This window comes from Urocampus carinirostris, chromosome 15 (genome assembly GCF_059441175.1).
Source record: "Urocampus carinirostris isolate Australia breed hairy pipefish chromosome 15, RoL_Ucar_1.0, whole genome shotgun sequence".
Taxonomy (NCBI): Eukaryota; Metazoa; Chordata; class Actinopteri; order Syngnathiformes; family Syngnathidae; genus Urocampus; species Urocampus carinirostris.
Genome location: NC_142363.1, coordinates 5,941,169 through 6,002,116, shown reverse-complemented (window position 1 = coordinate 6,002,116; position 60,948 = coordinate 5,941,169). Strand labels below are relative to the sequence as shown.

The 60,948-nt window shown below is 40.3% G+C and overlaps 1 protein-coding gene and 1 pseudogene across 3 annotated transcripts; one reads left to right on the top strand and one right to left on the bottom strand.

Moving 5' to 3' along the window:
• Nucleotides 1–231: 231 nt before the first annotated feature.
• Nucleotides 232–38,157, bottom strand: nrde2 (NRDE-2, necessary for RNA interference, domain containing). 3 transcript variants are annotated; one of them, XM_088353940.1, is made up of 20 exons: nt 37,834–37,876; nt 32,064–32,210; nt 30,825–30,930; nt 30,394–30,567; nt 30,153–30,296; nt 29,811–30,067; nt 28,176–28,408; nt 25,333–25,557; nt 19,466–19,655; nt 19,263–19,396; nt 15,366–15,486; nt 15,082–15,254; nt 13,650–13,821; nt 11,615–11,835; nt 10,161–10,641; nt 7,187–7,551; nt 5,500–5,639; nt 4,000–4,141; nt 1,819–1,890; nt 232–474 (listed from the first exon to the last, which is right to left on the bottom strand). In XM_088353940.1, the coding sequence occupies exons 2-20, from the start codon at nt 32,188–32,190 to the stop codon at nt 349–351; spliced, it is 3,603 nt and encodes a 1,200-aa protein (XP_088210066.1). In that variant the 5' UTR covers nt 32,191–32,210; nt 37,834–37,876; the 3' UTR covers nt 232–348. The 3 variants fall into 3 exon arrangements, with proteins under 3 accessions (XP_088210066.1, XP_088210068.1, XP_088210067.1); XM_088353942.1 differs by lacking the exons at nt 32,064–32,210; nt 37,834–37,876 and adding an exon at nt 38,121–38,157; XM_088353941.1 differs by lacking the exon at nt 32,064–32,210 and having other exon boundaries at nt 37,834–37,925.
• Nucleotides 38,158–41,209: 3,052 nt separating this feature from the next.
• Nucleotides 41,210–41,349, top strand: LOC148351402 (U2 spliceosomal RNA; annotated as a pseudogene).
• The last annotated feature ends 19,599 nt before the right edge of the window (nt 41,350–60,948 follow it).

Below are 60,948 nucleotides of genomic sequence, written 5' to 3'. Positions count from 1 at the left end.
TCTTGAAAACAAAAAACAATAGGTCCATCAAAATGCACAGTAATAAACAAAACAACACAACGATTCCTGGTGTATGATACCATAATGTCTTAAAATCGCGTTAGAGGCCACAGAAAACCGTCTAGCAAAACAAATCCGGCCTGCCGGCCTTGACTTTGACACAGGTGCCATAGGCACACAATACAAATTCATTCAAAATAATTAAGTCCAGTGAATGAAATAAGGCAATGATGTTTTTGCCTCTTTTATTAAAACCACATTTTTCTATTTTTATTTTACACCTCTTAAGTCCAAGATAAGAGAAACGTTCTTGTCCATCGTGGAAAATCATTACGTCTCCTGACAGTTTCAGTCTTCCAGCAGTATATCAAGTTCTTCTAATGGCAATCGGACTCGCAACTCTTTCTCTGTCATCAGATCAACGAACTCTTGCAGATGATCTGGAAATAGCTGCACTGCATCCATGTACAATCCCTGGAACACAAATTTGACAATATTTTAATCGTATAATAACTAACGTATTTATTCATGTAAAACGTGCACTCTTGTATAAGTTGAACCCATATTTTTTTATGAAAACAATCTGTATAAGAGTTTAATATGCTTCTTTTAGCTCAAATTAAGCATTGGAGGTCACAAACGTGTTGGAAGTTTGGATAGTACTTTACCATATTATAAAAATGATTGATCAGTCGTAAATATGGCTGACCATATTTTCATAACATTGGATTCAATGGGGTTAGGCTGAACTCTTTCCCATCACGCTCCATTACGACGTTGTACGGCGTGGCCCCATGAGTAAAAATAGTATGATAATGAGATAAAATCTAAAAACTTATCCTATTTTATCTATAACCCTAGTGGTCAATGTCAGTGTTTCTCAACTGGTGGGCAAAATAGTGCCAAGAAGATGAAAAAAACGGAGGGTCAATACACCCAACAGAAGAGGAAGATAATGGCCTGCTCAATCTCTTCTTCCTACTCAGTCAATCAGCGCTGTCTCGATAGTGTTTGAGAGGGACCACATCTCATTGTCTTTTGGTTTTGGTGGTTTTATTTCATGTTTCTTCCCATATTAATGGATCCCGAAAAAGTTAGTGATAAGGGGAAGGAAAAGTTGAAAACAAAGATTGAGCCGCAGAAGGAAATCCTTGCGAAATACAAAAATGGTGTAAAAGTGTCTTCTATTGAAGCGCTGTTTGTAAATGGTTAAAAACATGTTATATTTTTATCTTTTACCAGTATATAAATCTTTGTTCTCTATATAATTAAATATTTATCGATGTTTATACGATTGATTAATATTTTGGTAGCAAATTACCATTAGTATGTGGCTATTTTAAAGAAGTTTTAGAGGGTCGCTTGAAGTTGTTTTGCTGGTCTTTTTTAAAAAAAAAAAAAGATGAATATACGATACTATCTCTGCTTTAAACTACACAATAATTTTATTCAATACATTTGAAAGGTAGATTTTTTTTTCTTTTTTGGGGTTTTGGGTTGTCATTTGGATGGAATGGTGTGTCCTGAAGTCGATCAGTAGAGTGCCGCTGGTATAGTGGCTAAAATTCGGTGCTTACACTGCCGCAATCAGGGGTCGAATCCCGTTGCATCCAAATTGTAAAAAAAAAAGTGGTCAACAGTATATTTAATCATTGCTCAAACATGGTAATGTAATACCTTGAGACATAATATTTAACGTGCACCCAAGGTATGAGTTATTTTTGGGGTTCAAAAAAATGTTCATAATACATGAATTAATACAATATCCTGATTGTACATATTAAGAAGACAGATTCTGCTGTTGAGAAGCCAACCTACCTTCACCCAGGGAATGTTCTGTAAAGCTCTGTAGAAGAGACCCTTGGCTTTATCCATCTTACCCTCGGACATCTATGAATACACACATGATATATAATATCCACTTTTTCAGTTTTACAAGTTATGCTAATTTACATCATAGTTTCTGAAAGAGTGTCTTATCTGTTTTGGAAAAAATTATCAATGTCAATCTACACATTACTTTCCTCCTTATGTACTTACTATAAGGCAAGTATAACAGTTATTTTCCGGCAAAAGTCAAACATTTGTAAGACAATAAAAAAAAAAAAATACATTAACTAAAGCAAAATTATTATTTAACTGATACCACTTACTGAGCTGTTGTTGTGAGAAATATTGAATTCTATTTGAGACACTTTAGTGACAACAATTTAAATGTTAACAGGTTAAATGTTGCAGAGTAAAGTTATTATTTGACCACTAAGGGTCGCTGTATAGGGTAGAGAAATTGAAAACGAGTGCTATAAAGGAAGAATACAAACTACAGAGACTCAAAGTGACCAAACCGCACAAAATATTGATATTGCCGATTCAGAATGAGAGCTTAGATCTGATCGATACTATTGTCTTGGGATCTATACTCTCTACACATTTTAACTATTTCAGACGTACTGTACATCATAACTTTCAACTTTGAACAAATTGTGTAATGGAAGGTATTTTTGTTACATTGCTGCTTTTTTGGTTTGACTCTCTTGACTTTTTTTCAGAAACGGTTGTTTAGTAAGTAGTATTTTAATTTTTATAGTGTTAAAGTTTTTTTTACATAGTACTATCAACACTTTCTAGCTTCATTTTCAAAATATTGTGCAATGCAAGGTATTATAGTTGTCATGTTGACATTGTTATATTTGTATTTTAGTTACATTGTTGCTCTTTTTGGTTTGAGTCTCTTGACTCTTGTTCTGAAGCAGTTTTTAAGTAGAAGCATTTGTTTTATAATGTAAACGTTTGCATTATCTTTCTTAAAAATTCTCTTTTTTTCCTCCCGTCATGATTCATAAAAGCCGGGGCTGTGAAAAGGGCAGAAAAATGGTGCGGTTTGATCACTTTGAGTCTCCAAAGTTTGTATAGTCTTTATTTTCTGTAGCACTACTTAATATAGCAAACTGTAGTGTTGTCTGATTGGGGCCAACCTCGACCCACTGAGCACCGTAAATTCCGGACTATAAGCCGCTACTTTCCCCCCAAATTGTTTAAGGGTTATTGTTCTATCTTCGTTATTCATTATCCATTATCCATTATCGGTCAGTTCATAATACGCTACAAAGCCTAGGAGCCGGGACACTTACTCTCAGCCAAAAGGCCAAGCTAAGGTCCTAGCCCTAAAGCCTTGCTGCGATCATTGCGAATGCACCGTTACCGGAGTTTGCTGTAATCCTAACGAATACGGCATTTCCTTAACAGACCAATTTAAAGGTATGCGAGCGTGTTGTTAGTAGCGTGAGGCGACCTCCCAAAGGCACGGTTTAGGATGAAAGTTATATTATTATTATTAAAGCTTTGAAAACTCTCTCGATGTACCGTCTTTCTTTGTAAATATGTGTAATATGTATTTGCAACTGTATATTTTTGTAATGTATTTATTTGAGAAACTTATTCTGCACGAGCAAATTAAAAAAGAGGGGTGGAGCAAACACGGGCTGATGGAAAGTGGGGACCGGTAAAGGTGAGTTTTTGTGGACACCGCGGACAATAATGGATATATATTTTTCCCACCCTTACCTTTGGAAATATACACTTTTTTTCCTTGGATTACTATCAATGGGCACCCAGAATCTGCAGGTCTGCAACAAATTTTAAGTATATCATTTTACGTTCATTTTGGCGGCTGTGATTTTTGGACTGTGTACTTCAATGAAGGACATTTAATTTCAATCGCGGGACTTGAAGTTTGGCTTGGATTAATTTTTCGTGTTTTTTTGATGTGGGTGCATGCAGCTTATATACAGGTGCGGCTTGTGTATGGACAAAATCGGTTTTCCCCTTAAAATGTGATGGGTGCTGCTTATAATCAGGTGCGCTCTATAATCCGGAATTTACGGTAAATTGAATTGAGACCGGTGATTTAAAACCTTGAATCACTTTTTCCAGGATATGAGAAGGGCTTGATCACATAGGAGGAAAAACATGGAAGGATATGCAATTTTAAAATCTCACCAGGTAGTGCATGTACATCCTCCAAAGTAAAGGACAATGGGCGCCAGACTCGGAAGTTACGGCGCTTTCAAACAATCCGCAGATTCGATTGCTGAGACCGTTCTCTGGCAGGACACTCAAAGCTGCGCTTGTGTCACAGGATCTGTGCTTGCCATAAATATTTGAGAGGCAATTAGGAAAGAATCATCGGAAAATCTTGGAATAATGCTTTCCTGTGTTTTTTTTTTCCATTCCTACGGGGTTTGTGCACCTATTTAGGGACAAATTCAAGGACTTTTCAAGCAGTTTTGAGTAAAATCCATTTTTCCAATACCTTCAAAGGATGCAATCTAGCGCCAGTCAAAATAATGTATTTTTTTGTAGGCTTTAATGAATAAAATAAAGTTGCTATCTTGCTGCTAGCTCATTCTTTGTGTTATTTTGATCTGTTCTATCAATGATGTATGATCATTTTGTGTCAATGGGCTGCTATAAACTGAAATTAATTCAGCCATTCTACTTCAACAATGCACGCGCAAATTCAATACGTCACACCTGTTTACAAACACGGAAAAGGCTTTATATATGCTGGGTTATAGTGGGAATTCAATACGAAAAACAAAAAGGAAAGAAAGTACCATATGTATAAAAAGCTGAAAAATGAGCCGAATATGGACTCATTTTAATGATATTGATTGTTCTGAAGCAGAGTTCTTTCAATCTTTCAACTTTAGAGACTGCTGATCTTTTGCCTTTTGTTTTACTTATTAATTTTTTTTTTAAAATGCGTGTTTTTAGAAAATCTGTGTATAAAGTGGTTCAAATAAAATTGTAAATAGTTATTTTGCAATTTGTCATTTATTTATAGCACTGATTCACATTTTATTGTTTTTCATGTTCAGGGATTAGTGTTGTTGTTCGACTTTGAATCTCTTCAGTGAGTAAAAAGCTAATATTGTTTTGAATTTTCCTTTTTTTGTAGATCAGTCAATACTTTAATTTTAATTGCATGTGTTTTTCACGGTCTGCCTTTAAAACATAAGAGATTAATAAGTAGTAAATAATTTGGTGCATAATGTTTTATAATTATTGATAATGTATCATTAAAAAAACACATCTGAGGAGCTATTTGGGAGCCGAGCTAAAAGAGCTGCAAAAATGAGCTGGAATTCTAGTCTGATAAACCTGTCCCCTTGAATGAGACGGTAAGAGATAGTAATGCTTCACATGACAACTCATTAAAGAGAACTGGAGACACCATTGGCGTCATTTTCACGCACTTTAAAATCAATCTTCATTTAAAAGCATGGTCCATCATGTCAGGCTGCCATGAAACATGGCAATTGCAACCACTTTAAGCATTTTCAACCACTTCATCCAAAATTCAAGCATTTTCCTGACATTTTAAAATACATATATTATTCAAGCATTTTAAAGATTTCAAGCACCTGTGGGAACCCTGTAGTATAGAATCATTGGGAAAATTGGAAAAACGTTTCCATGTGTTTTTTCCAGTCCTACCTCTGTGCTGCATCCACCAGCTGCTTTCTTTGTTGCTCGGCAACAATAGCAAAGAGAAGTGGCACTATGCTACTGCTGTCCTTTGCTACCGTGTAAAAAAAGCGACGGGCCCTTCCAGCGCTGTGGAAGTTATTCTCCATCTGAAAAGGTACCAGGTGTAAGAATAACAAATTCCAAATGGGTGTAGCTACTATAATTTCCAGACTACAAGCCTACTATTTTGCTACATTTGAAACACTATGGTGCTGCGTTATTCTGTTTTTTTCTTTTCCTGTTGGAACAGAGGTAAATGGCTAGCTGCTCTTTCAGCAAAACATTAGCTCTAAATACAAAACACCGCAGGGATGTTTTAGATCAGGGGTTGGTTTAATAATAGTCTGTAGTTTGCAATAATCTGTGGTCTTTACAGTCCTTTGAGACTCCTTGTGATTAAGGGCTATACAAATGAACATGACTTCACTTGACTAACCCTAGTGTTTAAGGGTTCTAACCAACCTGTCAGCAAATACAGCTTTGGGAGTGCCGCTTTGGTGACAACCAGTGGACATATTTAAAATTGCAAATAATTATTTGTCGCTGCTCCTACAAAAGATTTTCTCCTAGGGTCTACATGCTTCACGTAAGTAACCCTATTTGACTTCAATGCGGCAAATTTCGCTAAAAGACGAGGGATTTTAATGCCTGATGCTTATGGTTTGTACACCTTTTTCATTGCCAAATATAAGCACTTTTCACGCACCTTAAAGGTCACTTTTCAAGTACCTTCAAAGGAATAAATGCGGCGCCAATAGAGAACGTTGTTTTTTGGGTTGAATTTGATGTCTCAAATAAAGTCGCTATCTTGTTGCCTGCACATACTTTGTGCTATTTTGAGCTGTTCTTTTTTTTATGACCGAAGACCTTTTTTTTGTCAATGGGCTGCTATAAACTGACAGGAAGTCTGCGGTTCTGCTTCAACAATGCACATGCATCTTAAATATGTCACACGTTTTTACAAACACTGAAAGAGCTAAATAAATACAAATAGAAAGTCCTGAAAAATGAGCCAAATTTGGACTCATTTTAATTATATTGACTGCTTCGAAGCAGAGTGCATTCAATATTTTAATCAGCTGCTGATCTAAATAAGAAAATAATTTGGTGCGTAATATTTTATTATTATTGATAATATAAAGTTACAAAAAAAAACGAATAAATCTGAGGAGTCGTTAGGGAGCCTAAAGTGAGCCAAGCCAAAAGAGACGTTTTTTAAATAGAGCGGTCCTTTTAGGTGTTATGACGCTTCACATGACAACGCCATAGCGACAAGGCACCATAATAGGCGACTCCCTGTCATTTTCGCGCGCTACATATTTTAAAAAAACTTTTCATTTATTGCGAGGTCTAGATCAGAGACATAATAATAATTTCCTTGTATTGTCATTCTGTGTAACAATGTACACAGAACGAAATGTCGATTGCACCTGACCCGTTGTAGCGAGCCGATGCAGCCGCAGCCAACAGAGGGCGCCGCCGACCACTTTTTAAGTCTTAGGAATGACTCGGCCGGGGCGCGAACCACCGACCTCCCAGTCTCAAAGCGGGCGCCTTACCATCTAGGCTACTGAGCTGGACATGGCCATGGCAACAATCTTAAGCATTTTCTCAGGATGTTAAGAATGAATTGATGACTTTTGCATGGCTTTACCTGTACGTATTTGCACCAGAGAGGGGCACAGCTCGGCCACATTGAAAGAGCGGATGTGAGAGTGTCCCTCAGGGTCGCCAGCGGAAACACACTCACGCTCATGTGGTACTCAAGCAGCGACGTCTCCTGCACCGATAACTTCTCACACTCGAAGGCTAATCTGCGGACTAACAGTGTGCTATCCGAGTGGGGAATGTCAGACCCATTTCCTTTGTCAGACGTTAGTGCGCGGTGGAGCTCATGCATCCGCTCTCTGGCCTTGCTGTAGACGGCGAGGGCCATTTTTATGCCCATAGTGAGGTACTGGAAAAGAGCATAGCAGCCTACCAGATCTTTCAACCTCAGCTTCTCTTCTCCAACAAATCCTAGTAAAAGAATAACAAAACGCAATTTTAAATGATTACAAGACTAGAATTAGAATACTGTAATCTATATATCTATAAGAACTAGGGCTCCAACAACTAATAAAATAGATTCAAATCGATTATTAAAAGCGTTGGGAATTCATTAGGTCATCAATTCATTGTGTCGAACGGTTTATGAGTCACTACGTAGGTTAAATCAATGCAAATAAAAGTGCACACAATTCTGTTGTGACACTGAGAGTTTCTGGTCCTGCAGAGGGTGCCAAGGATGTTTTTATAAAAAAATATCTTTCATTTACTTTTTAAAATTTTTTTTAATGAACATCATCATTCCAAACAAATTTGGCATGAAAGTTGGACTGTTTGGTCAATAAAAAAAAGTTAACAAAGAAACAAAGTGCTGCAGGGGTACGGAGAAACGAAAATCAGAAAATAAGTAAATATAATAAATAAAATAAAAATAATGTCTATCGTATCTAAAGATTTTTATTTGGTATTTGTTACTTGCTTATTTCATATTTTAATTGTTGTTTAATATTCTGTGTACAGAGGCCTATGGTGTCCTGAAATGTCCTTACTATGTAATTATTATTATTATAACCGTAGCGTATTATATAAAATGATGATACATATTAGTCGAAAAATATCGCAAAACATTGTTTGCAACAGAAATCGAACCCGGGTCGCAGCGGTTCTCACCGCAAACCACTAAAACACGACTGTTTGAGGTTTATTCTCTTGCTCGAATGTTTACACACGAGCCCAAAAAAACGTTAGAATGGTAAAAAACTGAAAGTAGTCGTAAACGACATAACACAAAAAAGGACAATGAGGGAAACAACTCTTGGGTGTTTCTCAAGATAAATCAATCAAAATCAATAAACTGAAGCCATATCCTCGCTAATGGGATGTGGCTAGAGTCAAGAACACACATTGATAAAACATTCATTCCCCTTCGCACTCCCAACCTGACACATAACATTAAGCCCATAGCACAACAAGGGGTGAGTTGCTGTGGCATGCAACTCTTTCTCTAGCAGATAGGCCGGACAGAATATGCAGGTGTACCCCCCCCTCCACATCCAATGCGTCAATATCAGTCAATTAACTATCCTTCACAACTCACATCTATCCCAAACACACTCAACCAACCTCCATCACGAGCACGTTTCACCCCTTTTATCCAACCATATGTGTACCTTCCTCTAATTCTATTTTCCACTAATTCTGCACTACAAAGGACTTCATCTTTCTTTCAATACGCCCAAACCATCTCTAAACATATTTATGAACCCTCTCACCACAGCAGTTCTTCTCCTTACTTCCTTAACCTATCCAGTCATGTCCCTATACACATACTACGCAAACATCTAATTTTAAAGATATTCAACCTATTACGCTCATTTACTCTCAAACCCCATGCTTCTGAACCATACATCACTGTTGGTACCTTCATACAATCCTCGTTTCGCATCGATTTTCAGATTTCAACATTTGAAAACTCCATTCGGCAATCCCATTGCCTTACACCCTTGCCAAAAACCATCTACCTCCTGCAACTTTAAACCACTCAACAAAATCTCCAAACCTACCTCACCACCTCTCAAACATCTCATTACCCTACTCTTGTCTGCTTTCAACTTGAGCTTCCTTCTCTTAGATAGTATCAACTCCACTCCCTGCTCTTACACGCACCTCACACAGCACTCCGTCCATATACAAATTGAACAGCCAAGGTGACATGACACACCCTTGCGTCAAACCCACTCTTTCTGGAAACCACTCGCTCGCTTCACTCCCCACTTACACAAGCTCTACCATCCTCCCACAAGGTTTGCACAGCACCTAGCAACCTGCCACCTACTCCATATATCCTCAACACTTGCCACAATGTCTCTCTATATATTGTGTCATATGCTTTCTCTAAATCCATAAATGCCCAATACACCTCTCTTCCTTTTGCTATAAACTTTTCACACAAATGTCCCACTGCAAAAATATTATCTGTATATCCCCTTCCTGTTCTAAACCCGCACTGGTCCTCCCCAAGTACTCCTTCTGTCTTATCTCTTATTCTTCTAATTAAAATCCTGCCATAAAGCTTTCCCACCACACTCAACAGACTAATATTTCTCGAATTACTACACACAAGCCTGACTCTCACCGCCACTACTCGGGTTCAATTACCGTATCACGTGAAGTTTTGGAAAATGAGGAGGTCAGCAATGTTTGTTGATTGAAACAATCACTGCACAATCATTGCTCAAATACGATATTTCTATAACTTTGTATAGTAACGCATATTTATAACTACTGTATGTATTTCAAGTATGGTAATGTGGACCTATAATTACTGAATGCATTTTCAATCTTATCCGGAGTTTTCTGCGGTACACAATGTCCACCGGGTTATAAGGCGCAATATTAAATTTCTGACCAAACTGTTTTTTAGGTGCGCCAAAAATATGGTGATAACATAGGTTTTTTTTTTTTAAATGTATGTCAAAATGTTAGCCCTTTGAGCATTTCAGTAGCAAAAAGTAGCTCTCAGATTCAACAATGTTGGTGACCCATATTATAGAGCTTAGTTAAATCTTGAGAGAACTTACCATCTTGTCTTGCCTGAGTATTGCTGAGATTTTGATTGAACACTGACAAATTGGCAGTCAGAGCTTGCTCATAAGACCTCCTAGCCTTGACGACGGCAACCGGGGAGACAGGTTTTACTGCCGAAGAGGGTGATAACGTTTTTCCTTCTGTAAGCCTCGTGAGCAAACACAAAGCTGGAGGCCCATCGCTATCGGCAGGCACGCTCGTGCCGTCCTCCACTTCAAGCCTCGCCCACAGAAGACACAGCTCACAGAGGGAGGGGTTGTCCAGTCCTTTTCCCTCGCCCAGTGCCAAGGCTGTAGAAAACACTTTCCGTGCCTCTTGGAGGTTGCCCATCATCCACTCTAAGTGGGCGAACTCCTGCCACATGGCCAGAGAAGAGCGGTTGTCCGGGTCTTTGAGTAGAGATTTGGCAATGCGCTTGCTGATTTTGCTCTGGGAGCGGAGACGTTTTTTATTGCCGTACATGCAACGGAACACCTAACAGAGTAGATTGCAGTAATATTGTATCCATATAAATAACGACACTTCAAAGGTTGACAAAATTACCGTGGTACCTCTTTATACGAGCAACTCTAAACACAAGAATTTCGGTATTACGAGTTTTCTTTGCAACAAAAATCTACCTCGCTATGCGGAATAAAATCCAGCTCACGAGCAGTCCCAAAAGCCACCACTAGAAACCGCTCAATGCTTGTGACTGCTCATTGCCAGCATCAGCTCGTCCAGTTTGCACAGGCAAACAACTACAAATAAACATTTGTACTGTTACCCTTTTTTTGTGTGTGTGTTCATAGTAACTTTAATTTTAAGTGTACAGTAAGTGCTTACATAACATCAATTTGCTTTTGATTTCATACCTGTCAACCTTTGCCAATGGCTCTCCTTATTGATGTTCGCAAATCCTCCCTTTTAAGCGATAATAAACCTTAAAAACACAATGTGGCACCTATTCACTCATATCAAAACAAACTAAGTAAAATACCGCGACAATATTAGCAAGATACAATTATATTGTCATCTGCTACAAGTGTCAGAGACAATCTGGATTAAATGGGCAAGACGAGATCGGTCTTATTTTAATGATATTTCTTACCCGTTTAAAAATAGTTATACGGCGTACACAATGTTATGGTATGCGACTTCCTATGAAGCACGAGCATAAATCCGTTACGGCACCAATAAAAAAACGTATTTTGTTAATATCATCTCATCTATCTTATTACTGTAGTTTTTATATTTAATAACTATTAAAAAGGTGTTTTACTGATTAGGAAGTTGTGTAATAGCCATTAAGAATTTACTTGTGTATTTTTGGGAGAAAAAGAGGGGACCAATTACCAGTAGATTTTTATGATCTCAAATCGCTCATTATACGAGAAAAATCAAGCTTCAAGCACAATCCTGGAATGACTTAAGCTTGTAAAAAGAGGTACCACTGTAAAGTACCTACCTTAAGTTTCTCATACTGCATTCGGCACAGAGACACGACAGCTCGTTGTTGAGATGAAAGAATGGGTTGGAGCGTGTTCAACATTGTGTTGACAAACTTCTCCCCTTGCTTTCCGAGGCCTGCCCATTTCCTAGTTCCCTCCAGTGTGTTCATGTGACCCACGGAATTCCCCCCGAGGCATGCTGGGTTGTATGAGGTCAGAGCACGTCGGGGGGCACTACCTTTAAAAGTTATCGAGGGTTAGACTTGTTGTATGGAGGACCGATCCTGCCATATGTAGAAAGCAATGAATAAACAAATAAATACCTAAAAAATATATGCCTGATAAATGAACTGACGTATAAACAAATCATATAATACGTAAATATATGACATAAATGCGACTTATTAGATATGCATTTTGTCATTTGTTTATTTTGTCATGCATTTTGTTGTGTACTTTGTCATTTAGTTGTATGCAACGCTATTATTGAGCTGCCAGAAGTTAAATGGTAGAATAGATTAATGTTCAGAATTTTCAGACCTTTTCCGACCCCCAAAAATAACTAAAACTTGATCCTTTCTGTTCATTCACTGTGGGTGTGACAAACGCTTTAATGAAAAGCAGCCATTTGGAAAAAAAAAAAAAAGTTTATTAAATAAATTGCCACAATCCCGAAATTGCATACTTCCCATACAAAGTTGTACAGCAATGACAACTATTCATCAAATGTAATGCAACATGAATTAACTTGGTTTTTGAGTTTTTCTTTGCCCTCATGTAGGTTTTAGATCAAGGGATGTGGTAATAATAGTCTGTGGTTTGCAATAATCGGTGGTCTGTGAATCCCTTTGAGACTCCTTAAGGGCTATACAAATAAACAGGACTAAATCTTGACTTTTGCCACAACAAACTGTTATTCAGTGGTGGCCCAGTTGCCTGAGCGTTTCACGGATGAAGAAAGGCAATGCAGATCATCATTGCACTTGTTAATCATCTAATTTGAATAATGACAAAATATGGACTAGAGTTTCTGAAAATGTATGTATATGTTATGACATTGAATGAGTTAATAAAGCTCATCACACTACTTCATTATTGTTGTTTTTATACATTTTAATTATGAGTTGCGTCGTTCGTTTAAGGTGTCCTAAAAATAAAAATATTTTCTCTATTAAGTATGGATTAACAAAGCCCAACCGTTCAAAGAGCCCTTATACTTTATTTTCCACTGCGCTTATCTGTGTTTACCTTACTTTTAACAGAGCTGTTGGGGGCAGAACACATTCGGTCCCAGGAATGTGGACTGTGGGAAATGCTGGAGAAAGATGTCATGCTCGTCCCTATGGGTTTTTGTTTTGTTTTTATCTGTTCGTGTAGCATGAAAATTGTAAAAGTAAGAAAAGTTTAGCTTCAAGTAAACTCCAAACACTACCTCAAACTCCGAGGAATATGAAAAAAGAAGAATATGTTCAAGCGCTTCCAAGAAATGCAGTTACTTGCACGCACGTTATTAACGAGCTGACTGAGGCTGCAATGATGACATAAGCCAGGAGATGGCAGCAGAGAATAACAAAGTTCTAAATTTAGCTTCCTTTAAGGTGGGGTGCGTAGTTTGAAGTGTCTTTAAAAAGTTATAAATTGAAGATTTGATCTATTATGTGTTAACAATGGGCAACTGAGTTCAAAGAACATTCATATATTTATTTATTTTCACTGCGCCTATCTACTTTTATCTTAATTTCATCATTACTCAGCGCAATAGGCCGGACAAAATGAATAAGGGTCGAGCGTTGATGGTGAAGTGTTATTTCACATGCATATTTTTTCGACGATGAAAATGGTAAAAGAAAAGGAAGTAAGAAAAGATGAAAAAGAAGTTTATTTTAGCGGGTCTAAGAGAGACACATACGTGCACGCTGCACAAAAGCAGCGTAAAAGAGGCTGCAATGATGATTTTAGCCAGAAGATGGCGTGAGCAAATAGAATGATTTTAAGTTTAATACACCACCATTAAAAATACAACTTTTGTTGTAGTAGTCAGTAAATATTCACCCTGAGTGAGAAGGTCTAGGTCCTCTAGCAGTATGTCAGGGTGAGTCATCCTTGCAGACTGCACAGTGTCCACTGGCAGTCCTAAAAATGATAGGAAATTGAGAAGAAGTTGGAGTTGAAGCTCTGGCGATGACAGGCAAATTAAAGAAGAGCCAATGTCGTCAAACAGCACCTTGAGACACAAAAACGACAGATAGGGGTTTAAGTCATTACCTGCTAGCCTACCATAAATTCCGGACTTAAGTGCACCCCTGAGTAAAGCAGCATACGCAGATTTAAGGAAGAAACCCAACTTTGTTTTTGTACAAGCCACACCGGAGTTTGAGCCGCAGGTTTAGACAGCCATGAAAATGAACTCAATTACCTCAATTTCATAAATTTGAAAATTAACAAATTTAGACACTTGTTTGCAGACTTTTGGGACAAAAATGTCATATTGGGAAAATATACACGATAGTTAGTCACCTGCTGCCACAATAAAATGTTCAATCAGCTAACACTGCTAGTAAGAAAGATTCCTAGCATTAGTGTATGATTTTTGTGGCACTCGTGTGTATATGTAAAAGCCAATTTAATTAATATTGACTGCTACAGTAGTCATTTTTTATTTTTGACATCTGCGGACAGGGTCCGCAAACGAGTGTCACAATGTGTTACTTATCTTAGACATTTCCCCACTGATTCTACCAAAATTGCGATCTTACTCCATGGGCAGAGTGGGAATCTTGTTCATCCGTTCATGCGCCTCACTAATTAAAGAGTCATAGTTTCGTGCGCCGTTTACCCGCCGTTTAATTTCGTCACTTTGACATTCAGAGTATTTAGCAGACATTGCGATGCTTTGTTTTAACAAAACAGTCACATTTCACCAGCCCGCACCAGTTTTATGCACGCTTCTAGGCACCAGCCAAGGCAAATGACCGCGCAGGACAGGGCCACGACAGGCACTATAGCTGGGGATGTCCGCAGTGCGCATTGCGACCATCCACCTAGCTACACGCTAGCAAAAAACAGAACAGCTGCATCCTATTATAAGCCGCAGTGTTGAAAAGGTAGGAAAATAAGGGGTAGCATGTAGAATTTACGGAACTTTTAACGGAAACTTTGATTCCACCTAATGGTTGTCAATGGCACCAAATGTTATAAGTTGTCACAATTCATCAGGGTTTGTAAACCTTTTTTAAATCAAAGCACTTTTCGAAGACTTTCAAAATCAATTTGCCAAATGTCCATAATCTAATACGTAATTCTTGCACTGATACACATTTCATAGAGCCCTGTTTAGGTGTAGCATAAACCCCCAACCAAATTTCAAGCACTTTTCAATCCTTGAAAAAACACCATGAAAATTCAAGCATTTTCATGGATTCCAGGCGTACAAACCCTGATTTATACAAAAAGGCAGCAGATTAAAGATTGTATACGAGTTTACTTGTCTCTCTGGGTCATCACAGTCATCTTCTGATTTTCCCTTAGCTTTTTCAGGTCTCCAAGGCAACCAATGCATAGCCTCACGTGATGACTCCACATCCAGCCACACCCGCCATCGTGGCTGGCTACGGTCCTTCACCTCTTCCTCATCCTCTTCTTCCTCCTCTTCTTCCTCTGTGAATTAAAAAAGATGCTCGATGTGCTTGGCAACCGGCATATTAACCACAATGACCTTCTGTGAAGCTTTTTAAACTGACAAAATCAGATGGAATGCTTTTGAGTTACCTGCAGGGGGCTGCACCCATCCTCCCCGTTCCTGTTGGACCATCCATGCTTTCCAACCTCTGGCATCAAACTCCCCAACTCTTGCTTCCCCGCTGTCCCAGAATGGCTCAAAGAAATCTACCTGCTCAAATCAAATAAACAATGTTCTTTTTCTTCTTCCTAATAAGCATATTTATTACAGTTGACGGCTGTAGTTGTAGAGATATTATTTTAACTAAGGTCCAAGCAAGGTGGCACTGAAAGGGGTAATAAACACCAAACATGGTTTTGCCTTTAGTGGAATACTTTCTTTAAATACATTTAATAAAATGATAATAAACAAATAGGAAATAATTACATCAAGTCCAATGTCAAGGACAAAAGTCAGCTTTTTTCAGATGATAAATTATGTGCAGACGCTCCCCGACTTACGTACAATCGACTTACGGATTCTGGCAGATACATTCATTTTTTTCGGGATGTCAAAAAATATCAAGTCATCCCTAAATAGCTAGGGCAGAAAAGCAGCCCCAGACGATCAAACAGCCACCACCATGTCTTATTGTCGGCGTCCTGTTCTTTTCTTCAAAAGCTGTGCCATCTTTACGTCAGATGTAACATACTGGACACCTTCCTAAAGTTACATTTCTGACTCATCAGTGCACAGAATGTTTCTCCAAAAGTCTTGAGGATATCAAGATGCTGAGATTCGATCTGCAACCTCAGTAGAACTGTTAAAATCTAGGCTTAAAACCCCCCCTTGTAATCTAAAGCTTATGAATGATCTATTTTTCATGTTGATGATGTCTCGTGTATTGTTTGTTGATGCCCTTGCACCACCAACTGCAGCCTAATTATTCTGGAAGGGGAATTACCTCATGTGCAGACCCTTGTCAATGTTACTTAATTTTCACATTCTGAGGTTTTAAGTTTTACTTGCCCTCTGTAGGCTTTAGATCGGAGGATGGTGCAATAATGGTCTTTAGAGCCCTTTGAGAATTCTTGTGATTAAGGGCTATAAAAATAAATATTACTTGACTATAAAACACATATTCCTAATAACTTAAAACACTCAAAAATTAATTAAAAATTAAAATACTATAATAAGATAAATAACACGATGTTAATGAAAAATACGAGTTTATGATGAGAATTTGTCATGGAGGAAGTTTGTAGATGCAGATGGGAGTGTACGCATGGTGGAAGAGGAGGAATGACGCACAAGAGATGGTAAATGCGATAAAAAAGCAAGAGTGCGCAGAATCAGGTCTGAAACGCACAAGCAAACTGGGACAAACTGATGCTGGTGGTGAGCGGTTTCTAGTGCAGGGGTCGGGAACCTATAGCTCCCGAGCCATATATGGCTCTTTTCATGAGTAAATATGGCTCAGAGATAAAATGTTACCATTTCACATTTTGCTGTGAAATTCCAAAGTATATGCGAGCCGAAGCATCCATTGCTTAGGACAAAAATGATGGTCAAAATGAGCCTCAACACTCTTAAGTAACCGAGGAAGGGAATTTTAAGTGCTATATTTATATGGGTCACATTGTCTTGTATTATGAATACTGCATAGATTCAATCAAAAAGTCTCGCTAAACGCCTTAGTGTCAACAAACTATTCTGGACCAGGGGTCGGGGACCTATGGTTCACAGGCCATATATGGGTCTTTGCATGAGTAGATGCGGCTCAGTGATAGAATGTTAATTGTGCAAATTCCATAGCGTTCCTACCTTAACCTGTGCATTGCTGAAGCTACTCTAATCACGTGTGGAGTTCGGCCCAGTATATAAAGAGCAAGTGTCACACCAACAGACCCCGTTTTAGCTGTAAATTGTTGAAGAATCCTTTATATGGAAGCTCATCAACATGGTGCTTTTTAAAAATGTTTGATAGAGGGAAAATATATGGTTTTTGTAGGACAAAACCGGACACAATCTTTCTGTAGCCACATATACAAAGAGTATGGCATGTATGTGAGAGTATGGTAGTGTGTGTGTGTGTGTGTATGAGAGTATAGTAATATGTGTGAGAGGATATACCGTATTTTCCGCACTATAAGGCGCACCGGGTTATAGGGCGCACCCAGAAAAAAGTTTTTGGTCCTATATTTGACATACATAAGACGCACCGGATTATAAGGCGCTACAATGGGAACGTCGACAAAACAGTCAGATAGTTCAGTCCAACTTATTACCCCCTTAACATTCCGAAAGCTTGCAAAGACGCAAATACGTGTCGAGAACACGTGCGGATGCGGTGTCTGTACGATGTCACTCAAATGCATCGTTCCATCATTCGGAAGGTTAAAGTCTTGGGATTCAAGAAATGCCAACCATTCCTTAGTTTCTATTTTCTTTTCCGCTCGCAACTTTACTGTGCATATGACAATAAACACTTGGAATTGAGTTTAATTTAAAAATAGACACTCCATTCCATCCATTATCTGCACCGCTTATCACAGAAACATCGAGTTCAGTCTGAAACAAGATACAGGGAAAATGAATAGCCGGAGTAGCTCACCGAAGTCGTTGTGTTCAATAATAATGTGCAGCCATGGTCCTCTTATATCCGTGTGTAGTAAATCCAGGAGAATAAAATATTTACAAATACAGAATAGTAAAAAATGCTTTCTCATTTCTCATTCATCTTTTTCGGCCAATTGCAGGCTTTGTTTTGCTGCTTAAGCCTATGCCAGCCTGTAAATGATAAAAAGGATCCGCCCCTTGACTCCCGAATAACTTTAGCCAATAGTGATCGATTCAACTGATGATTGACACATATTTTTCGGCCAATTGCAGGCTTTGTTTTGCCGCTTAAGCCTATGCCAGCCTGTAAATGATAAAAAGGATCCGCCCCTTGACCTCCGAATAACTTTAGCCAATAGTGATCGATTCAAATGATGATTAACTCATTGGTGTGCCAATGAAACACCGATAAATAAATCCCAGCATACACCACGGACTACTTGGCGTTCAGGGGAAAAACTAGTCGGCGGCTGCAAGTTAGTTGGAAGACTTTGCGACTTAATATTGATCCATATATAAGGCACACTGTATTATAAGGCGCATGGTCAGGTTTTGAAAAAAATAAAGGCTTTTAGGTGCGCCTTATAGTGCGGAAAATACGGTAGTTGTGTGCGTATGAGAGTATAGGAGTTCAGTGTCTTGCCCAAGCAAAATTTACATAGTGATATAACATAAGGCTTTGCATTTTTTGCGGCCACAGACATAATTTTTTGGTCCAATATAGCTTTTTGGTGAGTGTATGGTAAATGCAGTTTTTGATAACGTCCACATGATGGAAACAAAGTATCATGTAAAGTGGATCGTGTCCTTAGTACAATGCAATAAAACTCAAAAGATTATCTTTTACCAGATCAGTAGCCTAGATGGTAAGGCGCCCGCTTTGAGACTGGGAGGTCGCTGGTTCGCGCCTCGGCCGAGTCATACCTAAGACTTATAACATTGGTAAAATGGCGGCGCCCTCTGGTGGCTGCGGCTGCATCGGCTCGCTACAACGGGTCAGGTGTATCGACATTTCGTTCTGTGTACATTGTTACACAGAATGACAATACAAAGGAAAATATTATTATTATTATTATTATTAAAATCATAATCTGACAGTAGAGAAGTTATTTGTTTAAAAAAAAAAACTTTATAAAGTCATTTTATTTATTAACCAAATACTTGAGCCTGTAAAATGTGTTTTTTCTTGGGAATTTAATTAAACGTTTCTACATCACAGGTTTTAATAAACGTGGGACGTTTTGGAAACGCGACGTCCGCAAAAAACAAGCGATTACTGTATTGTCAATTTTACAAAAAAAATTCTAATGTGACTTTTGCAATTCAATAAATCTGCTTGATTTCAGATCAGGACACATGAAAGAGTGTGTCAATATTTTATCGTTTACCTGTTGTTTAGTGGGAAGTTTCTCTACACTATTTGGCTTAAAGAATGTAAAGTCCATCATGGCTTGAAAGAGTGAGAGGGCCTTCTCTGAGTGGCCGGACTGACGGAGGAAATGACACTGCTTGGTAAAGATATCTGAAATCGGATAACAAAACATTCAATACGTTAGTGACACATTGTGCAAAATCAACATACATCTGTTACCTAACATGTCCTCTTCAATCCCTGGTAGGGCTGGATGAGAAACCATGCTGCCTTCCCGGACAGCGCTGAGCATTGTTAGACACTTCCCGTATGCTGAGTTGACTTTTGTCACACTGAAGTTGCTGAAGTAGCTCTGGGTGAAGAGAAGATACTCCCTCCATAGGGGGCCACTATTTGGGTGCAGAAACACCTCAAATAAAAAAAAAACAGGAGTTAGCCGTTTGGATTGGTATTAAATGTTGTCACCAGTGTTGGCACTAACACCTTACAAAGGAACGCGTTCCTGGAACCTGAAACGCGATTACTCTTATCTGTAACGAGTATTGTAATACATTATCCGTAAAATTTTCAAACCATACTGTCTTTACTACACGGAGCATTATAGCCTTAGCATTGTTGCCAGCCGGCCGATGTTGATTACTGCATTGGAAATCTTCAAGCTACCCTTCCTCCTCTTTATGGCTCAAGGATACTATGTTCTTATTAAAACTTGAGAAGATCAAGTGCACTTTGAGAAGGTCTACCATGCAATTTTTCCAAAAACAGCTTTCCCCTAATTACTTACTTCACAAGGTTGGAAGGTTTGCCCTCCTAGATGCGTGTCTGATGATGTTGCTTTTTATTTTATTTTTTGTTGTGTATGTTTTTGTGTACACACACACATGGCAAACCCACATGAAGTCGAGCCGAAGTGGGGCAGAGGAGGCTGGCGTTCTTGTGTTTATGTTTGCATATGTACTCTATGATGTCATTTGACAAAAATCCACCAAGCATTTTTGTGAGGTCCAATTATTCTGCATATGTACTTGTTAAAACAGAAAAAGTACAACTAATGTTTAAAGGTAATTGTAAATTACCTTGCAATAAAAAATAATAGCACAAACTACGGAATATGAAGGGTTTATTGCTTCCACAGACGTTTTCTTATATTTCTTTGTATATGTGGCTACTTTAAAGCAGTTTGTGGGGGTCGGCTCCTATGCAAGTGTATACGGTAATTTGTTACTACACGCAGTGAAGAAAATAAGTATTTGAACACCGTGCTATTTTGCCATTTCTCCCAATAAGAAATAATGGAGGGGTCTGAAGTTTTCATCATAGGTGCATGTCCACTGTGAGAGAGATAAACTAAAAAGAAAAATCAAAATGCATGATTTTTTTAACAATGTATTTGTGTGATACAGCTGCAAATAAGTATTTGAACACCTGTGTGTCATCTAGACTTCTGACCCTGAAAGACCTGTTAGTCTGCCCATTAGAAGTCCACCTACACACCATGTATCATCCTGAATCAGATGCACCTGTTTCAGGTCTTTGGCTGCATAAAGACACTTGTCCACCCCATACAATCAGTAAGACTTTAACCTGTACCATGGCAAAAACCAAAGAGCTGTCCAAAGACACCAGAGACAAAATTGTACAGCTCCACATGGCTGGAAAGGGCTAAGGAGCAATTGCCAAGCAGCTTGGTAAAAAAGGTCCACTGTTGGAGCAATCATTAGAAAATGGAAGAAGCTGAACATCACGGTAAATCTCGATCGGAGTTGTGCCCCATGCAAGATATCAACTTGTGGGGTCTCTATGATTCTAAGAAAGGTGTGGAATCAGCACGGAACTACACGAAAGGAGTTGGTCCATGACCAGAAAAGAGCTGGGACCACAGATTCCAGGGTTACAGTAGGTAATACACTAAGACGTCATGATTCGAAATTATGCATGGCACAGCTGTTTCCCTGCTTAAACCAGCACATATCAAGGCCCGTCTTAAGTTTTCAGATGACCATTTGGATGATACAGAGGAGTCATTGGAGAAAGTTTTGTGGTCAGATGAGACCAAAATAGAACTTCTTGGTCATAATTCCTCTAAGCGTGTTAGGAGGAAGAAGGAAGAGTACAATCCGGAGAACACCATGCCTACTGTGAAGCATGAGGGTGCTTTGGGGGCGCTTTTCTCCGCATGGGACAAGACGAGTGCAGTGAATTAAAGAGAGGATCACTGGGGGCCGTGTATTGTGAGATTTGGGGGAACAACCTCCTTCCCTCGGTGAGAGCATTGAAGATGGGTAGTGGCTGGGTCCTCCAACACGTCAACGCCCCGAAGCACACAGCCAGGAAAGCCAACGAGTGGCTCTGTAAGAAGCATATCAAGGTTTGAACATGGCACAACCAGTCTCCATAGAATAGAATAGAATATACCTTTATTGTCATTGTTACAAATGGGCTAACATATTGTGACAACGAAATTGGGCATGACACTCCAGTTTTACACATTCATAGTGAGGTATGAGCAAGAAGATAAAGGAACAGAGAAGATAATGTTATAAGACAAGGGGGATAAGGCTATAGTTATAATTTACATGGTATTTACACAAGAAATGTCGGCATGTGGGATGTTACGTACAGGGTTGTCGTGATAACGTTGGTATCGTAACGGTTGTGCAATATTGCATTTGGTGCAAAGTCATCATAGTGCAAAAATAGTCAGCATGAAACAGAAAATGGTCAGACATTGTGCAATTTGAGCATTAAACGTTGTGCAGTCGACATGTGCAAGAACAAGACATGAGTAACATTATATTCGTATGAGGTAGTGGTTTTTTTTTTTTTTTTTTTTTTTTTGCGGTGTCTGTTTGAGCAGTGAACAAACATAGTGCAGACAGCATGTACGTGAGTACCATTTTACATACGTGTGAGGTAGTTTTTTTGCAACAGTTTTCAGTTTTTTGTGCGGTGTCTGTTTAGGGTGGTAATGGCTGTGGGGAAGAAACTGTCTCTGAGTCTGTTCGTTTTTGCTTTGTGTGACCTGTAGCGCTTGCCGGAAGGCAGCAGGTCGAAGAGATGGTGGCCGGGGTGAGAAAAGTCCTTGATGATGTTTTCTGCTCTGCTGAGGTAGCGAGAGCAGGCAATGTCCTCCAGACTGGGCAGAGAGCAGCCGACGATTCTCTGGGCTGTTTTGATGATCCTCTGGAGCTTTTTCCTGTCTGCTGCTGTGCACCCAGCATACCACACCGTGATGCAGTATGTTAGGATGCTCTCCACTGTGGCTTTGTAGAAGGACACCTGCAGCTGCTGTTTTAGGTTATTTTTCCTGAGCAATCTCAGGAAGTGCAGTCGCTGCTGGGCCTTCCCTACCACCGCTCTGGTATTTGCAGACCAGGAGAGGTCGTCGGAGATGTGCACGCCCAGGAATTTGAACGAGTGGACTCTCTCTACACAGTCCCCTTTTATGATGAGTGGTGCTGGATTCCTGCTATTCCTTCTGAAATCCAGAATCAGTTCTTTTGTTTTTGTGGTGTTCAATATGAGGTGGTTTTCCGAACACCACGTTGAAAGTGACTCAACCTCATCCCTGTATGCCGCCTCGTCCCCTTCAGAGATGAGGCCGATCAAGGTGGTATCGTCAGCGAACTTAATGATAGTGTTTGTGGGGTGGGTCGGTGAGCAGTCGGAGCTGTAGAGGGTGAAAAGCAGGGGGCTCAGTGCACAACCTTGGGGGGAGCCAGTGTTCAGTGTTAGGGTGGGAGAGACGTGGGTACCGAGTTTCACCGACTGTGGGCGGTTGGAGAGGAAGTCCATTATCCAGTGGCAGATGGAGGGAGAGAGTCCTAGGCGTGCAAGTTTCTCCACCAGGATCTCCGGGATAATGGTGTTGAAGGCTGAGCTGAAGTCCAGGAAGAGCATTCTGGCGTAGCTCCCCCGGTGATCCAGGTGTTTCAGCACGGTGTGAAGTGCTGTGTTTATGGCGTCGTCAGTGGAGCGGTTTGCCCTGTAGGCAAACTGGTGGGGGTCCAGTGTGAGTGGCAGGGAGTTTTTGATGTGCCGGGACACTAACCTCTCGAAGCACTTCATGACCACAGGCGTAAGAGCTATAGGCCTGTAGTCGTCGAGGCTTTCCACTGCTGACTTTTTGGGGATGGGAATGATGGTGGAAGTTTTGAGGCAGGGTGGGACGGTCGCCTGTGACAGGGACCGGTTGAAGATGGTGGTGAAGACCCCAGCCAGCGGATTGGAACAGTCCCTGAGTACCCTCACTGGTACTCCATCCGGACCAGTTGCCTTCCTGGGGTTTATGGTATTCAGCGCACACCTAACTTTACTTAAAGTAAAAAGATTTACTGGAGGGACACAAGCCGCTGCGTGTAGTAGTCGCGCCGCCATGTTGAAGTAGAAGACCTAAACCCAATCTAAAATCTTTGGAGGGAGCTCAAACTCTGTGTTTCTCAGCGCAGCCCAGAAACCTGACTGATCTAGAGAAGATCTGTGCAGAGGAGTGGGCCAAGATCCCTCCTGCAGTGTGTGCAAACCTGGTGGAAAAACTACAGGAAATGCTTGACCTCTGTGATAGCAAACAAAGTCTACTGTACCAAATATTAACATTCATTTTCTCAGGTGTTCAAATACTTATTTGCAGCTATATCACACAAATAAATCGTTTAAAAAAATTATGCATCACGATTTCTAGATGTTCTTTTTCGTTTATCTCTCTCACGATGGACATGCACCAACGATGACAATTTCAGACCATTCCATGATTTCTAAGTGGGAGAAAGCGCAAAATAGCAGGGTGTTCAAATACCGTATTTTCCGCACTATAGGGCGCACCGGGTTATAAGGCGCACCCCAAAAAATAGTTTTTGGTCCTATATCTTCCATAGATAAGGCGCACCGGATTATAAGGCGTACAATGGGAACGTCGACAAAACAGTCAGATGATTCGGGACAAAATGATTACCCCCTTAACATTCCCAAAGCTTGCAAAGAAGCAAATACGTGTCGTAGACACGTGCGGATGCGGTGTCCGTACGATGTCACTTAAATGCGTCGTTTCAAATATCATTCGGAAGGTTAAAGTCTTGGAATTCAAGAAATGCCAACCATTCCTTGATTTCTATTTTCTTTTTCGCTCGGAACTTTACTGTGCATATGACAATAAACATTTGGAATTGAGTTTAATTCACTCAACTCATCACAGCAACATCAAGATCGTTCTAAAACAAGATACCGGGAAAATATAAAGCCGCATAACTCACCTAAGTTCTCACGTTCAATAATGATACGCAATCATGGTCTTCTTACAACCGTGAGTGTAGTAAATCCAGGAGAGTAAAATTTTTACAAATACAGACTTAATGAAACATGTTTCTTTATGGCGTTGTTTAGCAAGCTTGCTATTCAGTCATCTTTTTCGGCCAATTGCAGGGTTTGTTTTGGCCCTCTAGTGTATCCGAGGCTCCGAATAACTTCAGCCAATAGCGATCGATTTAACGGATGATTGACACATCTTTTTCGGCCAATTGCAGGGTTTGTTTTGGCCCTCTAGCGTATCCAAGGCTCCGAATAACTTCAGCCAATAGCGATCGATTTAACGGATGATTGACACATCTTTTTCGGCCAATTGCAGGGTTTGTTTTGGCCCTCTAGCCAATCCGAGGCTCCGAATAACTTTAGCCAATAGCGATCGATTCAAATGATGATTGACACATTGGTTAGCCAATGAAACGCCGGTACATAAATCCCAGCATACACCGCGGACTACTCCACGTTCGGGGGGAAATCGAGTCGGCGGCTGTTGCGTAAGTTGCGAGACCTTGCGAATTTAATATTGAGCCATATATAAGGCGCACTGTATTATAATTGCATGGTCAGCTTTTGAAAAAAATTAAGACTTTTAGGTGCGCCTTATAGTGCGGAAAATACGGTACTTATTTTGTTCACTGTAGTTACTTTTAGAGTAACGCACTACTTTTTGGTGTCAGTAATCAGGTGGGTAACTGAATTACTTCTTAAATAAAGTCACAAGTGACTAACTAGTTTTACAGGAACACCGCCAACGCCGATTGTAAGATTTAAATATGATCACAACCAACCAGTTTCTTCCATTCTTTAGCCAGGGCCGATGGTTCCCAAAGTTCTTGGCAGATCCGGAGCCTCTCTCGCAAAAGAGCCACGCAACCGGGGTTAGCGGCCACGGCGCGCTCCGCGATGCTCAGCTTTTTCTCCAGCACGGCTTTGTACGAAGACTTGCGTCGATCTTGGGACTCTTTGCCCTGTTGCTCTTCTTCCCTTCCTAACATTGTTGCACTCCACTCATCCTAACAGCAAGACAGACAATATTTGGAATAATTACGTTTTTGAACAAATCAAAGATTTATATAAAGGGTCACTGTCTTTTATCCGACTATGTCACTGCATTGTGTAGCACAACTGAAAAGTAGTTTAAAAGAACACAAACAACAGTGCTGTGAAAAAGTATTTGCTCCCTCCCAGATTTGTGTGTTTGTTTCATATTTATCACTGAAAAAAGTTTCAGATTAAATTTAATATCAGAGAAAAACCCAAGGAAATACAAAATGCAGTTCTGAGGTGTTGATTACATTTATTAAGCCACACAACAAAAACTGAAAGCTATGTGAAAAAGTAATTGAGCTACCTTTAGCGGTGATAAAAGAAATCGAACATTCACGATAATTGGTAACAAGTCTTTCACAACGCTGTAGAGGGATTCATCGCACGTACCGTAAATTCCGGACTATAGAGCGCACCTGATCATAAGCCGCACCCACCACATTTTAGGAGGAAAACCGATTTTGTTCTTACACAAGCCGCACCTGTATATAAGCCGCATGCGTGCACATTAAAAAATGTAACACAAATACAGAATTAACCCTGGCCCGACTTCATTATAACATATCCTTCATTTTAAGTACACAGTCCAAAAATCACAGACGGCAAAATGAAGTGAAAATAATACCTGTACTTAAGGTTTGATGCAGACCTGCAGAGTCCGGATCCCGTTGAAAGTAATCCAAAGAAAAAAGTGTATATTTCCAAAGGTAAGGGGTGGGAAAAATATATACCCACTATTGTCCGCCATGTCCACAAACACTCACCTTTACCGGTCCCCACTCCCCGTCAGCCCGCGTTTGTTACGACCCTTCTTTTTAATTTGCCCGTCCAAAACATATCAGAATAAGTGTCCAAAATAAATACAAATAAATACATTACAAAAATATACAGTTGCAAATACATATTATACATGGTTACACATATTTAAAAAGAAAGACTGTACACGGAGAGAGTTTTCAAAGCTTTAATAATAATAATATAACTTTCATCTGGGCAGTTAATGGTAGCAACACGCTAGCAACACACTTACAACGCAGTAAACGGGTCTGTTAAAAAAACATACCGTACTTGTAAAAAACCCGGTAAACCGTCCTCATCTACCTCCTCAGAACTGAAGCCATCAAAGCCGTCTTCCTCAGTGTAACAAAGAAACTTTGTCATATAGACGTCGTCCGCTGGCGGCTGTTAGAAAAATTACATAAATTGGCCGCATCACTGAATAAGCCGGAGGGTTGAAAGTTTGGGGGAAAAGTAGCGGCTTATAGTCCGGAATTTACGGTATATGACATCGCTGTTTTCCATCTGCCATCAGTATGTACCTGTGTTTACTCATCTTCATTCATGCAATCTTAGCTACAAGCCACGTGAACTCCACTTTCCACTATGCTTTTAATGTATGTTTACGTTTTGTAGCGTCATAAATTTTGCTTCCTTTGAATATTTATTCTGGGGCTGAGGTTTTGGCTTGATTCCTAACCACTTCTCCATTTTTTTTGTGTTCTCTGTGCGTCTACTTTTGTTAAGATTTGTCAATATAATAGCGCTCTTACTCGTGATATTGCAGGAAGACGTTTTCCATTGTGTGACGTCATTACGCACGCACCATATTTCGTTTTGCTAATTGTTGATCGCCATGTTGTATTGAATGGAGCCGTGTTCTTGTTTTGCTTGCTGTTGAGGAATAAATATGCTTAAAGGCTGAACCACAATGTCCTTCTTATCGTCTCACGCATAAGGAAGCTGCACACTCTGACATATCCTGAACAACTTTGGAAAATTATATGCAAATGCACGACCTTGTAAAGTTCTGAAGCACAAAGTTATTCGATGTCTTCTGATTGGCTGCCGAGCATGCAAAATGCTAAACAAACGGAAATTCCGGAAATTCCAAACCGAACGCAGATTTCAAAATAGGAATAAAGCAAACGTTTGATTTGAAAAGAGTTTTTTTTTCCTTCTTGAAAAAGTTTTCGGCCATCAGGGCAGAGACGTGGTGAAAGTTGTACGCCAGACGTAAAAGATGCACGCCCCGGGCGTCCGGACAGACGTTATTTCAAACACTGGATATTGACAGCTACCAGGGTCTGTGTTTGTTTGCCGTATCTGGACACAACGCGTTTTAATGTCTCTGCCATGTCAGACTCATCATTGAGTTCATGTTTCGTCTTGTCATGACGTGTAACACTTGATGTGCGAGGTACAACGCTCTCTCTGCGCGGCGCAGACATGCACTCAGGAAGTAGAGGAGGCGGGGCGTTACCGTAAAGCCTGTAAATAACAGCGCACAACTGAAAATGTCTAAATTTCACTTAAAACTGCGCATGAAAAAAAAAATAATTATTTTATCGTACGCTCGCGTGCCACTGGTTAACCCCTCGCGTGCCACTGCTGGCACGCGTGCCATAGGTTGCCGACCCCTGCACTAGAGTATAGGGCGCAGTTTGAAATTCGGCCAAAACGGGGTTTTTAGGGACGCCTTATAGTAAAATATGCTAGTTACATTTGTGCTCACTGTCTGTGCCTGTAAACTGCAACCCTACTCAAGCACAAAAGTAATAATTATTTGAAGTGTGAGTTTTCCTACTTGATACTTAATAAATTTCAGCCAGAGTTGGACGTCGCCTGGTTGTTCTCTCAGTTTCCTGTTGAACTCTTCAGTCCGGCCGGTGGAAAGCACAATTTCCAGTTGACCTGTCTCAGAGTTGGGCTTGTTGTGCTGATCTGGCTCCTCTGGTTTTCCTTTACCCTGCAGCCAGAGGGCAGTGGTGGGGTCGTACACTCCCAGGGGATTTTCTGATGACGTAATTGGTCTGCCACCTAGAGAAACACAATGAATTAAAAACATTGACAAAAAAAATTCCACAACTTCTCTCAGATTTTATGAGCATTTTTTATGCAATATACCAGGGGTGGGCAACCCGGTCCTCAAGAGCCGCATGTTCTGCAATTTCTTGGAGTTTCTCTGCTCAATTACAGGTGATTCCAATCACCTGGGTTATTATCAGGCTCCCACACAGCTTGCTAATAAGCTTTTCAATTTGCATCCAATGAGTTGGGGAAGAGAAACCTCCAAAACATGCAGGACATGCGGCTCTTGAGAACCAGGTTGGCCACCACACGGTGCAACGAATTACAAGGCGTACCCCCCAAATTTGTCTTTTGCCTTTTGTTTTTCATGCAAAATGTGCACCAAACAATAGGGCGTGAAATTGACACTACAGCAAGAGTGTAACCATTGACCTCTATACACTTCCGGTATATATTTTTGCAAAGATCTGTCGATAAGTGTCAATGACCAAATCTTAAAACTTTGCATGCCACGTAAATCAAACCGGAGTAGTGGCGGTGAGTGCGCTTACATTTCACCACTATACAACTAGTTATGCGGATGACAACCTAAAAGGCTTTAGAACTTATCTCATTATTACACTATTTTTACTCACTGTGCCATAAACACTGATTAGTATTGTGTAGTTTGTTCTGCATATTAATAGGTTAAACAGTCTTTCCACTTCTTCAACTGCGCATCAAAAATGTTGCGCTTGAATAAGTACATGTACGTAAAAGAGCTTGTGTAGTATTTTATTGAAGGACTTTCCGCTTTCCCCATTCTCTAACATTCGTTGGTGAAGAAGTGAGAGACTGTTTAACCTATAAGAATGCATTTATGTAAATCAGTGTTTTGGGGACCTTGGCTCCCTATCGTGTATACCAGGGGTGGCAAATACGTGGCTCTAGAGCCGCATGCGGCTCTTGGCCAATAAGAACGCGGCTCTTTGCCTCATCATATTTTCTATATACCGTGGCTCTTTGCCTTGTTACATGTTTAGTTTTTTTGTGTATTGAGGGTAGACACTTTCCTTGAAATCAACACAAGAACGATACTTGTTGTATTATAAGGAGAGGAGTGTGTTATGGGAAATAATGTGTTTTTAATTGTGTGTGTCTGTCTGTCATGGCAGGTCAGTGCGTGGTGTGGCCCTTTGACTCTCACAGTTAAAAATTTCGGCTCTTTGTGTCAAACTTGTTCCCCACCCCTGGTATATACACTCACATCTATCCCATATTCACAACCATAAAATTACTCTTTAAAATAAGAAACTACTGTACTACTGTTTTTCAGTAACGCACCCAACACTGATCACAATACACTACAATAGGAACTACAAAAAGCAGCCATGATGACTGCTGTACATCTAATGCCACTTGATGTTCTTACCTGGTTCTTTTTTTTTCTGCGCATCATCTTCCTCCAGTGGGAAATAGCCGTTTGAAATGGCCAGATTACTACATGCGCAATCGCTTTGTAATGTCGTAAGAGTTGGCTGGGACCTGAGCATCTGCCGGCATGCTGTTGTAAAGTATCTGTCATCTCCTTTCTTCTTCCTGCCTTTGTGTTTCTTTTTAGCATCCTCCCAGATTACTTCTTGTCTTCTAAGATCCAGACCGAGGGCTGATATCCCTTTCCTCCAATACCTGGAATAACATTGAAAAAAAGATACACACACAAATGGATGCTATCCTAAGCCTTATTGAGAATCATGTTTTGTATTTCTGTTACCTTGCTACATCTCCTCTGTATAGAGATTTGTATGTCCAGTTAGACGCGTCAAATTTCGGGTCAACGCAGAATACTTGTGACGTGGGTGACTGCTGAATGTCATCCAACCAGGAAAAAGACCTAGCAACTGGAGCAGCTCGGGGTCTTGTTTTCACAAGAAGACACAAACAAAAATTCAAACAGATCATGCAACAAAATCAAAACTCTCCCTCTGGGGTAAACACATTTGGTGCGTACATACCTGTCAGTAACTTGTTTCAGCTTGAGATCACTAGGGAAGACTGGTTCAGACTCTGATCCACTGCTTTCGACCCTTTTGGACTTCTCTTTGTGTTTTTTCCTTTTTTCATGATGCTTGTCATGCTTCTTTTTTTTCTTTTTGGGTTGCACATCATCTTGATATTCACTGGCTACACTATGATGGAAAAACATGAGAACCTCATTGTGACATTCATTCTACCTGAAAATGCCTAGTATACAGTACAGTAGAGCTAAAATTTGTTCCTGGAAGACAAAACATAGTTCTTTACATAGCCTTATTGTATTTTAGTTAGATGAACTACAATGCATTAGACCAATAAATGCAATGTTTAGGATAACAGTGGCACCCATTTTATTTTGGTACCTTTTACATTTGTATTTGAGATATCAAAACAGTATTACATTTCCTACCTTGAATCCTCACAGTCCAGTCCCTTACTTTTCTTCTTTAGGAATTGACTATGAATGAGAAGGGCTTCACTAGACTGAAAACTCGAATTGTTGAGCCATGTCAGTTCTAAATAAGGAAATAAACAAATCAGGTATTACTTTAGTGAGAGCTGACCAAATTATAACAGTAAGTGTTCTGTGATTGCATTTACTGTGGTTGAAATTAAATCAAAATTACAGCATTTTTAAATCAACCATTTTTATCATGAGAAAGTACAGAGTTTACAGGTTGCAAATAACATTAGAATCACATATTTTAAGACACAAAATGACTGAGCTATGAGCAAGAGGAAAATTATAGATTTGATTTAAAATATTGCTTGTAGTCTACAAACGTTTCTTTGCAAGGCACTGTGTACTGTAATTTGTTTTGTCGGTCAATATTTCTAAGGGTAACTTCAAAGGGACAATGAGTGAAATTCTACCACTAGATGTTGCTGTATTGTGTAGTGCTACTGAAAGCTAATGTTACAAAGCACATTGAATAATAAAAACATCGGAGACTCATAGTGACCAAACTTCACAAATTTTCTTGTACTTTTTAGCTCATCCTTTCAAAATGTTTTAATTTTGGGGGACATACTAAGCTGTAAGATGGAAGAGAATCGGCGTGGGACAAAAATCCATTTAAGTATATATCGTGATTTTAGGCAGTATTTAAAATTGACGTTTCTCCCCGGAAATGATATTTTTGACGTTATATCTGGTACATAAGTATTTCCATAGTAGTATTGTCTTAGTAATTCTGTAGTATATCTTAAGTATTTTTATAGCATTTGCATAGTGGTATTTTTGTTGTATTTTTTTTTTTGTATTTTTTAATATTACTGTAGCGGTATGTAATATATCTGTTGTAATATTTCTTGAGTAGTATTTTTGTATTATAGAATTATGGTAGTGGTACTTTTGGTTGTATTTCTGTAAAAGTAATTTTGGGTGTATTGCCATAATATTGTTGTTTAAGCATTTCCGTAGTATTTTTATAGTGTTTACATAGAAGGATTTTTGTTGCATTTATTAAGTATCTTTGTATTACTTCTGTATTTTTGTAGTGTTTCAATTGTAGTATTTCTATGGAAGTACAGACACTCCTCTACTTATGAACATTCGAGTTACGAACAACGATACATCCGAACATTTTTTGGGGATGTCGAAAAATATCCAGACATTGCTATAAGTTAGATTTTGTATTGTGTGCACCTTTATCCCAGTAGAGGACAGTGCTGTAGAGCTTCTTTCTGCCGCGTGGCGTTGTGAGAGGGCACCCAGCATCCACCCCAAACACTGGTTGAAAAACACTGGTACAACTGACCAATTTATCTTCCATTATTCTTGTTCATCAATCAACTAAAAATGAAAGTGAATAACAAGTGGAAAGGCCTGTAGCCATCCATGACTTTTTGCCACAAGAATTAACCAAAATCAACCATTCTTCATTAACAATGAACTACAATCAAAAAAGAAGTGATATGGACAGCTACCATACCATTCATCAATGATATATTGTTGCAGAAAATATAAAAACTTTAAAAGCAGAAGGCACGCGCACACACAGGTTGTCATCAGTAAATGGTTTTCTGTGCTTTGCTATGCAGTGAGCAATGTGATAGCTTGCTTCAGTAGTGTGGTTTTTAGCAGTGACAAAGGTCTTCAGGGTCTGTGTTTGTTGGCCGTACCTGGACACAGCGCGTTTTAATGTCTCCGCCATGTCAGACTCATCCTTGAATTTATGTTCATGTTTCGTCACGTAATGACATTTAGCACTTACTGTGCGAGGTACAACGCTCTCGAGGCATACTGCACAAAAGAGCACAATCATTTTTTGCATAAAGTCTCATTCGTCTGTCCACGCTGGCTGGAGAGAACGAGATATTTTTGCTCGAGGAGTCGTCATGATTCGTTCATTTATCGCGCGCGTGTGTTTCGTTGGCTGGGTTAAAACACGGATCTCTCCTCTCCGATGCGCCGCGCACACACACAATGACGTACGAAGCAGAGGAGGAGGGGCGCTAATGTCTCATCTCATCTCATCAGCTGCACCGCTTATCCTCAGTAGGGTCGCGGGGGTGCTGGAGCCCATCCCAGCAATCATCGGGCAGTGGGCAGGGGACACCCTGAACTGGTTGCCAGCCAATCGCAGGGCACACGGGGACAGACAACTCACTCGCTCAGTCACACCTAGGGACAATTTGGACCGGCCAATTCACCTGAAATGCACGTCTTTGGAATGTGGGAGGAAACCGGAGTGCCCGGAGGAAACCCACGCAAGCACGGGGAGAACATACAAACTCCGCACAGTAAGGTCGGGAGCTGGATTTGAAACCACTCAGGAGGTTCCCACGACCTCAGAACCGTGCCGCACACGCGCTAACCAAGCGTCTAAATAACACAGCGCGCAACTGAAAATGTCTAAATTTCAGGTAAAAATGCGCATTTTTAAAATATAATCATTATCATTTTGCCGTGCGCTTGCGTGCCACTGGTTAACACCTCGCGTGCCACTGCTGGCACGCGTGTCAAAGCTTGCCGACCCCTGGTGGAGAGCTTAAAGAAGAGGTGAGCCGTTTCATTTTAAATGAAAGTGGAATACAAAAGCTTGATGCGGTTAAGAAACTGGTTGGATTCCGTTTTTTTCATCCACTTTTTACCTCGAAGGAGGAAGTTACCTAACTCTTCCAAAAGTAAGTTAAACTTAACTTTATTTATCTTTATAGTAAAGTTTATTTGTACAGCCCTTAATCACAAGGAGTTTCAAAGGGCTTCACAGACAACAGAATGCAACGCCTAATGTGTAGCTTAAATTTTCAGTACTATGCTTTATCATTAAGCCTGCTTTGTAACGGTATAGAGCCTATTATTTTATTAAACGTTTATTTTTCAGTTTCAAAACAATACAGGTTACTAATACAAGCCTTAAACATACTTATATAATAGGGTGGTCCTTATTTTTCGACTTTTAAAATTAATGCTCTGACCCCTTGAATATGTTCCAATATATACAAAACGTAATAAGGCAAAGTTTCATCAAAATCAAAGGATATTTAGAGGTCGCTCAAGGCCTCTGAAATTTTGGTATGAAAAATAAGGATTTTTCGCACATTATATCAGACCTAGTGTACAAAGTTACTTGTAACTTTTCTTGTGTTACAATTATAAGCAATGGACTGAAATTGGATGTTCTAAAACGCCGTACACATAGGGTTAAGATTTCCGTTTTTTCTCGAAAATTGCCAAAATTTTACCATTTTGGGAAATTTCAAAGTCGTTGAGCTACCTCTAAATATTATCCAAATTGTTCAAAATTGCACACAGTGTGTTTTTATCGATATAAGAACATATGCGGGGGGTCAGAGCCCAATATTTCAAAAAAAAAAAATTTCGACCCCCATTAAGGACCACCCTATTATATAAACCTTAAACATGGATTCCATACAAAATATAGCACTGGAGCAACTTACAGACAAATTCAACTTACGAACAATCGTCCAGAACAATCTTGTTTGTAAGTAGGGCAGCTTCTGTATTTCTGTATTTTAGTATTACTGTAGTAGTATTTTTGCATTATTTTGATCGTATTTTTTCAAATGTTCAGATTAAAGGCAAAATAATATATTAGGTCCCTGTTTTTGCTTGTTTTTTAGAAAAGCAAATTAAAATCTCAATCATCAATTATATCGCAATACTTGCAGGATCGGAATCGTCAAGAATTGTGATATAAATCGAATCGGCGCCTTGGTATTGTGGAAAAAATTGAATCATGATCAGAGCATATCGTCCCACCCCTAGCGGAAAATCATATCAGCGTCCTTCAAGTGAGTCTCGTAATATCAAATAAATACAAAGTTCTTTACGTACAAGTTTTTTTTAATGCATGCTTACATGATAGGTAATTTATTATTGCTTATTATTCAAATCAATATTTTTTTTTTAATGAATGACACTACGAGGTTAAAAAAATAGCCAATTTCGTCCATGGAACATCTGTTTTTGACAATCCTATTTACAAGTAGATTTAAGATACCGTATTTTCCGCACTATAGGGCGCACCGGGCTATAGGGCGCACCCCCAAAAAATAGTTTTTGGTCCTATATCTTCCATAGATAAGGCGCACCGGATTATAAGGCGCTACAATGGGAACGTCGACAAAACAGTCAGATGATTCAGTCAAACTGATTACCCCCTTAGCCAATCCGAGGCTCCGAATATCTTAAGCCAATAGCGATCGATTCAAATAATGATTGACACATTGGTTAGCCAATGAAACGCCGGTATATAAATCCCAGCATAATCCGCGGACTACTCCACGTTCGGGGGAAAATCGAGTCGGCGGCTGTTGCGTAAGTTGCGAGACCTTGCGAATTTAATATTGAGCCATATATAAGGCGCACTGTATTATAAGGTGCATGGTCAGCTTTTGAAAAAAAAATCAAGACTTTTAGGTGCGCCTTATAGTGCGGAAAATACGGTAAGTTCTTTTTTCATCCTACAATCGGGAAATTTCTTTTGTTACAGCAGTCAGACAGTGAATAATAAATAATGAACTAGACAATTACCGCGGCAATTGTAAGAGTTGTGATTGAGCTGGAAGATGTTGGTAGAGAACCGGTAGCGTTGAGTTGTTAGCATTATGAGTTGGCATAAAGTTATTAACTCAGAAAGATGTATTTGTCATTTTTTACTTGGTTCCCCCGTACTGGCAAGTGCATTTGAGATGGGCCCATAACAGTAAGCGACAAGGATATGCCTTTTGGAGGTCTAAAAAATCACATTCAAGGTAATAACATAGTAATAACACTGTTATTACACTTTCAGAACATTGAAAATACACATGTTCAAAAGGAATGAGCCATTCTATTTGAATTGGCCTATCCGAAATGCATTGAGCCCATTCAATTTGCTCAGTCGTTAGCATATTAACAAACATTTTTAGCATGAAGAAGCTAGCTTTTAGCCGTTAGCATCACTTTTTAGCATGTATCTGTTAGCATATCTCATCAACATGTACACCTAAGCATAGTTTGAAAATATGAAGTCATTAAAATATTGCCATTACCAAAAAATTTTCAGCATTTAGAAGTTAGCATTTAGCCGTTAGCATCACTTTTTAGCATGTAACTATTAGCATAACTCATCAACATGAGTCCATTAGCATAATTTGTAAATATGAGGTTGTTAAAATATTGGCATTACCAAAAATTTTTCACATAAAGAAGTTAGCATTTAGCCATTAACATCACTTTTTAGCATGTACCTGTCAGCATAACTCATCAACATGTACCCATTAGGATCATTTGTAAATATGAAGTCGTTATAATATAGCCAATATAAAAAAATTTAACATGAAGAAATTAGCATTTAACTGTTAGCATAACATTTTAGTATGTGTCCATTAGCATAACTCATTAACCAGAACCCATTAGCATAATTTGTAAATATGAAGTCGTTAAAATATTGGCATTACCAACATTTTTTACCATGAAGAAGTTAGCATTGCCGACAGTGTTTACAGCTAGCTTGCGCTAATACTTGGGCTGGCTGTGCCAGCCCAACCCGTTGCCGACAGTGTTTACAGCTAGCTTGCGCTACTACTTGGGATGGCTATGCCAGCCCAACACTTTGCTAGCGGCGCACATAGCTGTTAGCATCCTCTTGCTAGCATCTACTCTTTGGACTTCACCATTTACCCATGACTAAAAGTAATGTGGGTCGGGCCCCCTCAAGCCACCCTGGACAGTCCCTGCTTAGTCCCTACTTCCTTCTGGAGAAGCCCTCGTTTCCATGACTATCCATGGAAATGAATGGGCCCATGTATTCCGGATGGGAGACTCTCAAAATACATTAGAGCGGATGGGGACTTTTTTTCGTCTCAGGAGGTAGAGCGATCGTTTTAGGATTAGGGGATCCCAGTTCGAATCCCGGCTTGTCCGTGTTACATGTCGAAGTGTCCTTGGGTAAGACACTGAACCCCCAATACCCCCAATAAGCAGGTTAGCGCCTTACATGGCTGCACAGATCACGGCCGCTATTGGGAAATGTGAAGCACAAAGTAAAGCGCTTTGGGAAGTCATTGACTTGAAAAGCACTATATAAATGCAGATCATTTCATTTCACTATATGCATCCCCTGGCTACTATAACCACTTTTACCTCGTTTTATCCCACTTTTCAGCAATGTAATGGCGAACATATAACCAAAACCACTTCGTCCTGCATTTGTTGGGAATGCAAAACAATTTAAACCATTCTGTCTTTGTATTTGTTGTTAATGTAGTCGAACGGTAATGCACACCGTATATAAATCACTTTTGAGCAGGTAACATGTTTATTTTGCCTTTTTTCTACTCAAATCGCTCGTATTAAAACTGTTATGCACTTTACCATAACGCTTATTTCAGCATAATAAGCTTTATGGTAGAGGACATAACAGTTCTCAAAAGTGATTTATATACGATGTGCATTACCGTTCGATTACATTCACAACAAATACAAAGACGGAATGGTTTAAGTTGTATTACATTCCCAACAAATGCAAGAGGAAGTGGTTTTGGTTATATGTTCGCCATTACATTCCCGAAAAGTGATATAAAAGTAAAATAAAACGAGGTAAAATTGGTTATAGTAGCTGGGGGATGCATAAATGCAAAAAATGTCAATACCAAAAATGAATGAATAACTTCTCGTCTTGTTTAATATTTTGTGAGCATTAGATTTGACACTCAAGACTAAAATGGATTCTACTGCTACTTGAATACACTATTAAGAACATGAACGCATCAATGCAACGCTATCACGATACATTAACCAATTCATTTAATTGTTGTAGCGTTAGCCAGATGATCAATGTGGCGAGAAACAAGATTCTTGACCCTCACATGATTTCACAATCCCGAACAGTAATGCTCGCTGTCCATCTATGTAGCAAAACATATAAACGCATTGTTTAAAATTCGCCAATATTAAAAATTATTACCGTTGGTTGAGTCTTCAACCCTGCTAGGACTGCTAACTTCAGCATAAGCGGGGAACAGTGCCATGTTTGTGTTACTCTAACATACAGGTCGCAATGTAATGACGTCATATAACATGCGACGTAAATAAACACCTTCTGTTTGTCATTCGGACAGCCCAGCAGAGAATCTCAATGATCTAAATTTAAAATGAGCTACATGACGATTTTAGTGCGTCCATTTTGCATCTACAATAATAACATATTTTGAAAATGCTATTTGAAAGGAAATATATATAAACGCGGTGTACCTGTCCCACCAAAGATCCACATTCACCCTGGACTGGATGATGAGGTTTTTATTACAGTTGCTGCAGATGAAATGAGTCACAACACGTGATTAGCTTCTCTGCTGGCTTTGATCTCTTTGATCTCGTTGGCAGCTCGCTCTGTAGACTGCCCAAAGCATTTCAAAGAGCTTTCTTTTCAATTTACATAAAATACATTTGAGAATATCACAATACATTTTTACATCCATTTTAACAAGATACTTTTAAAAAGAGATCGTATAGTGTTTTTTTAACGTTTACAATGAATTCAACATATTTTTCTTTAGTCTGAATTTTAACCAACATCATCCTTTTTATATATATGAGAAAATAGAAGTAAGAACAATAATGAGTATAAAAACGGGTACAATTTACCTGCAAATGAAATGAGTCACAACACGTGATTAGCTTCTCTGCTGGCATTGATCTCTGCGAAAATCAATCCAAACAGCTTGACAACATCAATCACATTACTGTACATGTTGAGAGATTTGTCAGCTGTGGTTATAATGTTTAAAATTAACTTTTTTTTTTGGAGCACAAAAAAGATGTGTCTTATCGTTGGCAGCTCGCTCTGTAGACTGCCAACTAAACCCCGCCTTCCGGTCACATGTGAAAAGCCAAAACAAACCCTACCCTATACGAGCAGGTGGCACTGTTCGACTCATCATTGCAGGACACTTACCAAAAACTATACACATATTTCAGCAGGAATTTCAATAAAACAAAAGTTATATTACACCCATTACATATGTATACCAATAACATGTTGCAGCACTGAAACACAAATGGCTCCAGGGTTATCTAAAACCCTTATTAACGCAAAATTGCGTTGGTGTGTTTGCGAACCCACAGTGATTAATGTATCATTAGAAAGAATATTATTATACCAGTCTAACGTTCTATAACCATTTTAGGGGGGATACATGCATTTGTAAGTGTAACTTGTATTAATTACCGTATTTTCCGCACTATAAGGCGCACCGGGTTATAGGGCGCACCCCCAAAAAATAGTTTTCGGTCCTATATTTACCATACATAAGGCGCACCGGATTATAAGGCGCTACAATGGGAACGTCGACAAAACAGTCAGATATTTCAGTCAAACTTATTACCCCCTTAACATTCCGAAAGCTTGCAAAGAAGCAAATACGTGCCTCACACATGTACGGACACAGTGTCTGTACGATGTCACCAATCACTGAAATGCATCGTTCCACATATCATTCGGAAGGTTAAAGTCTTGGGATTCAAGAAATGCCAACCATTTCTTAGTTTCTATTATATTTTTCGCTGGTAACTGTGTGGACAGCAAAGTAAGATTTTTTTTGTGCAGGGAAACGTGGTTCTTTACTATGCATATGACAATAAACACTTTGAATTAAATTTAGTTTAAAAATAGACTCATCACAGAAACATCAAGATCGTTCTAAAACAAGATACTGGAAAAATATAAAGCCGCATAGCTCAGCTAAGCCATCACGTTCAATAATGATACGCAACCATGGTCTTCTTACAACCGTGAGTGTAGTAAATCCAACCATGTCAAATATTTACAAATACAGAATAGTAAAAAATGTTTTCTCTATGCCGTAGTGCAACCCAACGTGTGATTCCCATTCATCTTTTTCGGCCAATTGCAGGCTTCGTTTTGTCCCGCTTTAGCCTATGCAAGCCTTTAAATGATGAAAAGGGTCAGCCTCCTTTACCCCCGAATAAGTTTAACCAATAGTGACTGATTCAAATGATTATTCACACATTGGTTAGGAAATGAAATAGATAGATAGAAATTCACATTTCCAGCAGCATCCCTGAGCTGAGAACAATCGAGAACAATCGAAAATAACACGGTAGCTGCTGGAGTGGCTGCCATTCGTGACGGCGCCGGAAGAAAAGATTCAATTTGAATCATGTACAAACAAACAAACAGTTGAATCATGTACAAACAAACAAACAAACAAAATATTCATGTTTCAATAAGTGGAGTGTTAATAAAATGAGACATATTCCTTAATGGGGGTAACAATGCACGGGCTTTCTTCCTATTTCTTTGTTATCTCAAGTTTTCTTTCCATTGTTATCTTCTTGCTTCTGATCTTAAAGAATGGTAATTGTTGGAGAAAGCTCAGATAATAGGTTATCGGCTTCTTCATGATACTGTGACCAGCATTTTATATGAGAATGACCAATAGTATAAATGCTGGTGTACACAGTATATATCCCAACATACACCGCGCACTACTTCGCCTTCGGGGGAAAATCTAGTCGGCGGCTGCTTGCCTTAGTTGCAAGACTTTGCGACTTAATATTGATCCATATATAAGGCGCACTGTATTATAAGGCGCATGGTCAGCTTTTGAAAAAAATAAAGGCTTTTAGGTGCGCCTTATAGTGCGGAAAATACGGTAAAACATTTTTAAAGCTACTCGAAACAAAGTTTAATGCTTCTACTCAAGTCTAAATCTAGAACTCTGGCTAATATTGTGTATTTGAAATATGAATCAAGCAACACAATCGAACTGTTTTAAATCAACAATGTGTAATAATTAGTGCCTCCCAGTGGCAAAAATAAATTAACTCCCATACCAAAGTTGTTTTTATAAATATTCATAGGTCGAGAAACTTGTTCTACTTGACCATATTGTAATCCATACTTAGTAATCACCGCCATGTTTGCCTGACAACTTGCTCCTACGTTGTGCTTAGTGGCACTGGTTTTTGTTCGCATTAGAAAATACAATTACATCTTTTAGTCTAATATTACACAATGTACTTTAAATGCATCATGGGTAGCAGCCATTTTGCTGTAAAAGCGATATCGCAGCGTCACAGGGCTGAGGTAATAAAAAAAATGATCCCTCGACAGCAAAACAGGTCAGTCTATCACTCGCTCACTCAAAATGTATTTGTATGACACGTTTTAGGCAACAAATTGACTGATGGTGTAATAACAGTCTTCAATTTCTTCGGCTTCTGTGGTCCATGCAGCCCTTTGAGACACCTTGATTAAGGGCTATATAAATAAACATGACTTGACTATAAAAACATCCACTGTATAATGAGAGAATAAAATCCCCACCCAACAACCGAGGACGCCAACAGCAATGCTGTAAGTTTAATTTTTGCAATTGGGAGATGGAATAAGAGCTTGCTCTGTCCACTCCACGCATCGGCCCGGTATTGCAATACCTCCGGGAACGGTGCATTCGCAATGATCGCTGCTTGGCTCTGTGGCTAGGACTTTGACTCAGCCTCTTGGCTGAGAGCAAGTGTCTCGGCCCCTTGGCTTTGTAGCGTATTATGATTTGACCGATAACGGATAATGGATACTTGATAAAGAATATAGAACAATAAACCTTACAAAATCAAATGGCTGCACAGATCAAAGACTATTGCAAACTACAGACTATTGTGACACCATCCCCTCATCTAAAACCTACATGAGGGCAAATAATAAACATATTATTAACATAAAATATAGGTTATTCATATGCTATAGAGTAGAAGTGTGTTTTAAGCTTAGATTTAAACATTTCCACTGAGGTTGCAGATCGAATCTCAGGGGGAAGAGCATTCCACAGCACCAGGGCCCGGATGGAGAACGCTCTCGAACCTGCGGATCTCTTCTTGGCTCTCGGGATCACAAGTAGACCAGCGTTTTCAGAGCAAAGGCTCCGGACCGGAACATAGGAGGAAATTGAATCTGAAAGATATGAGGGAGCAAGTCCATGCATGATTTTGTATAATACCAAAAGAACCTTAAAATCACATCTTAAGATAACAGGGAGCCAATGCAGGTTAGCTAAAATCGGGCTAATGTGATCAAACTTTCTTGTCTTAGTTAAAAGCCTCGCTGCAGAATTTTGTACCAGCTGCAGGCTCTTGATTTTGGACTTCGGGAGACCGGAGAGTAGTGCATTAGAGTAATCAAGACGGGAAGTAACAAACGCATGAATTATAATCTCCGCCTCTGACTGAGACAGTAAAGGACGGATTTTAGCAATGTTGCGAAGATGGAAGAAAGCTCTTCTAGTAATATTCTTCACGTGTGTTTGAAGGGACAGATCGGGGTCAAATATGACACCTAAATTTTTGACTGAGTGACTCTGGGTGATATTACATTTGTCAATGTTCAGAGCAGTTTTTGAGAACAAGTCACAGCATTTAGCACTGAACCCTGCGGAATACCACAGGTAACACTAAAGGGCTCAGATGTCATTTCGCCATATTTAACACAGTGCGTCCTATAAGAGAGGTAGGATCTGAACCATAAGAGGACGGTTCCTGAGAGACCAATCCATTTTTCCAACCGTTATATTATGGTCCACAGTGTCAAAAGCAGCAGTAAGGTCCAGCAGCAGCAAGAGTGATGAAGCGCCGGAGTCCATTGCCAGTAAAAGATCATTGGTTACCTTAATCAGGGCTGTCTCAATAGGGTGGTTAGCCCTGAATCCGGATTGCATTGATCCAAAAAGATTGTTCTCAGATATAAAATCATTCAGATGCTGTGCCACAACTTTTTCAAGTACTTTAGAAAGAAACGGTAGGTTTGACACAGGTCTATAATTATACAAGCTTTCTGGATCAAGGTTGGGTCGTTTCAGTGTAGGTTTATTAACGGTGGACTTAAAAGCCGCTGGAGCTACACTTGAGGGGAGTGATATGTTTATAATATTTAGAACTGAAGGTCCAAGGACCAATGTTCTCTCTAAGCTGCGCGCGTGCACAATCGCGCACTGCCCGCACATTCTCAGCGCACAAGAAAATCTATCCAGCGCAATGCTCCCTCTAAGCTGCGTGTGTGTGCAATTGCGCGCTACCCAGAGCTTTTCCGCGCACAAGAAATTCTATCCAGCTCACAAAAATCAGGGCTCGAAATTGCTAATTAAGAAGCGAATTAAGTCAAAGTTACAGTGCATGAAGGTAAAGATACAAGGGTTGCCCTGACGTTGTGTTCTAAATGCGGTATTTTGAAGTCAAGGTCGAAGTAGAACGAAGTTGAGTAAAGTCAGTAGAGCTTTTCGAGAACCGGCTTCTTCGGCTCGTCTCACTGAGAGAAACTCTTTTCGGGTCCTAAACGACTCATCAGGTTGTTTTTGCTTCTTTCATCTCTATATGACCAAATATTATGTAAAATTATGCACAAAATGACTTAAAAAAAGGGGAATAGAACAAAAAAAATACCAAAATGAAAAAGTAGTGGAAAGCTGAGAAAAAAATGAAAACAAAAGGAAGAGAAAAAAGAAGGAAAATTTCAGAAAAAAGAAAAGAAAAAAACAAAGGACAAAAAATAAATAAAACAAAAAACAAAAATAAAAAAGTAACAGCTAGGAAAAAATAAACACAATGAGATTTTTTTAAAGGAATTAAAAAAAGAAGAAAAAAACAGAGGAAAAAGAAGAAAAAGTTTGTGTTGTGTTCAAATAATTTCCAATCATACCAAGTCAATCTTGTTGCCAACATTGTACTTCCACTAAAAAAATGTGATTAAACACAGTTGTGTATCGTGCAACCGACTAAATAAGCCCCCCAAAATGTTAGTATTATGCCACAAAAGATACCAGGAAAAAAAAGAAATGGAAATCTTGTGAAAGAATTATTGTAAAAACAAATGACGTTCGAAGGCCGTACAACCTTTGCAATAATACATTAGTCAATTTATTCAAAAGTGAAACATTTTTTTGCATTGCTGGAAACTCAGCAAAATGTAACGTGATGTCAAGTTTTGTACATGTTTGATAATTACTTAGTTGCCACACTTGGCATTGCTGTTGCTCACTCTTGTTTCAAGCGTTGCTCACTGACTTTGTGTGAACGCTCAGACCTGTGGAAAATTAGAGGAAACATTGCCAAGGACCTCCAAAAGACCTTTGATCAGGGAACCCGGAAGTGGGTCAAACAGGCAACTAGTCGTTTTAGCCGTATTCACCACCTGTTTAAGATTATTGATTGACAGATCACTAAATCGGGAAAAATTCCCTGGACAGCCACCATGTCACGCATCAATAGATTTCAGCCCTTTAATATGTAATGTATTAACACTGTCTTTAGAAATGTATTCCCGTATGCGTTGAATCTTCTTATTAAAGAAGACCATAAAGTCATATGGTGAATGGGTAGAACTATCTGGGATAATCTGTTGCCTCGTTAGCAATGCTACAGTGTCGAAAAGGATTTTTTTGTGCCGCTATCACTTTCGAAAAATAGGCTGATTTTGCAGAGGCAAGGGCTGCTTTATACTTTAACAAGTTGTTACACCGGGTTGGAGGGAAAACCTCAAGTTTGGTAGTGTGCCATTTTCTTTCAGATTTCCTGCATTCTTGTTTAAGCGATCTAGTTTCATCAGTAAACCAAGGCGTGCGTCTTTTAGGTCGTGATTTAAGCCGTATGGGCGCTACTGAATCCAGGACACTAGCCACTAGGGTAGCATTAAACTCATTCATGAGTGAGTCAATAGAGCCTTTATATAAAGGAAACAACGCAACTACTCCAGAAAGAAGATCAGAGAGCTCAGAAATTATGCCAGTGCTTATATTGCGTTCGCTAAATCCTTCAGTTTTTTTATTACTACATTTAGCTAGCACCTCAAATATAACTAAATAATGATCAGAAATAACGGTAGTACATGGTAACACTGTCATGTTTGAGGTTGAAACTCCTCGAGTCGAAACCAAGTCTAGTGTGTTTCCATCTTTATGAGTCGGCAAATCAATCAGTTGATTAAAACCAAATGTATCAATTAGAGACGGAAACGCAACAGTAAGTGAACTGAGTGGGAAGTTCATATGAACTAAAGAACTAAAGAACTAAAGTCAAGTCAAGTCAAGTTTTATTTGTATAGCCCTAAATCACAAAGAGTCTCAAAGGGCTTCAAAGATTATTACACTATATTACACAGACTATTTTTCAGAATATTATTATACATTCCCCTGCTCTAAAGCCGGCGAGAAGAGTAGGTTATTCAAATGCTATAGAGTAGAAGTGAGTTTTAAGCTTAGATTTAAACATTTCCACTGAGGTTGCAGATCGGATCTCAGGGGGAAGAGGATTCCACAGCACGGATGGAGAACGCTCTCGAACCAGCAGAACACTTCTTTGCTCTTGGGATCACCAGAAGACCGGCACTCTCAGAACGTAGGCTTCAGACCGGGACATAGGAGGAAATCAGATCTGAAAGATAAGAGGGAGCAAGTCTATGTATGATTTTGTATAATACTAAGAGAACCTTGAAATCACATCTAAGGCCAACTGGGAGCCAATGCAGGTTAACCAAAATCGGTATGATGTGATCGGACTTTTTTGTCCTAGTTAAAAGCCTCGCTGTGGCATTTTGATTCTAGACTTCGGGAGACAAGAGACACAATAATCGAGACGGGAGGTAACAAACGCATGAATTATAATTTCCGCATCCGACTGAGACAGTATAGAACGAATTTCAGCAATGTTACGAAGATGGAAGAAAGCGGTTCTAGTAATTTTCTTTACATGCGTTTCAAAGGATAGATCAGGGTCAAATATGACACCTAAATTTTTAACTGAGTCACTCTGTGTGATGTGACATTTGTCAATGTTCACAGCCGTTTTTGAGAATAAGTCGCGGCATTTAGATGGACCAATGACTAACATTTTGGTCTTTTCAGAGTTAAGACGCAAGAAATTGAGTGACATCCACTCTTTTCTCTCAATGAGGCAGGCCTCCAAATTTCCACAGTTTAGTGTGGCAGAGTCCTCCAACGGAAGATATAGTTGAGTGTCGTCTGCGTAGTAGTGGAAACTGATATTGTACTTGTGTATAATATCACCTAATGGAAGCATGTAAATGCTGAAAAGAAGGGGGCCAAGCACTGAACCCTGCGGAACACCACAGGTAACACTAAAGGGCTCAGATGTCATTTCGCCATATTTAACACAGTGCGTCCTATCCGAGAGGTAGGATCTGAACCATAAGAGGACGGTTCCTGAGAGACCAATCCATTGTTCCAACCGTTCTAGTAGGAAATCGTGGTGCACTGTGTCAAAAGCAGCACTAAGATCCAGCAGCAGCAAAAGTGATGAAGCGCCAGAATCCATTGCCAGTAGGAGATCATTTGTTACCTTGATCAGAGCTGTCTCAGTAGAGTGGTTAGCCCTGAATCCTGATTGCATAGATTCAAAAAGGTTATTCTCGGATATGAAATCATTCAGCTGCTGTGCCACTACTCTTTCAAGTACTTTAGAAAAGAAAGGTAGGTTTGACACAGGTCTATAATTACATAAGATTTCTGGATCAAGTTTGGGTCGTTTCAGTGTGGGTTTAATAACGGCGGACTTAAAGACTTAAAAGCTGCTGGAACTACACCTGAGGAGAGTGATATGTTTATAATATTTAGAACTGAAGGTCCAAGGACGCCAAAAAGACCTTTAATAAGTGAACCTGGGAGTGGGTCGAACTGGCAAGTTGTTGGTTTGGCCGCATTCACCAAATGTTTGAAATCATCAAGTGACAGTTCACTAAAACTGGACAAATTCTCTGGACAGCCACCCTGTCGTGCATCTGTAGATTTCAGCCCTTTAATATGTGTTGTATTATTAATGTCTTTAGCAATTTCTTCCTGTATGCCTTGAATCTTCTTAGTAAAGAAGACCATTAAGTCATGAGCAGAGTGGGTCGAACTATCTGGGATAGTCTGTTGCCTTGTAAGCGATGCTACAGTGTCAAAAAGGACTTTGGGATTGTTCTTTTGTGATGCAATCACCTACGAAAGGTAGGCCGATTTTGCAGAGGCAAGGGTTGCTTTATACTTTAACAAGCTGTCACACCAGGTTTGATGGAAAACCTCAAGCTTGGTAGCGCGGCATTTTCTTTCCAATTTCCTGCATTCTTGTTTAAGGGTTCTAGTTTCATCAGTAAACCAAGGCGTGCGTCTTTTAGGTCGTGATTTAAGCCTTATGGGCGCTATTGAATCCAGGACACTAGCCAGGGTAGTATTAAACTCATTCATGAGTGAGTCAATAGAGCCATTGTATGAAGGAAAGGACGCAACTGCTCCAGGAAGGAGTTCAAAGAGCTCAGAAACTGTGCCAGTGCTTATATTGCATCCGCTAAATCCTTTAGCTTGTTTAGCACTACATTTAGCTAGCACCTCAAATGTAACTAAATAATGATCCGAGATAACGGTAGTACACGGTAACACCATAATGTTTGAGGTTAAAACTCCTTGAGTCAGAACCAAGTCTAGCGTGTTTCCATCTTTGTGGGTTGGCAAATCAACCAGTTGATTAAAACCAAATGCATCAATTAGAGACCGAAACGCAACAGTAAGTGAACTGAGTGGGGAGTTCATATGAATGTTAAAGTCCCCCGTAATTATAATTTTGTCTGCATAGGTTACTAGTTCAGACAAAAGTTCAGCAAATTCGTCTAAGAAAGTTGTGTATGGCCCAGGTGCGTGATAGTTATTACATAAATTGACAATAGAGAGGACCGCATCAAACGCCTTGTAATTATTAGAGGTACGATGAGTAAATTTTAGCGTTTTTTCAGAAATGAGCACCGCCACCCTTCTTCAACGTGCGTGCTACATGGCTACTCACGTAGTCTGGGGGGAAGCATAATTTAGCGGTAAAAACTCATCCGGGCGTAACCAAGTTTCACAGAGACCGATACAGTTAAGTTTATAATCACGAATAATGTTATCAACAAGTAAAGCTTTAGGAGCAAGCGATCTAATATTTAAAAGACCAAATTTTAGCTTTGCTGAATCATTTGACTTAGCTGAAGTCTTTGTAGTCTTTGTAGAGATCGTCACATGATGTCGCCGTTCGTTAGCGTTTAGTTTAAAGCGTCGGTTGTCCGGCGAGGAATGAATGGTGGAATAAGTCACATCTTCGCGTCCTTCTTGCTCCTTCGACTTCGCACGCTTCACACATTTACCCGCACGGCAACCACGCTACTGTTTTCTGTCTCTGTCGCCTGCGTCGTCGTTTTGAAGGAGTTGTTGTCCAGAGAGACGTTGGATTTCTTTGTAGCTCGTTCGGGATATCATAGGCGGTGTAAAAAGTGCCCGAAAAGTCGAAATTTAGACATCCACCCAATCGAATAAGTTCGTCCCGACTGTAAGTCTTATTGCCCACGCATGTGTCCAAAAAAGAAAGCAAAAAAGACAAGAGAACAGTAGTGAATAGAAGATTTGCATCCATTGTATGCGCCGCCATCTTGTTTCATCTAAAGAACTCAAGAACTAAAGATCTAGAGAACTAAACGTACCTACCTACCTGCCTACCTGACTGACTGATTGCCTAGCTGACTAATCAAATAAATAGATAATACATGTCAGTTAATTAATTCAAGTAGTCTTTTACACAGCCTCATTCCAGCCTCAGTTTTGTTGGCAGTCTCCTTATTTTACAGGTTAATCTGCTGTTCATACAGAAATGATTTACACAATACGTATTGTCATGTGTGTCTGACCATTTGAATGTCGAGAATGAGTGCTTTATTTTGAGCTTAAGAGGTTTAAAAGACCTTGATGGGTTGCCGCTATTGGTGTGAGAGTGTATGCGTGAATGGGTAAGTATAAAGCACATTGTAAAGCCCTATGAGAGGTCTTCAGTGACTTGAATAGTGCTGTATAAATGCAGGCCATGACATACAGACTAACCACGTGAGGAAGGAAAGATTTTCAGACAACTAACCACAACCTGCCAATTTCAGTCATTTTTCATAAGGAATAAAATTGAACAAGAATACAGACAAAACAAATAATATTCTGAAATCTGGCTTAAAAACTGCAAATTGAACTGTAATTGATTAAAATGCTGGGGTCAAAAGTGCACCTCTTCAGGAGGGGCCTTACAACCGCTGCTTAAAGGTGGGTGGGAAGATCCCCTTGTAAAGAGAGCAATTGACTACAGAGTGTTCCAAAAAATGTATCCATGTCTTGGCTGATAACTCAATTATTTATTCTTTCTTTATGGACTGAACTCATTTAACCAAGTATTGGCAGCCAGTCTTGACTTTGAATTAGGGGAATTTATTCTAAAACGTTACCGGAATCATGTTAACACTAATAATTCCTGGTAAATTAACATGTTGGTCGACCAAAACATGGATTGTCAGGACCCAAGGAGGTGCAATTGTGTGTTAATCGAGCCCTATCACTCCACACAATTTTTAAGGGAACATGATCATCTTTGTTGTATCATTCCACGTACCACTCGCAATGCCGTACTCTTCGGTCTGGATAATCTTCATGGACTAATCTTGGGATGTACTTTCCCCATTAGCATCGTTTCTTGATGCGATGAGCAGATAATGTTGAAATACCGTTCATACTTTCTTGGACTTTGTTTAAATGTTTCCAGCAATTTCTTGGGGCCCGTCGATGTACATGGTCTTCCGGGACCCACCATATACATATCCTTAACAGTTCCATCAGCCTTAAACTTATCTCTAATTTAAGTGATGGTAACTTGTATTGGTTGCTTTTTTTTTAACTCACTCCTAAAGTGCTCCTGGATGTCAAAGACGTTTAGTGCGTTTATCTGCTTAAATTTTTTTCTTATAAAAGAAATTTGCGCTGCCGTTTTATGTGGAGATTGTGGACAGGGCTGAAAAAAATGCCTGATCAACTGATCAGGGATCAGACTGGCGCAACTGAGGTTTTCTACTTTAACGCCGTGATGCCATCTTAGCCAACAGCCTCGCAAAACAGACCACCACACTCAAAAAAGCCTAAAGCATGCCAAAATTTGACCTTTACAACAAGTTCAAAGTCAAGTCAAGTCATGTTTATTTGTATAGCCCCTAATCACAAAGAGTCTCAAAAGGCTGCACAGACCACAGATTATTGCCAACCACAGTGTCACAATCACCCGGATCGGGAACACCTGTGCTCAGTATTTGGCGCCAACAGCCAGGACAGCTGATTGGCGCACCCTGTCCATTTAAATCCTCAGCTTCCGGAAACAAGCTGTCTGATTGTACTATGCTACCTGTTGCCTTTTGCTCAGAAAGCCCGTACCTCCGACTCTTTGCCTGCTTCCTGTTTTCTTCTACTTGATCTCCGTTGCCGACCCGTTTCCCAATTTGCCTACGACCTGCCCTGGCCGTCTGACTCCTGATCACCCTTTCAAACACGACGACGCCCTTCTTCTCCAGCCCCGACCAACAACACGACTATTATGCCTGTCAACGACCATTCCTGCCAAGCCTTCACCCGCCTGTCAAGCTTCGTCAATCCGTCAAACAACGGATCGAAGAATCACACCTCGTCATTCCTTCCTTCCAATAAAAAACACGAAATGAGTGCAAGTGATCTCAGTCTTCCTTCCGCCTGACACACAGACTATTATGACACCATCCCCTGATCTAAAACCTACACGAGGACAAGGAAAAACTCAAAAATCTCAACATGAGGGAAATGAAGAAAACTTGATAAGGGACCGCACATGAGGTAATCCCTCTTCCAGGATGACCAGGCTGCAACAGATGCTGTAATAACAATTAACACACAGATACTGTCAACATAAAATATAGGTTATTCATATGCTATAGAATAGTAGTGTGTTTTAAGCTTAGATTTAAACATTTCGACTTAGGTTCCAGATCGAATCTCAGGAGATCATTCCACAGCACCGGGGCCCGAATGGAGAACGCCCTCGAACCTGCGGATCTCTTCTTAGAAAAACAATGACTAATCTACCAGGTAGACTGGTTTAATCGGATCAAGACCGACTTTTGGCTCTTCTTGTAAAAATTTAAATTTGATCAGTAAAAACAAATGATCAAAAGGGAGGGTGAGATGTCAAGGTGAACCTGAAAGCAAATAGACACATTATTATATATTTTACGCGTTTGGTTATTTCTCTTATGTGATGATAAGATGTAATTTTTAATACTCAAAGTGATTTGTTATAAAATCTGATAACATGACATAAATAATGTGAAAAGTGTACCGGTTGTTAAGGGACAAGGAGGACCAAGATGAGCTCCGTCTTTTTCCGGTCTGCCCATTTTTTCCCTTTCTGCTGTCAATTGTTAATCAAAGTTGCTGATTTTCATATTTTACTGTATTTTCATATTTCTGATAGCATTTTAGAATATGTTTACTTTCCTCAAAGTCATATCTGGCTTCCGTCACTCGGTTTAATGAAGAGTTGAGCTGGTCAAATGTGTGTGTGTGTGTGTGTGTGTGTGTGTGTGTGTGTGTGTGTGTGTGTGTGTGTGTGTGTGCACTGTTAGATTATTAAAATAGATCACTGAGTATGTTGTCACCATAGCATAAGTTTTCCAGCTATAGTGAGTTTATTGTTTGATCACATCATTGCTTTGTAGATCACATTGTTCATTTTGGTTGTTGTAAATGCACATGTTTGTGAAGTGTTTACGAGCTGTATCCTTTCTTATCAGTACTTTCTCAGTAATCGTCTTCCACCCTCATCTTATTATACAACTTTTGACGTCTCAGGAATGTGCAATACTAAATCTTGTAGAGGATGTTCTCCTTTGTTTGCATTGTAATGCAAAATCCTAGATGTTAGAGTTCCATTTTGAAAATCCACACCCCTTCCATGTAAAACAAAGGGGAAAAAATTCCTCCTCGCCTTTCTTGGGAGTGCACTCCTAGCCAATACCTTGGTGGGAGGGCGCTTCCCATTAACTTGTCCGGAGTGCACTCTAGTTTTGTCTTTATTTTGAAACTTTGTAATAAATGTCCTCAACTGCATTGCTTCTCTCCAGCTCTATTTTTCAAAGTCCAGGAAAAGAACATGCGGCGAGACATCGGACATGTCCTTACACCCTCAGCACCAATATTTATTTATGTATACATTTATTTATACATACAGCAGGATTTGGTCTCGCATACCTATCGTTAAATGAACATGGCATTGTGCTTTTTTTATGGGGGTCGGTATGCTGAATAAAATTGAGGATCCAAGTGGCAAAGATTTTAATGTCAAAGGTTAGCATTAAATAATATATAATAATAATAATAATAATAATTTCCTTGTATTGTCATTCTGTGTAACAATGTACACAGAACGAAATGTCGATTGCACCTGACCCGTTGTAGCGAGCCGATGCAGCCGCAGCCATCAACATAGTACCAACCTAAGTTACTGTTTCAGGAATGCGTATCAAACTGGTAGCCCTTCAAACTAATCAGTTACAAAATGTAGCCTTCACCCTCAAAAAGGTTGGAAAACCTTGCTCTAAATAATATACTGGACTGTCTCAGAAAATTAGAATATTGTGATAAAGTTTTTTATTTTCTGTAATGCAATTAAAAAAACAAAAATGTCATACATTCTGGATTCATTACACATCAACTGAACTATTTCAAGCTTTTTATTATTTTAATATTGCTGAATTTGGCTTACAGCTGAAAAAAACTCAAAAATCCTATCTCAAAATATAAGAATATCATGAAAAAGTATACAAGTAGGCTATTCAACTAATCACCTGAATCATCTAATTAACTCGAAACACCTTGCGAGGGTTTCCTGAGCCTTAAAAACACTCAGCTTGGTTCAGTAAACTAAATCACAAGTATGGGGAAGACTGCTGATCTGACTGCTGTCCAGAGGACCATCAGGAGAGTAAGACACAAAAAGAAATTTCTCAAAGAGCAGGCTGTTCACAGAGTGCAGTTTCAAAGCATATCCACAAAAAGTCTGTTGGAAGGGAAAAATGTGGCCGGAAACGCTGCACAACCAAGAGAGATGACCGCAGCCTTAACAAAATTGTGAAGAAGAGCCGCTTCCAGAATTTGGGGGAGCTTCAAAGACAGTGGGCTGAAGCTGGAGTCCAGGTATCAAAAGCCACAGTTCACAGATGTGTCCGGGAAATGGGCTACAATAGCCGTATTCCCATGGTCAAGCCACTTCTGAACTCAAGACAACGGAAGAAGCGTCTGACTTGGGCTATGGAGAAGAAGCACTGGACAGTTGCAGAGTGGTCCAAAGTCCTCTTTTCAGACGAAAGCAAGTTTTGCATTTCATTTGGAAGTCAAGGCGCCAGAGTCTGGAGAAAGGCTGGATAGGAGCAAAATCCAAGTTGCTTGAAATCCAGTGTGAAGTTCCCACAGTCAGCAATGGTTTGGGGAGCCATGTCAGCTGCTGGTGTTGGTCCACTGTGTTTCATCAAGTCCAGAGTAAATGCAACTGTGTACCAAGAGATTTTAGAGCACTACATGCTTCCATCTGCTGAAAAGCTCTATGGAGATGAGGATTTCATTTTCCAGCATGATCTGGCACCTGCCCACAGTGCCAAAACCACCAGTAACTGGTGCACTGACCATGGCATCACTGTCCTTGATTGGCCTGCTAATTCCCCTGACCTGAACCCCATCGAGAATTTGTGGGGTATAGTTAAGAAGAAGATGAAAGACACCAGACCTACAAATGCAAATGAGCTGAAGGCCGCTATCGAAGCACCCTGGGCATCAATAACACCTCAGCAATGCCACAGGCTGATTGCCTCCATGCCACGCCGGATTGATGCAGTAATCCGTGCAAAAGGATTCCCAACCAAGTACTGAGTGCATCAATGGACATTTTCAAATGTTTGATTTAGTTTTGCTGTTATAAAATTATTTTTTTTATTTGGTCTGAGGAAGTATTCTAATATTTTGAGATAGGATTTTTGAGTTTTCTTAAGCTGTAGGCCAAATTCAGCAATATTAAAATAATAAAAGGCTTGAAATAGTTCAGTTGATGTGTAATGAATCCAGAATGTATGACATTTTTGTTTTTTTAATTGCATTACAGAAAATAAAGAACTTTATCACAATATTCTAATTTTCTGAGACAGTCCAGTACGCTGTCCCTTAAAGGCAGACGTGGGAAAATCACAGCCTGTGATCACCAAAGCCTGTGGCCACTTGCTCATATATATTTAATTGCTGTTAAAAGTGTCGATAAAAACTCATATTGTTTGGATATGATATAATGAAATTGTGTGTTTAATTGCTGTTAAAAATGTCAAAAAAATTGTTAAAACGTCATATTGTCAGATATAACGAAATTGTGAATATGCTTAACTGATGAAAAAATGTTCAAACCTCACATTGTTTATTTGCAGTTAATAGTGTCAAAAAAATGTTCAAACCCCCCCCCCCAAAAAAAAAAAAAGGGCAGCACGGCGGCGCAGTGGTTAGTGCATGTGCAGGCACAGTTCCTCCTGTGTGGGTTCAAATCCAGCTACCGGACTTCCTGAGTTTGTATGTTCTCCCCGTGCTTGGTGGGTTTCCTCCGGGCACTCCGGTTTCCTCCCACATTCCAAAGACATGCATTTCAGGTGGATTGGCTGGTCCAAATTGTCCCTAGGTGTGAATGAGCGAGCGAGTTGTCTGTCCCTGTGTGCCCTGCGATTGGCTGGCAACCAGTTCAGGGTGTCCCTTGCCCACTGCCCGATGATTGCTGGGATGGGCTCCAGCACCCCCGCGACCCTTCTGAGGATAAGCGGTGCAGCCAATGAGATGAGATGAGATGAGATATATATATATAAATATATATATTTTTTTTGTTTAAAATTGCTGCCGCACTTATTTTTGTGGCACTAATGTTGCAATGCACTACTGTCCTCGTTATTGCATTATTATTTATCATTATTATTACTTAAACCAGTTTTTCTTGCGTTGTACGTGTCCCACCAAAGATCCACATTCACGCTGGACTGGATGATGAGGTTTTTATTATTACAGTTTCTGCAAATGGATGAGTCACAACATTAGCTTTTTCTGCTGGGTTTGATCTCTTTGATCTCTTTGTAGTACTCTGGTAAAACTCTGACAACAAAGCATATCAAAGAGCTTTCTTTTCACTTTACAGAAAATACATTTTAGAATATCACAATACATTTATAAATCTTTGCATTTTAACAAGATACTTTTAACAAGAGATCGTATAGTGGATTTTTAACGTTTACAATGAATTCAACATGTTTTTCTTTACTCTTAATTTTAACCAACATCATCCTTTTTTAATGTATATGAAAAATAGGAATAAAAACAATAGTGAGTATAAAAATGGGTACAATTTACCTGCAAATGGATGAGTCACAACATTAGCTTTTTCTGCTGGGTTTGATCTCTTTGATCTCTACAAGGGGAATTAATATTTAGTAAAACAGAAACAAAACGAAAATAAACCTAAACAGCTTGACAATATCAATCACATTACTATGCATGGTGAGAGATTTGTCAGCTGGGGTTATAAAGTTTAAAATTAACTTATTTTGTGGAGCACCAAAAGATATGTCTTACCTTTGTAGTACTCTGGTAAAACTGACAACAAACCCCGCCTCCTGGTCACATGTTAGAAGCCAAAACCAAACCCCACCCCATACCAGCAGATGGCACTGTTGGACTCAGCATTGCAGGACATTTACCAAAAACTATACACATATTTTAGCAGGAATTTCAATAAAATAAAAGTTATTATTACACCCGTTACATACACCCCCCTGAAATTCTGTTAAATATGGGAGTGCTACACTACACAGAAAAAAAATCACATGCCAAAAAGGCAAATACTGATGAAAAAGAGGACACGAAAACTGGTACAGTATTACAAGGAACAAACTGAAGTGCATGTCAGTTCTAAAACTCTCCCAAAAAGGAGTGTGAAAAGAAAGGTGGCGATCAAACTCCTAACTAAGCACAGACTCAAAGATGCCTGTTACATCTCTGAAATATCAAACATTGTTCCTGTAGTTGTAAGTGCTCACATAGGCACAATTCTTGTTTCTTACTTAAGCTTTGTTACTCAAACTGAAAGTGCATCTCTACTGAACTTAAACTAGGAACTAGCAGATATTGCAGACAGAGGACTGTCACCTACCAACTGGTCATTCATCTGACAAATTAGACGACTAGGAGGCCTGATGGACTGGCGGACCCTAAGACCATAACGGTCAGGTTGAGCACAATTAACCTGAGCTTGAAGGTCTGGGACAGTCAAGTCTAAACAGTCAGTATCAGGGGAGTCTGCGTCCGGATGGTCAGTGTTCAATGGGGTCTCGTCTGGGAGACCCATACCCAAAGGGATCATATTTTCAGAGCACTGTGATGGGCTTTCCGTATTGTCACTTGAAGTATGGTCAACATCTTGTTCGGGGATGTGCTGACTTCCTCGACTGGATGTATCAACACTGCGAGAGTCGGACTGGGCATCAGATCTGCTGTCTAGTGAGTTATCCTCTACCTCTGGATGAACTTGCTCTTCACCTGCCTGTATCACCCAGTTTACTGTACGGACATCAGTGTCTTCAACCGCGTCAGGTAAATCAGGGCATACATCACTTCCATGCATAGCGGCGTCAGACTCTGAGTGTTCGGATTCGCTGGCCAGATCATCCTCTAAGGGCAAGAAGCTAACAGAGAGCAGCAAATTCCTGTGAACTACCTTTTCTTTGCCCGTCAGACAATCCTTGACTCTATAGACATTGATATCAGGCTTGACTGATATGACTTCATACGGGGTCGACTCCCACTTGTCTGCAACTTTGCGTTTCCCCGGGACACCTCTGTTGGCGATCAACACCCGGTCTCCCACGACGAGAGGTGATCCTTTGGCCCTACGGTTGTACAGCTTGGCATGACGAGTCTGTTCTCTGAGAGTATTCCTCTGTACAATCTGAGCAGCTTCATGTAGATCTTTCTTCAGATGGCGTACAAAGTCAGAGTAGCTGACAACAGTGTCATTGGTATTAGCATGTTGAAACATGACATCGACAGGGAGACGAGGGATCCTACCAAACACTAGGTAAAACGGTGCAAACCCTGTTGTCTCATGCTCTGTGCAGTTATAGCAGAATGTGAGCTGCTGCAGCATTTGTGGCCACTTTGCTTTGGGCTGAGGGGGAAGGGTTCTGATCATATCTCCCAATGTTCGGTTGAATCGTTCTGCGATACCATTTCCCATGGGGTGGTACGGAGTCGTATGTGATTTCTGCACCCCTGCCATCTCTAGAAGCTCTTTGATCAGTTTGCTCTCAAAATTAGCTCCCTGATCAGAGTGGATACGCCGTGGGAAACCATAGACAAGGAAGAAATCCTGCCACAGACGGCGAGCAACTTGTTTGGCGGTTTGATTCCTGCAAGGGAAGGCGTGCGCCATCTTGGAGAAATGATCAGTTACGACAAGGACATCTACAGACTTGTTCTCTTGCTCAGCAGTCCAAAAGTCTATACAGACCAACTCCATAGGCTCAGAGGTGACTATGTTCTTGAGTGGTGCACAGTTGTGTGGTTCCGGTGTTTTCCCTACTACACAACGCTGACAGGATTTGACATAATTCACAACATCACGTTCCATGCCATTCCAGAAGAATCGTTGCCTCACCAGAGACAAAGTACGGTTCTGGCCTTGGTGACCTGCTGAGTCATGTAAACCTTGAAGGACTTTCTGTTTCAATGAATCAGGCACCACAAACTGGAAGATTTTCTTGGCCATGTGAGGATCTTTCCTTATTTTGTAGAGCATGCCATTCTGTATGGTGAGTCTGCTCCAATGCTTCAGTAGTTTCATCACACTAGACGACTCGACAGCTCTCTCACGCCTGGTAGGTCTCTTGTGTCTATGCACAAAGTACATGGTTCTGCTTATTGTGTTGTCCTGTTCTTGTAAACCAACAAGCTGACTCTGTGGGAGTGCCGTTGACTGATCTCCCTTCTGCAGAAGATTGAAGTTGGCATCTGTTCCCATCACTTGACCCACGCCACCAGTGGACTGAGCACTGAGGACAGCAGCAACTTCTTCCGATGTCACAGAACCATTGGAGCCTGATGGAATTGCCCTTTTTACTGACTCGTCTGATGTCCCAGCACTCTCGTCTACAACAGCGTGACAATTGTTGGATACTCTGAACACCTCTTGCACAGTACTGTTGTTCACCCCGTTGACTTGGTCCAAGAGCGAGGTATAGGGCTCGGTAACAAGGCGATGACCCACACATGACCGTACAAATGGCTCACGGCTCAGAGCGTCGGCTACGATGTTCTTTGGGCCAGGAATGTACTTCAGGTCAAAATTGTATGCAGCTAGCTTCGCTACCCACCGCTGTTCACACGCATCAAGTCTTGGTTTGGTCAAAATGTATGTCAGTGGGTTATTGTCGGTCCATGTGGTAAAGTGTCTTCCTTTCAACCAATGGCTGAATTTATCACATACCGCCCATTTCAAGGCAAGAAATTCGAGCCTGTGTGCAGGGTAGTTGAGCTGGGAGCGAGAGAGCGTCTTACTTGCAAAGGCGACTGGTCTGGCTACTTTTCCACCAGGTGGCAGCTGTGACAGGACTGCTCCAATCCCATCAAAGGATGCGTCGACAGCCAGAATAAACGGCGCATCAAAATCTGGGTGGGCCAGAGTGACACCAGTCACGAGGTCGTGCTTCAGTGTTTCAAAGGCGTTCTGGCATGCAACGGACCAATCTGCAGGCGCCAGCTTCACTTGACCTTTCTTGCGGGCTCTCTTGCGCTTATGCTTGTCACCAGATTCAGATGTGAGCCTGAACAGAGGTTTTGCCTTCGCAGAACATGCTTCAATGAAGCTTTGGAAATACATCACCATGCCTAGAAAAGATCTGATTTTACTAGGGCATGGCGTCTTGCCATCCGACTCCATTAGATCAGCGACTTGTACGTCATTTATCGCTCTCACTTTCTCGGGGTCAGTCCGAATTCCATCCTCACTGATGACATGCCCAAGAAATTTCACAGTCCGTCTGAGGAAAAAACACTTTTTGGGTGCGAGCTTGAGGTTATGTTCCTTAAGGCGAGTAAACACCATCTGCAGGCGTTGGAGTGCAACTTCCTCTGTGGGGGCAAACACCATCAGATCGTCCAGGTAACATAATAGGCTCATGAAATTCTGATCACCGAATATTGACATCATCATCCTCATAAATGTTGCTGGGCTGTTGCAAAGTCCCTGAGGGAGCCGGTTGTACTCGTGAAGCCCGAATGGTGAGGAGAATGCCGTGTACTTTTTGTCGTCAGGGTGCAAGGGGACATTGTAGTAGCCTGACGTCAGATCCATTGTGGAGAAAAAGGCATTTCCCCCAAGGGCGGCCAAAGCATCAGCTTGATGCGGTAGTGGGTAGGCATCCTTTAAGGTTCTTGCATTAAGCCTTCTGAAATCAGTACATACCCTTAGTTCTCCATTCCGCTTCCATATGAGAACAAGCGCAGATACATAGTCGCTAGTTGACTTCTGAATAATTCCTTTCTCTTCCATCTCGTTCAGAGTCGTCCTCAGTTTTTCATACTGACTTGGTGGTATACGTCTGTAGGGTAGACGGAATGGCTTATCATCAACAAGGTGGATACGATGTACAAACTCTTTGGCCTCTCCACAGTCCATCTTATGGCGAGAGAAGATTGACTCGAATTGTTCGATGATATGGAGGAGCTTGTCTTTACACTGCAGCGAAACCTCACATGACTTCAGGTCAATGTCTTGCAGTCCCAGAGCTTCCAATGTACGCATCATGTCCTCTTCTGACCTGGGTCGGACCTCTTTGCTCTGTACACTCTGCACGTTGCACTTGACCTCCTCTGCATTGGGCAGGTCTTCCGCTGCGATACAAGGAGACACATCTGCAATTTTCCTGTTTCTCCTCAGCACCACAACTCTGTCCGTGGGATTAAAGACTTTAACAGGCACCCATCCATCTCCCCAGAGTGGAGTAACAACTCTTCCGACAAGGACTTGTCTGGGCCCAGCCTTTGATTGGGTTGGCTCAACGACCACTGTGCTGCCCGCAGACGTCCCGGCCAACTCAGGTAACTTGCCCCAAATAACGTACTCGGTCCGTGGATTCAGCGTCACGCAACTCTTGATTTTTATTGTCCCTACTTTGTCTGGAATGCAGTCACCTCTCCATCTCTCTGTGTTAGAAAGCATTGACAGGAATTGACTGTGGTTATCGGACAGACCGTTGTCAGGAGTGGAAACTAATCTCCAGTAGCCATCAGTACTTTTCAATTGAGTCAAAATATATTTGATGGCATTGCTGCCAAGGATCATCTGTTCGGTCTGGCCTGGCACAACCATTACCGGTATTATCATTTGGCACCCGTAAACTGTGACGTGAATGTCGTACATATCTCTGGGAGAAACTTGGTGTCCACCGCAGCCTACAATGACATAATCATCGGCCGTGTAACTCATCATATCAGGGAATTGCTGCAGGAGGGACTTAGCCGTGTCCTCACTTACTGTACAAGCCATCGACCCGCTGTCCAACAGCGCTCTGAAAGTGGGGCCTTCTTGCACAAGTACAGGTGTGTAAAACAGTTCGTCAGTCTCCGCTATTCTCTGAAACCCCTGAAAGATCAGCTTCTTCGATGGAGGTATCTTGTTGCTATACAACTCATAAATTGATTTATTATCTTGCATGTCAGGCTTCACATTAGTGGTGGGAGGTATACTCAGTTGATCTGCACTGTTCTCCCCTAAGCGCAGATCAGTTAGTTTCCCTGAGGCAGCGGGACAACTTTCGTCACTGGACAATCACGTCGAGAATGCCCTGGGGCATGGCAGTGAAAGCAAAGGTTTTTGTCTCGGCAATGAGAGAGAGCACTGTGTTCGACTTCTTTGCAAATGATACATGGCTTGGCAGTGAAACCATTGATTCTGGCTCCAGGTCGCCTGGTTGGAGCTCCCCCTCTCTCTTGGAACTGGTTCAAGGTAACACGTTTCAGAACTTTCTCCAACATACTAATAACGTCCGTTAGAGAGACATACTGTGGGTTCGAAGTCTGAGGTGGCTCGTGCACGAGGGTTGGACCATGGTTCACCTCAGCTTTGTGTACGGCAATTTCCG

Excerpts from the sequence above, each read along its gene's own strand:
- nrde2 (XM_088353940.1), bottom strand. The coding sequence starts at position 32,190 with ATGGAAGATAAATTGGTCAGTTGTACCAGTGTTTTTCAACCAGTGTTT. Across the intron at positions 30,931-32,063 it reads TGTCCTCTACTGGGATAAAG|AACTGACATGGCTCAACAAT; the intron begins GTGCACACAATA and ends TTCCTTATTTAG. Across the intron at positions 1,891-3,999 it reads GGATGTACATGCACTACCTG|ATGTCCGAGGGTAAGATGGA; the intron begins GTGAGATTTTAA and ends GTGTATTCATAG.